Genomic DNA, 72089 nt, shown 5'->3' with positions numbered 1-72089 from the left:
GAGAATTTTTCTGACAAATATTGGAAAATAGTTTTTTCTTGCCCTACATAAATAACAAATCTTTTATATTGTTCTTTAGGTTTTAGGTTTTAGAGTTTTTAGAGTCTTTAGTTTTTATTTAGTTGAATAATAAAGCTTTCTGTTTTGAGTTTGAAAAATAAAACACAACATCTTTTTTATCTGGAAACTGAAAAAAACACTGAAGGCTCTTATCTGTCCCAAGAGCTTTTAGTCTAGTGTTGTTCGTGTAGAAATTTCTGAGGCCATATGGGCACAGTAGGTTTCACAGAATCATTTTCAGTTTCCATCTATGTCTAACATATTGCTACGCACAATTGTAACTTGAAAGACAAGGAGGTTCATTTAAAGTTTTTAAAAGTTATCAAATTTCAATAGATTTCTAATAGCAAGATGTAAAATTTCCGTACTTGGATGAAATAATATTGGTAATGATTATAAGGTTTATGACACGGATGTTAAATACCTGAATTAAAAAATTATAATCCATCCTTAATGAATACTTATTTTCTTCTCCCTCCACTTCCCAAACCTTACCTCACCACCCCTGGTGTCTTTGCAAGCTTGATGTGCAGGTGCTATATAAGCATGTTTAAATCCCTTTGCTTGCATACACAGAACATGAGGCAGTTATTAATATCTGCAGGTCTTTAAGTAACCAGAGCTAGAATGTAGATTTAGATTTCTCCTTGCAAAAAGAAATATATTTGAATAAAGTCTCTTACATGCCATACTCCTCTAACGGAGTCAGAACTGTTTGATGCTACTTGCTTCACAGGTTAGTCTGGTATTAATGAGGGAAGTAAGTTGCGATAACACCCTGGAGATCTGGGAAACGGATCCTGGGAAGATGGTATTTCTTTTACATAGCCATCTGCTTTAAGCTCCTACTTTAAATACAAAGAATATCTTTCATAGCCACTGTCAGTCTTGTGACAGCATTTGCAAATAATGATCTGTAAGCAACAGTGCACACAGTAAATGAGGTTTGTATTAATGATAAGCAAACATAAAAAGGACTTAAAATTTCACATTATAGTTTTGGATGGGTGTTCAAATACAGGTTAGAGTTACATGAGCCCTATAACTTATGATAGGGAAGACTTTTCCCATTAAATTTCCTTCCTTCTTGAGCTAAAATACGACAATAATTCCACTTAGCAACATTGCTATATAGGTGTCTACTCAGATTTTGGTTTTATGTCCTGACTGAGGAACTGGCAAAGTTGAATTCTATATGCAAGAACTGAATTTCCTTTGAATTTTTTACAGGAATTTAATTAAACAATTGTAGTTCCTTTTGGCAGGAACTATTCCTTTCAGATGTGTTCTGTGAACGGTTATCCTGGTTGTTTTTTTTATATTGACCAAAAATATTGTTCATTTCCTTGCCTCTAAACTCAGGAAATACTTAAATAATTGTTTTCTCTTTAATTTGCTCCTTTACCTCTCTCACAAAAAAAAAAAAAAAAAAAAAAAAAAAAAGAGATAAAGGGGTCTTAGTCAAATATTGCTGAGTTCTTACAACAACTTATTGTATGTTTTATATTCTTCCATGTAACTCTAAGCAGTTATAAAGGCTTCATGTGGCTGCATCTTAATGATACAGTTTCATAATTTAGATGGCAAATCCACTTTGCCTTCTGCAACGAGAGTTAGTTAACCTGTAGAGCCTCTCCTGGCTTGATTAATGGTAGTTTATTTTGTTCTGGTTATATGAACCCTACTGACTTATTTTAACCTCCATCTAATGTCCATCTTACTGAATCCTGTTGCGTCAGTCCCTGTGTTTGTATTGGATAAAGTGCTCTTGGCTTCTTAGATGAAAGTGGCTGTATCCCATAAAATCCAGGTAGTTCTGCTGATTCCTTTCCTTTTTTCCAGCTTCTTTTCATACAGAAGGGAAAACAAAATGGAAAAATGATTCATTCAGATCGCAACAGCTCTTCCTAAATCTTCCCTGCTGAGCCAACACAGCATTCACAGCTAGGAGAGATATCAAGTAAACACCCACCTAGATTTCTTACCAAGGGCTACATTTTACTGTTATTTTACAAATATGCATGCAAAATTTGTGTCTGTAATCCTAATTTTAATATCTGATTATTTTGCATTCATGGTATTTGTGTTTCAAGTTTGATATCTCAGAATGTATGTTTGCAACAGCTGAAGCATTTGGGAAATGGGGAATTCTGGCTCCATTATACATTAACAACAAAACTCTGACTACAGTGGGATAAAGTTAATGCCACTCTCTTGCATGAGGCTTGTATGATATTTAGAGGTTCCTGATTAAGTGACTAAGTGACATCTGAAACTGTATATTTATCTACATGAAGGAAAACCTAGTAAACATTGTAGATTTATTTATGGGTACTTATCTGAAAAGTTGATCCTAAATAAGCAATTTCAAATTAGGAAATAAGTTAGATTTATTTTTTATGTCTCCTGCTTTTAGGAATTGCTAGTCTTGGTGTCTGTAACCATAGCTATCTCCTAAAATGCCTTGACTATTGAACTATTTTTAGTGGAGATAGATACAAGTTGTATCACTATGGTTTAAATTGCCAGGTAGTGTCGCCATTACTGAAACAACGTACACTATGTAACAAGACAGTCAGATTTCCAAACTGTTCCTGATATCCAGAGGCTACTCATGATTTACATTTAAAGAGCTGTGCGGAAATAGAAAAAATAGAGCAACATATCATATGTCAAATTGAGTTTGGACACAGTCTGAAGCCATTAGGATTACTTCAGTTAATAAAAAGAGCACTTATGAAGACTGATATGGTATAAGGGTATTAATTTGAAGCGGAGATTATAACTTTATTTTGACATATGCTGAATATTAGCCAGACATATCACAGAAAAAGAAGTTCTGGGATGACAGCGTGCAGTCTGACTGAGCATCCGCCTGAAGCATTCTGCAGCAAATTCCAGATTCTAACATCTGTCCAAAAAAGAGGTAAGGTGGATTTATTATTAAGGCAGTAGATGGGTATTTACAGTTCTTTATTACTTATTAGTTCTGCTAATAAAGAGCTAAAAAGGAAATAGTTATGGTGATGAGAAGAAAGTTTATTTTCAAGGGCTTGTCTTGGATTATCACTTTCTGTTTCATTCCATTTTTTCCACAGCAGCAGTGGCTGTGCTGTACCTATAAAAGCTCATGCCAAACACAACTCTGCCCTTTTCAAATCTTTTTAAACTCCTGCCCAGAAAACCAGAGTAGTCAGAAGCACAAGGCCACCCAAATAGGTCATCAAGGGACTTACCTTCTGAAAATTTTCTGTAACACAGTCTATATGCAATGATGTTCAATAGGGGAACACTGAACAGCTTAAAAATCCATGGAGAAGTGGTATGGCCAGGAGATGCCATCTCTTCTAGGCGAAGATCTTTGCTCTCTTCTAGGCAAAGATCTTTTTGCTTGCTCCAGCATATACCATTTAGCAGATGTACAAATTTAACAGAGTGTGTGGGGCTTGTTCTGCAGGCTGTTAAGACACCGATCCTTTGCTAGGATCAATATAGCTAGACTGATTTAGGCTGACTGAGAATTGGGCCATAAATATATACACTAATGTTAGTTAGAATTACAACAGAGAAATTAATGCAGAATATGTAAAGGGGATGAATGACATGATTAGGTATTTGTAGCATGGAAGAGAGGAATTTTTTTACAGTTAGTTTCTAGAATGTGGTGCCTAAAAACACAGTCAACCAAAAAGAGAAGGAAAAAGTAGGGGAGGGAAATAGGGAAGAAATCAACTGAAATTCATTTTACTAGAAGCTACTTGTAAGTAAAAATTCTTGTATACAGACAATTCTTCCTCAGTAAAGACCTTGTATTTTCTTAATATTTCTCATTTTTAAAAGTTCATTCATGTAAGTCTATTAAACAATAAACTCTTCCAGAAGTGAATGGAAGAGTTAGAATAAACCTATGAAAAATAGTGCTAGGTATGTAATTGGTCTTTTTGAGTTCTGTAGGGAGGCAGTTAATTGACAAGTGGTTTCTACTGATTAATTTATGAGAACAAAAAGAACAACATGGGATGAATTACTTCATTACTACTGATCTGCTTTTTTTTCTCTTTTCAGATTATTTTTCTTTTTTTGCCAGAGCAAAGAAAGATATAAAAATACATAACTAAATATCTTGTTGCTGATATTCCCAGACTATATGGGGCAAGATTAAAATGCAGAAGAGTAAAGGAAAAAAAAAATTGAAAGTCAGTTTGTTCTCTAGAAGTTAATTCATTAAGGTTGACCCTCTTGTAGGTCTTTTGTCAACATTTTTTGTCTTCCATCTGTGCAGGCACTGCTGCATAACATCCTCATAACTTCAGTGAGTTATTTCGGAGATACATTTTTTTCTGACACATGCTGCCTCAGGCTTCTCCTGAAAACATAATTCTCCAAATTTTAGCAATCACTTAGTGTCTATCATTCTTTTCTGTCCTTCCAGTCTTTCTCTTTGCCTTTTGACTACTTTCCAGGCAGCTGTGCTCATTGTGTGCTCTTAAATTCATCTCCACTTGGGAAAGTGCATCAAGTTTGCAATAGATCAGTCCATTTCCGTTTCACTGCCATCCTTTGTTTGCAACAGTAAGTCTCACTGCTTGCAAAATGCAAGGAATCGTATGTGACTCATTCATGTAGTATTTGTCAAATTTTCTTCTTAGAGCACTTCTCTGATAGATCTTTTCCTCAAGGCAAATGTAAACCCCATGCGTTCAAGATCAGAGGAAAGCAATGTAATCGCAAATTGGAAGAATAATTTGCAGATGGAATGTATTAATTAAAGAAGGAATTTAGGTTGAGTTGTAAGCATAATCTTTAAGATATTTACTGGATATAAAAATCAATCCTTCACACACTTAAGATCTTCAGAACTGAGCTATTAAAAAAGTTCCCCAGAATAGAAAGAAGCAAAGCTTGGCTATTCGTTAAAATCATGATGAGGCAAAGTGCATAATAGTTTATTGAAATGCAATGTTCAGTCATGCAAGTGAAAAATTGGTAATATCTCTTCTTCATATGTGAGAATGAAATGTCACAAAAGATGGAGACAAACATTATCACTGCAAATATTCAGAACCACATTTCTGTTCTAGCAGCAGCAGGAATCACAGCTTTGTGTGCTTCAACAACAGCCTGCATTCATCAGTATGTAGTAACAGTTAAATCTTACTCTCATTATCATCTGTATTCTCAGGTACAGTGTGTTATACAAGGAAAGAAAGGCTGAATAACTAGCTTTTTTTGTTTAGAGTAATTAACTGGATGATCTAAACTACACCTCAGTGTTAGTGGTTCAGTTGCTCTTGGGAATTCATTTGTGCAGCACTTCAAACAAACTGTGAGCTTGAACATTAAAGAGTGGTGGAACAGACCCTAGTTAGTCTTTGCTGTCTTTGTCCAGGCAGAAAAAGTGATTCACTTTGACAGAATGAAAAGGTGGATGTGTATTTTTCTTTCACTCTGAGGGAAAAACAAAAGTCTCCAAAAAGCCATACTCTGTTGCTTTGCATAACGCTTACTGGTTTTTCCTTGTCAAATTGTTAGAAGTGTTTTTCCTCCCCGTTTATTTATGACTGCTTTTTTTCTTATTCCGCATAGTCCATACTATGCAAGCATTTCACACAACTCAGACCTTTGTTCAAAGAGCAGATAAATAATCCAGACACCAAGATGCTGGGGTGGAAATGGGGTGGAAATGGAAGTATGTTTAAAGGAAATGTCCGTGTTACTGAGATTAGAGATTGTAGCTGAATAAAAAAAGAAGTGCTGCTGGACTTAGCTTTCTCTGTCTAGTTTTCTAAATAGAGCCCTGACACAGGTACTAAAGGTCCCCCATATGGTGAAATCGGAAGAGTTAGGTACCTTCAAATAAGATTAGAAAAACTCTTCACTGTAAGAGTGAGCCACGTATATCTAGTCAATACTCAGTTAGTTCTGAAGTGCTCTCTGAAGTCTTTCATCTGACTTAGGACTCCAGCCAGGCATTTCTTTTCATTTGATTTGAAGAATCCACTTCTGCAGATAACTGTGAACAAGACTCCATTTTCTTAAATGCACTTTTTATATAAAATGTTCCACTGGCTAGAGAATTGCAGTTTCTGGTGTTTGTAATACCTTCTAGGGTAGCGTTACAGGCTTGGAAGCCCCAACATACTCTTTTGCTGAAGTTGTGGTATTGCATAGCTTAGAATCATAAGATAAAGAAGTGGGATGATTTTTTTTTTTAAGCATTACATATTTATCCATCTTCCATTAAGCAGGTATTTAATGAATTCTTCTTTCTAAAACAGAGAAATTGCACATACCCCCATTTAGCTAGTCTTTCCCTTCCTCCTTTCCCCTCCCCTTATGCTGTCCTTCACTCTAGCAGATTCATTTTTGCCAATCTTCTGATGCCTTGTGCTAATGACAAACTGAGGGAGGGAGGTAAAATCACAAAAATCTGGTTGTCTTGACAGCTAATGGCAAAACCAGCAATCTGCTCATTTCACAAGATGTACTTACTGCCATGGGATTTGTTCCAGCATCCATGGAGGAAAATAAACTTTCTACATCTTTATTCTTAGCTTTTTAAGCTTTTTAACATTTTACATTTTTTTCTTGGGAGAAATCAACTCTGAAATAAATTATTAACAGAATAAAATGTGAATGAAATTGTTTGGGGTAAATTAAAAAAAACAAAAAAGGACTGGATGTGCAAAGTTTTATTGGTAATTCACCATACATAATCTTATGTTCAGTAGTTATTAAAGCATTAAGTGTTACTTTAAGCATAACTACCTTGTCTCAGCTGCTGAATTTATAGAAATGCATCAAAAATATTTTCTCTATAGTAACTTTGTTTCTTTTTTGCTTTTTTCCCACACACAAACCATAAAGAATAGCCTTTCCTGAATATCCTTTGTTGTTATGATAGTCTATCAAATGGAATAAAAAAGAAATACTTGATATAGAGAAAAATTGGCTATAGAAAAAATGATATTATTGCAGTCTTTTACGACCAATTATAAAACTGAGAGATCATTTCAGGAACAGTCCTGGTGTAATTTGACACACTAAATCATCATGATAGTTCTAGAAAGGCCCTAAAGACATACTTACTTAAAGTGCTTAAATATAATAGCAACTAAAATTAAATAAAATTAACAAAACCTGACATCAATACCATCGTATTTCCACTTCTCTGAATTATTTACAGAATGACGTGCGTTTTTCTGCATGAAAGATTTAATTTTAACCACTTTTTAGATAACCAGACTTGTTACTCAGTTGGAGTTTTTGGCTGTTTGTGTACATACTCTCTTAAAAATCAGCAAGATAATTGTAGTTTTGGTTTGGCTAATTAAACTTCAGCCTGGACTAGAGACAATGCTTACAAGTACCTGGACCATACTCAACAGAACATAAAGTAATGTCTTAAGAAGCTGTATTTGAACAAACTCTGTTTTGAATTAAAGAATAATATGTGGAAAGGATCTGAAGTGTATCCAGTTCTTCTCAGCAGAAGGCACTGATATTCTGACCTAAGAAGAACATATCCTAAGAAGAACATATTGCACCATCCTTGCTTTCACACAAAATTGCCTCAGCATCCTGGCAGTGTCTTAGACAAGTAGTTGTCCTCATGGACAATTTTATATTCTCTCTTACTCCAAGAACCTGTTAATTTGTGTAACACCATTTCAAAACAGAGACATCAGCAGACTTTATTCCCTGGCAGAGAAGTGATTTCCCCACTTCACACACAGTGCCACTGAGGATGTTTAGTAGACTGTAGGACATAAATACCAAGTTTTCTGGCTAAATACTGTCAGAATACTGCCTGTATTCTAGTAATTAAATGCAAATACTGTAATATATTACTTATATAACTCTTTATATAGGCCTTATTCTTAATATTGTTTTTCTTGAACAGTTCGGATTAAATAGAGAAAGAAACCACATAATTTTAAGGTTTTTTTTAAACAAAAATAATTTCTAACTACTTTTTTATGTGGGTGTGAATGTGTGTGTGTGTGTATACATATATGCACACAAAACATAAGTAATAATAAAACACTAGATATATGACTTTATATTCCTATTTTATTTGGGATATGTGTAATCATTAAGTTAGGTAGAGGAAATTAAATTCCATTCTAAACTGTATTTTTAGTTTCTTTCTAGCTTTTGAGTGGGAAAACTAATTTATGTTGGCTTCCAAATTGACAGATATACCATGAAACTACAGAAAAAATGGTTCTTCAAAGTTTGAGGAAAATTGAGCAAACTCTGTCTGAGGTCACATCATTAAAAAAATTGCCCTCAAATGAATTGACTACTTTAATTTTTCTGTGGCCCCTACTTTAAAATGACACAAAACTTCTTTCACATAAATTGAACTACCTAAGAAGTAATATACAAATGGTATTGGGAAAATATAAAAGTCAAATAAATCAAATTTAATGTTTTCCTTTTCCCTCCTCTAGTCCTAATCTAAGTGCTCATGGTTATTAAATTCAGTGGGAATGTATTTAGGCCTCAACCCAGCAAACCACTTAAACACATTTTTTATTAAGTTTAAAATATATTTATCACGTAGGACTGCTGCCTACAAGTTGATTTACTTTCTTATTCATTCAAGAGTTATAATTAATATTTCAAATAAAACTTTTCATGAAATCAGTAGATTTCAAAAGTAAGAGTACTTCTGAGCACTGGGGTCAGCACTGTGTTTCAACCAGGAATTTGAGATATGTGTGCATAGAGTTGGGGACCAGAAAGAGCTTTAAGACAGAAATTACCAAAAAATAAGAGAAAATTCGTATCAGGAACACCTGTACATGGTGGCAAACTTGTGCTGAGAAAGAAGAAAAAAAATTTCACTTTTAAAAGGCCACTATAAAGTTAATTATAATTATACATTTATATCAAAGTTTCATAAATAGATGTGCTTTTACTTTAAAAGTACTTTGGTTTTTTGTGTTATATATTCCAGAACAGTACCCTGTATTGAATGCAGGCTTCAGAAATGATCTGCAATGATCAGGCCTCATGTAGTTTGAAAAAAAAAATCTCTGCTGAGACAGGCAACCTGCTTTTTGTTAAGTGTTCTTGTTTATTTTCAAATTTATTTAACAAACCAGCTTGAAAGCTGAGTGTTTTAGAGGGTTATATAGACTTCAGATTTTTGTGAGTAAATCCCTATGCATATAAAATTATTCAAATACTACATAAAATAATTCCATATTTTTCATGAGGAATACAAGAATTCATGGCATATTAAGCTTACATCAAAGTAAACATACAGATATTGGCAGCCACGTGAGGATTGCTAATATCATTTGGAAGGTCACTTCTGTAAAATATGCTGCTTTTAGCAACCAATAGAATAAAGCTCACAAATGATGTGTTTTAGATATATTTCCCTTGGGAAGCTTTGGATCAGTAGAGACTTGACTGCAAAAATATATATGTATAACTTTTAAAAAAAAAAGGGCAAAAGAAAAAAAAAAGCAGGTTGAAAGTAAATATCTAGGTTTATATAACAAAGTCTTCAATGTTGCTGTATTCTCCGTAATATGGAGGGATTGTACTAAATTTAGTAAATACACAGGATCCATTTCTTCAGTATTATACCATTTTTACTTATTAAAATTCAGCAAGGTTCTGCCAGTTAGTGCAGCATTTGCTCTTTCTTTCCAGGTTATCATGACTGCATTGTAATTTTTTTGCTTACATCAATTTATGACTGGAAGAAATATCTATTGTATCGAGTAGGGAAATTATGTTGTTATTTTAAGAAATAACCTTGTATTATAATACATATAATACCAAAATGTGTGTGTGTATATATATATATGCAGATAATATCTATCTATAGATACAGCTATCTATCTCCAGTGTCTCAATTACTACTAAAAATGCTGGAAGCATACTGTAAATAATGCAAATATGGTTCTTAGTGGTCACCCAGCAAGGGAAGACAATCGTGCCTTGGAAAATCCAAGGAAAGTCGAAAATATGTAGCTTAAAATATTTTCCTTTGATTTAATTTTTCCCCAGATGTCCAATAGTTATAGGAAAGCCAAAAATATAACTCCTAGAGGAAGAATCACAAAAAGGAGTAGAGGAAGGATCTTAGAATGAAATTGTTTGTTTGTTTGTTTGTTTTGATGCATGTAGTCCTGGAATATCATTTCAGCAGAAGGTAAAACAGATCTGATGATACAAATTAGAAGGAGGGAGCAAGAGCACAAGTTAGGAAATTTGATGAGGAGAATTCAAAAGCAGAGTATAGGAAAGACTGAGAAGAAGTTTGGGCAGGTTGGCATGAGAACAGATTATTTCATGTCTACAATTTTCATATAATTGTTCTAGGGCTTCCTTATCTTTTATGGAATCTAATTTTGATTTTTCACTGAATTAATCTCTTTGTGGGCTTTAAATTAGACCGGTCATATAAATCATATGTTTTAGAAGAAAGCATCTGTAACATTCATTTCAAATAACAGAAATATTTATGTGTGTGCTGCAGATTTGTCTTCCAAAAAATATGCCAGAAGAGAGAGTGTAGATAAAAGATGAAGACTCTCCTTTGAGGTTGGTGAGAATACATTTAATGAAAAACCTGTATAAATCTTGGTGATGGATCCTTTGGTGTTTTAAAGGAAACCAAAAAATCCAGTGCCTCCAGTACCTCACCCCCAGGAAAATGAGGTTTTCTAGGTACTTCATGAAAACATAGTTGACCCCATTATTTAGAGGAGGAAGTTGATGCATATCTCTGTATATATCAGGCCTTGCATGTGGCCTTGCATTATTTATTTTGCTAAACAAGTTTATTTCTTGATGTTGGAAGCCTCTTTCTGGGTTTCTTGATCAGTAAATTTCTGGGGAAATCTCATCTGCCCTGAAGGTTTGGGAAGGAAGAGTGATACTTACCTTGGACCCTTCAGCTAGCAAGTTTGCTGCATGTTAACAGAGGAGAGCAGAGCAGTATACCACCGATACATGAAAGAACTGGGATATTGTTCTGTTTGAGCTCCCAAGAATAGTGGGTTGCAATAACGTAGTCTGGGAATGATTAGCCTACAGATCTCTGTGGGCAGATCCTTATGCAAAATGGGTGTAACATTTTCGAAGAATGAAAAGCTGACTCTGACCAGTGTTGGTGGTGGGCCTCTTGCATACTCAGCTTAACTTTGAAAAGCAGAGGCATGGTCAAGGCGATGTGTTATTCTGGGTAGTTGCCTGATGTGTTCTCCTCTCTTTTGGAGAAGTAACAATGCTTAACTGATTTGCACAAGGCTATACTCAGGTAAACTAGTGTCAACTTCAGAATATCAACTTTTATGCCTATCTTAGCTTGCAAGTATGAAGATAAATGACCACGCAGTTGTCTGACTTCATGTATGTCTTTTTTCTTCAACTCTTTTCTAGTTTATTACTCTTCCAGCAGCTAAATTCACTCACTGCTGATCTTCCATTTCCCTGTAACTAACGTTATCTTTCTAACACTTGACCTATCACCAGTGTGAAACTCTGGATTTATACCAGGTATATTCCTCTTTTTCCAAGACACAGCAAAGACGGGCTTCTGCTATGTTTTACATAAACTTCTTTACGTCACTATATATTGCATGAATATAAACCTTTCAGTGAAAGTTTCATAATGCAAGCCATTATTAAGGCCTTTGTCTAAAGGTAATTATGAGCTGCCCTTTAGCTTCATATTGTAAGGTAATAGTGTGGCAAAGGAACACGTATGTATCAAATAAGATTTTATCTTTTGTTCATTTTCAGTACTGTCTTTCTCCATGTAGTAGTGTAAGAAACTGCCAGAACAGTTGACCTGGAAAATATGCTACCTCATCAGAATGTGATCATGATTAGTATCGTTCAATTACAGAATGATGTTAGTGCTGCCTGATAGCTTTCTGATATTTCAAGTAACATTTAAAGCAAAAAGAAAAGGTTCAGTAAGACCTGAATTCCCAGAGCTGTTGTCACTTTGACATGAGTTTCTTTGCAGAAAAAGCCTGACCTTATATACTATTGCTTCTGCAAAACATAGTTCATCAACTGCGTCCATGTGAACACAGAAGTAAACTGATATAGGTGTCTTTTTCTTAAAATTCAGATGGGAGGAGGAAGAAAGGAGGCGTTAGCTTCTTACCTTGTCTGGGAATATCTTGGGAAGTTTCTTACCTTGTCTGGGAAGCCCACTGGAGGGCTGAGCACTAGCATGTTAAACAACAAGGGTCTACTGCTACTTGGCAGCTATGGTAATTACGACTTGGGGCATAATTGCAAGCCCCAGTAACAACACAGAATGAATTAGGAACTGAGCAGTCTAGAGAAGTCATTAACTATGAAAATGATTTACTGTTATGTTAATTGTAAGAATGGTGTCAAGAACTGTTTCTTTGAAGAGTTTTCCAATAAGTAGTAGGAACCACTAGCTGCAAGAGCATAGTGTAGCAGCATGTTATTAATTCTTTGTAATGCAATATTTCTGCAGATTTCATAGCTTTTTTTAAAGTTGCTTTAAAAAGGGCAGGGAGGGGAGGCTTTATGAGTAAAGCAATGCTCTCTGTCCCAATAATGACTTCTAACAGGGAACTGGCAAGAGTTAAAACCAGTTGTTGGGCTCTTTACAGACTCTGAATCAGCAGCCCCTGGGTTCGAAGGTTAGATCCATTCACAATAGAGTTTTCCTGCCTGGAGGAAAAACTGCCCAGGAAGGGACAGAACACATCTGTTAAATGAGACTGAATTTCATCTGTTGTTTCATCTATGCCATGATGAACAGGTAGAATTTTACCCTGACATCTTAGATAAATGCCTTGTATGTACCTGAGATTAAGTGTGGTAGCATTGTAATATTTGACTCTCGGTTGTGATCCAGAAGAATGAGCAAGTCACCCTTCTGTCTGCAGTGGAAAGCTTTCTCTTGGAATACTTAGATCTTTAAAACTTATGGTCTCAGAGACTATCATCAGAAGGCATTGAATGCTGGATCGCTCAGCTTGCAAAATGGTTCCACTTGTTATCAAGTGACCTTAAGGTTTTCTTCACTAGTTTAACCTGAATAATATGAAGCCTGCATTCAAATGTCCCTATGGCAGCCATGAGGAGAGAAAATTGTAACTTCTTCAAGATTAAAAGTTCAAACTGTGATGGCTGTACCTTTTAACCCCATAACTGGCTTTTACCCTGATCTCCGTAAGCCTGTTAGCTTTATCATGTTGAAGAGATCATGACATCTTCCAAAGCACCTGGGGAAAGCATTTACTTTCAGTTCATTGATTAAGCTATTGTCTGGGACAGCAATGTCACCCAACTGTGTCTAGTCTTTTTATGCTTAAGTAATTATAATTAAGGTGATAGTCTTCTTTACTACTTTGCACTAGTACATTAATATTTTTAACTACTTTAAATAAAAAACAAAACAAAAAAGCTTAGCTAGGATAAAAAGCAAGTGCATGCAGGAGACGAGGAGTTAACACTTCTGTTTAAATACAATTTATGTAGGAGAACTGTGAGAAGAGCTTATGAAAAACAGAATGGACGTTCTAATATAATGCATTTTTTGCTGCTTGTGACTTGTAGCATACTCAAATTCTGCCTTGTTAGTTACTAATCTTGAAAAAATTAGCTTTCTGTCTTATCACAGTGAAAGTCTGCATCATGACAGGATATTGCAGAATATGTAATAGACAACTGTGTCCCATAATAAAACTTACACTGTAGCAATAGAGGCAGCCTTGGTTTCTTCCTTAAACTCAAAAGCATCCAGTGTTCCTCTTATGTCAAAAAGAACATATTTAATAAGTCAAATCTTTTTGTTGAATTTGGGATAACAATTGAGCATAATTACTACTTCCAGAATATTACTAGTATATTACTATATTACTATACTATATTACTAATACATTACTGCTTCTTTAGTGTATTTTCACCTGTTTGGGCGAAAGGTGTATTTTAAGGATCTGTGGAATTTAGGGTTGTTCTAGAAAGAGTAAAAACCAGTCTTCCTTTTAGATAATTTATTCCCCAAATTCATTTTGTATATATAAACTCAAGTTAGATATAAGATTTTTAGCATGGTGTCTGAAAGTATTTTTTCATTCATATATCTCTATATACATATGTACTAAACTTTAAGCTGCAAACAGTGTAAGTATAGGTTAGCTTAGTGAGATAAGGAATTCCTAACTCTTAGCATTAGATTAAACTACACCTCTTTTTGATATTTACTGCATGTGCTCTTGGGCTAGCTAGACAACTCGTGTGGGTCTTTTTCCAAAATATAGGGGAGATTATATTTTCCGTGGCTAGACTTTGGATAGGTACATTGTAGTAAGTGACATTCATACTAGATGCCAAATATGTAATCCTTCTGGGAAATGCTAATTACTTGAATGAGAAAAATAAGAAGTTATACAGATTTTTTATTTTTGAGAGAGAAAGAAAGAGAAAGAGATAAGATTAAGGGGGGGGGGGGGAGGAAAAAATATGCAAATTTGTAAGCTACGTCCCACTTTTGGGGGGGACAAATGTATGCCCACATTTGTTCAGAAGATGGAACTTTAGTAGGTTAATAGTCTGCTTTGAGACAACCCATAAAAGATATAGAAACAAGTACTAGACAATGTAGCCTCTGCTAGATTTATGAGGAGTTCACATAAACTCACTGGTGTCATGCTTTAAAATTTAGGATTTGTTTACTGCATTAAAGTATGCTTATGATTTTAAATTACAGCATGAAACTAGGCCTAGGTGAGGCAAAGTTGTTTGGGAAAGAAACTTAATCTGAACTGAAACAGGCAAAAAGCTTAAAGTAGATCTGGGACTATTATGCCTTTACATGCTCTTAGTAAAGAGAGACTTTCTATTTCCTTCTTTCTCTGTGTGAAGAATACTAAATTTTGGATGGATTATGAATGGAGATGGCTTCAAAAACGTGAAGCCATCTCTACCCTCAAGAGAAAACATCAGCAACTTTAAGCTCTCTAGCAGAGCAACTGTTTTCTTCTTATTTTTATTCATAGAACAATAAGTTTTGACATGAGATCAGGACCTCTAGGCACTATTGCTATTCTAATTTATTTAATACAGTGAAGGAATTCATGTTAAATAGGGAGTGCTTTGACACAGAGCTGAATTGATTCCATGTCTTATTTGTCTTTAACTGGGCTTTAATCATTACAGTTTTGTTGGAATCTATATCATTAAATTCACTTAAGCTGTTTGCCCATTAAATATTGTAATGGTGTGCTAACCACTTCAGGAAATTAATATTTGTATGCTAGACATTTCTCATTGTCTTACATTAGCTGGAATATTTTGGATACCTGCAGGATCATTGCTAATGATAGGTAAGAAATTAAATAATGTAGAAGGCCGATATAAATTCACTACTGTATCATGGGCGTAACAGTTTTTTTAACATTAACTATGTCTCGTAGTGAAGATCAGCTGGTTTGTAGTGTTATTAAAATTTCACAAGACTGTCTCTTCAGAAGGAGAAAAAAAAAGGAAATGTCCTTCGTTGGGAGGAGGAGCTAGCTGCTTATCACAGATTGTGGAGCTTTTTAGAGTAGTATAACATAAATTGTTATGAAGGGTTTAACTGTATAGGTATTCTCTAATTAGGAATATTTAAACAAGTTCAAACGAAGAAAAGGATATGTTTTTGAAATTAGGAAAATTCTATGCATAAATATTTACCTACCTGAGTTCAAGTTGGGCAAAGAAACGTAACGATCATAACTTTTTACTGTCACAGTTTCCTGCCAGATAAATAAAGTTTATGTAAGAATATTGATCTGTGCATGTCTTGTATTTATGACTTTGATTTCCCAGTGTAAAACTTCTAGAAAATGTTTTTGCTCTTAAATAAAAAATGTTGCATTCAAAGCTAATATTAGCTATAATCAGTGAGTATGTTTAAAGTAATACTGACACATGGATTGCCACTCTCTAGTAGCTTGTCTTCTGTTTCTCAAATTCTGTTTCTTTGAGAAGAGGAAAAACCCTAATTCTCATGTAACTTATTAGTAACATGTGACTTTTCTTCATTTTTTTCCCCCCCAGTAAAAATAGGTGAGAATATTGAGACAGAAATGTGTGTGAGGTATCAGTATATATTCTGGGATTTTTCTAGTGTAAAACTGACCTGAATTAGAAGTGTTGGGCCTTGCTAAAAGGTAAGTCGTTGAGTCAGGAACTGCTGGGCAGGAAGGAAGAAGTCACAGAAAAGGGAATAAGAGAAAAATATGAAGGAGGTATTTGGCTGGGATCATTAGTTCAGTGAAATAGCCAAGGGGTATATTGGATGACCCTGAAGACCCAAGTAATAGAAATGGGATGAAATTCAATAGCACAGCATGGAAGGTCATACACTAGGGGACTAATAACAAGCATTTCTGCAATAAGCTAGGAGCTGATCAGCTGAGGTGCAGTAGTCAATCACAGGATGGCTATAAGTTTCTGATATGATACAGTCCAAGGGTGTGTTAGCTAATATATTTCTAGGAGAGAAAAGGAAATCTGGTATAGAGACCTTACTTGTAATACTAAGTATCATTTCAGTCATCTTGTTTTCAAAATAGATGGATTTGATCAGTAATAGGTGCAGAAATGTACTACTAAAGTATCTTGGCTTTTAACCCTTAAAATACAATCTGAGAGGAGGTATAATTTGTTCCATATAAACACTTTAGGGAGGTAAATATCAGTACTAGGCATTAAGTCAATGTGTTTTGCTGGGATATGAACAAATACATATCAACTGTGGATCAGATTGGGTGGCAACTTAAAGGCTAATAACTATCAGAGTTGTGATATTCTGGTTCAGCTTTCTAAAATAAGCAAAAAAAAAACCCCGAACAACCTAGATGAAGTAAAGCTTTATCAATTTTAGATGTTTTGGGATCAGGCTATCTGTAATGTCAAGTGCTGTAACAGAAAAAACCTTTTTAGCTAGGTCTGTGGCATTTTTTTTTTTTATTCCTAATTTATGTGTGGAAAATTCCATTAACCAAGGTTACCCCAACCTCTGTATGATCTTCACTGACCAAGAATATGGACAATCAATTTTTTGATATTCATAAACAGCCATTAATATGTGTCTATGATGGATGCAAAAACGTTACAGGAGGAAGGAGAAGCTGGGAGACAAATTTAAAGAGGAATGATTCAGAGAGGAGTTTTGGCATGTAAATAGACTTTAGACAGATTGAGGATTAATTTTTTCAGAAGCTCTCGTGAGTGAAGGCAAAATGGGAAAAAAGCTGTTTTGGAGCTAAATATATTGGTCAAGATAAATGAATGGGTTAGGGTGGAAGAATAGTTTTTCAGAAATGCATAGATGCTCAAAGACAGCTTCAGGAGTTTATTTTTGACTTGGTAACTGAGTAATTATCAATGACATGATGATTATTGCCATGGATCCCCTCAAAGAGGAGTACTTATTTGCTACTTATTTGTGTGTAATACAGAGAGTAGCAGGCTCATTAGCTTTGCCTTTGGTCAGCAGAGCAAAAGGATACGACAGAGGAAATTAGCTCTCCCAGTAGTGAAAGGTTCTGACACCTGCCATGGCTCTTTTCTGGACTTGCAGTTGCCTCCTCAGTTTGCTACTCTAGCTGAATGCTCCCCCTAACTCTGGGCACATGGTAATTCACATGTGAGCACTAATTAATTGGTTCATTTAATCAGTGTGTGTGCAGAAAAGGCCTTATGCTAGCAGTATTTCTCCCCAGGAGAGCTTGCCCATTTGAGAGGCATGGTCTCTATGTCCCCTGATAGCAATTAACAACTACCAAATTGCTCCTGCTGAATAATCATGAAATTTGTCTGTCTCAGATCATTTCATGTAGTCTAATAGTGCTTAAATTTAGTATCTTGCCAAACTGGGGCCCGTTAGAATTGACAGTGATTTTGTGTGCTTTTTGAGCTAATTTAAATGAATGCCTTATCTAAATATGAAACTACTTCATGCTTGATGTTTAAATATTGATACTTGTTTGAATATTTTTACAAATATTTGGGCAAAATTTAAATTTTAAAATTTAAATTAAGTCTTTAAATTAAAAGCCTTTTCTAAATTTAAATTTAAAAAGATCAAAATAAATAACAGTAAATATCAGCATAGATTTCTGCTTCTGTTTAGTTGCTAAAAGTTCAAAATAAATTTCTTGTTTGTCTACATAATTAGCATATTAAGACTTGATATCATTCCTACCAAATGTGATTACTTGAAAGCCACACTTCTAATTTTTTTAATTATTATTATTGCTCTTTAGGAAAGCATGGTGAACAAAGATGTCTAATAGGTCTTGCATGTTTTCCCTGAAAAACTTGTTCAGAAAAATAACACTTTGTAAATGTGTTGTTTGAACCAGACAGCCCAGAGACACTTGCCATTTGACACACTTGAGTGAAGCCTCTGACCAGTAAGGGTCATGCTTACTGCAATCAGGATCCCAGCATCTGAAAAAAAATCACAATGGTAGCTGTGAATGAAAGCAATGTTTCTTTAAATCCACTGCTTTTCTAGTTTGTAGAAAGCCCTGACCTCTAAAGCTTCAGATTCTTTCTGTAAAAGAGGTGTTGTCTCCACTGACTAACTCTTGACATCCAGAAAAACAGATGTCAGAGAAGGCAGAGATCATTTGAGCCTGCAAGTTCCTTCTAAAAAAACCCCATTCCAATTAGATCCAACTTGGAATTGTCTGAGGTTTTCTTTTTGGGTTTCAATGCTATGAATAATCCGTCCAACAAGAAAAGACCACCAGTCTGGAAAGGACATCAGCCACTGTCAAAAATTTCAGAGAGAACATTCTCAGGGGCCTTTCAGATCATGGTCCAGGGCAGAATATGTCCATTTCTTAAACAACAGAATAAAATTGACATTTCAGTTTAATAATGAAAGTCAATGCTCTGTCAAGCAAAATCTTAACTATTGTAGTAATGCGAAAGTGCCATTGCTGTTCATCTTTGGATCGCGAGACGATTTTCCTCACGCTACTCTTGTCTTACACTATTTTGAGTGCACTGACCCCACATGGTTACATCTAACTCACACCAATGTAAATCAGGTATATTAAAAAGTACTTTAAAGCAACACTGACTTAAAATGAGCAAAACAGAAGAAAAAGCTCCCATTATTTGATACTGAAGGATGTTGCTCTTTCTATGAAGTCTCTATATTCTTTATTTTTATATAGCTGCACTTATTTTGAAGAAGAAGATACTCAAGCAGAGAAAGTACTGAACTAAAATAAGGCAACAGAAGAATAAGAGGGGGTAATTAAAAGAAAGTCTTCTATCACTTTTTTAACTTTAATGTCATTTTTGCTTTTACTTCAGTTAATTTTTATGTCTTTTTCTGAGTTGCATCCTTTGGTATTCTTTCTCATTATTCCCTAGATAACTTGTATTCTTTTTTTTGCCTAACTTCAGTATAGCCTCAAGTGCTGTCTTTTGGGTAGTGTGTATCAGTCATTCTCAACTATTTTAAAACGACCTCCTCTTCTTCCTTTTCAAACATTATTCTTACATTTAGTACAAACTCTTCCAAAAATAGTCTAGATTTGTGCTATCAAGGGCGTCTTACTATTTTCATGGGAGAATAAAAAATGTCCTTAAAAAACATACATTTTGTTTTCCCTCTGTCCCTCAAAAAAACACCCCACAACACTTTAACCTAAAAAATCTTCTGAAGATGAGTTCTCTTAAGAAACTTAATACCCAAATCCAGATACTTGTCAGATGGAATAACTTTGAGCTCATCTGAACATAATGCGTGCCCTACTCATACCACAGGCTTTCACTTTATGTACCTACTTAAAAAACAAAGTCACAGCAAAAGTGACAGAACTATTTGTGTCTCTCTGAAGTCAGACCTAGAAAAAATTGTCAACTAATCGTTGGAAGATTAAAAAAAAGAAAAATGACAGATGAAAAGATTTAGTCTGCTAATTGATTAGTATTTTTAACTTCAAAAAAAATCCAGCAACATTACTTACACTTGTGCAACTAACTGCAAATTCCGTTCAGAGCAACTGAGTTAATATAAACCAAAGACATTTCCAGAAACACTTGGTTTAAATTAAGATAATTTTGTTTTTAAGGTTTTTAATATCCAACCATGCCTAACTTTGGGTAAAACTTAGAGTAACAAACACTCCCTGGATAGACTAGTATCCAGCATTAATACACGGGTACACATATGTCCTCCTTCCAGTCAAGAAATAAGGTAGTAAGCTCAAATCCAATCTTCTGATTTGTATACTGTAAACATTTAGCAGGATAAATAAGTGAGATGAATCATCTTACCAGGTCTCTTTATCATATTAGAATTGCAACAGCAATAGAAAAGAGAAATTAAAAGAGAATAAACCAAAAAGAAATGCCAGTGAAGATAGAAGAATGATATTAAAGTATTGCTGTGATACATTTAAAAATGACCATAAAAGCTCTTGCTATATTCAGTGCTCGGTGGCAATTTCAACAACTAAATAAAGGTTACACTAACAGTAAGGGCCAGTACTGTGGAAAGGGAAGTTGCATAGATTTATTTTCCGTTAGTTTGTATCAAATTATTACTGTCTATTGTGTTAATAATTCAAATTTATGCTAGTTAAACTTCTGAAAACTACAATATTTATAAAAATCAGCTGTTTTTTTTAAGAAAGATCAAAGAAACCCTTTACTTTTTTTTAAAGACTGGATCTGCTGAAATAAAGTAAAGTTTAGTTAAATTCCCTATAAAAATAAACAAAGGATATCTTTAGAAGAAATAAAATGAATTTAATCTTCATGCTATGTTATGTTTATGCAAAAAGAAAACAGTAAAAGCTGTTTCTTTTTCCAAAAGCAAGGATAGCGATAAGTAGCAGTGTTCATGTGTTTTTAGAACAAAAATTAGAACATGTGTTATAATAAATAATGGCAAACAAAATCTACCCTTAGCCATGGGTCGTGCAGGATTATTTTAGCGTAGAGTGCCTCTGAGAGTTCTAGATCTTTGCCAAAACATTCAGCATGTTGAAATTAATTAATGGGTACCCAAGTTTAAGGGAAGATGACAGCCAGATTTGAAGAAAGTACTGCGTCATCAGCTTAATTTAATTTGGAGGTCAGGATTAAAACAAAATTAAGACACTCTAGATTAAGGAAATTTTTTTTATTTGTTAAAAGTATTTCATATGACTGCATTATCCAAAGCACTAGTAAAGTCTTAAAGACATTTTGAAGATTTTAATATCACATTTACATTTTCAGCCATTTATTTTGAACTGATTTATCTGTCTTCAAAGTGATTAATGCATGGAACCTAGACACATTGACTAAATGAAAAAAATCCCCCTTAGGAACACTTCACTGAAAACATTGTCCTAGTTACTAAAATAATAATTATAGTGAAAGTTTCTGGAGATAAAATTATATCAAAATATGCCTCTGAGCTTAAAACTTATTTAGTCAAGCTAAAATTTAACTTGACCCAAAATTTGTTGAGTCAAGCTATGTGTTTACAGAGCTCTTTGTCTGAAGAAAAAATAACGTGATAATAAATCTGAGAATAAAAATACAAATACATGCCATATAGGAAAGATCTTTTATGTGATTTTTTAAAACAATGAATTTTTACCTACATGCTCTGTCTACAGTGGGATTTTATTCTGATCTGAAGCATACTTATGAGATAGAATAAATGATAATAATTCCCAGAGCTGCAGTTTTTTTAATTAAATTTGCATTCCACCTATCCATGATAGATGGGTAGACACTTGACAGGAGATTAAAGTTAAATGATGCCCCTCACCCAATAGTTAGTTATTTTTGTATGTGATTTTGCAGGTTTCTTGGGCAATAGCTTTAGATTAAAAAAATGACAAATGTAAGTATCTGTGTGTGCATGTCTACACACATTTGGTAAACAAGAAAAGTGCAGTTTGCACCAAATTGTTCCTGTTTGAATCCTAAGCTTATTTCTAACTGTCTGAAGGCATTTTGGCCCTCTCACATTTTAAATACTAAATATATGTTTAGTCTGAACCTCTTACATGGTTATTGCCGTCCAAGTTCTTACTTGTTCATATTAGGTCATACGTTTTTCAATTTTTTCCCCAATTTTCATTAATGTATTATTAAATATTGCATTAAAATAATATTAAAATATTACATTAAACTCAGTTTTATGCATAATTTGGTTTAATGCTTCCTAGTAGTTGTCCGCATATTTTAGAGCAAAATTATAGCAAGCTTTTCTCAGCTGATATGTTCTTGGTAGTTGGAATCACAACTGGAACTCCATCTCTGAAAATTTATACTGAAATTTCTATTGAAATTTAATTGTTATAATTTCCCAAACAGGATTTTAGAAGCTGTGGCTAGAGACATAATGTCTACCTAATAGATCTTGAAAGTTAAAAAAATGTGGAGACCTTCATTAACTCATTGCTTTACAGCTACAATTCCAGAAGTTAACTGTACCATATGGCTGACAAAAAAGAATTAAATAGCAGCTGTTAATCCATTGGGTTGAGAACATGAAATAAAAGACTATCTTTTGCCTCCAGTATGCATCTTTGTTTCAGGTATATGTATCTAATCTGATTATTACCTTAGTAGGTATAGCATGTGTATCTTGCCAGACAAACTACCAGTAAGGTATAGAAGTTCTGCAGATGTACAGGTTGTATAGATGGGGATACTGAGGAAAGAAACCAAGAACATCAGGGAAATCCAGAGAGCAATGTAAAGCTGATGTAATTATTTTCTTGCATGGTTGGTTATTAATTTGCTAATTTGTACATGTAATGATCTGAAGCCTTCTTGCATGTCCTGCATTCCCTATTCACAACGATTGTCTCTCCAGCTCTTACACCCCTGCGTTAGAGATCCCATGTGAATTCAGTGCTCTTGCTACAAAGGAATCTCACAGTGATTTGGTGCTGAAAACGTAAAGAAAAATGTAAAGCTTAGCTCAGTTCAGCTATTTAAGGTATTTCTTTTCCTTCATTGATACAAAGCATATGAAGTGAGTTAGATCCAAACTGAGTCTTGTACAAGGATTCTTCTTCTATACCCAGTCCAACTTATCCCAGAATATAGGCTGATAGGAAGTGTGTTTAGTGAGGATGTTAGGAGAAAAATATTGAGTGATATATGAGAAAGAAAGATACTGAAGTTCTATACACTGGCACATTGGACTTATCAGTCATATCACACACCGAATTCAGTCAAACACATTAGCATCCTTTTGGGCATGTGGACAGATAAAGACAACCTTGAATACCACTGCTTGTTGAAGACTTTTTAAACAAGGCTGTTGACAACAAATATAATAGCAGTTAGGGAAATCTTCATTAACTGAAGATATAGCTATATGTATCAGTATTTGATTATTCATTTCCAGTTGAATCTCTCATCTAGAAGTATTACATAGGTTTCATTATTGAGATTTAATAGTATTGCTAATAGTGTAATATAGAATTGCTCTTTTGCAAAAGTGGGGTACCTCTTTAAAGTGATAAATCATTAATAAAAAATATTTTGTGCATCTGCTGTAGAAAAATACATTAGGAGAAGAATGAGAACAGAGACATGCCATTTGTGAAGAGCAGCATTTTTATTATTTCTATTGTTGTCTCATCCTGAGGGCTGAACAGAGGTTGACTATATAAGCAACTAATTTAGCAATGTATTTACCCCTTATAAATTGTTAAACATTCAGTGACAGTGCTATTTTGTTCATACTTTTCCTTTTATCAGTTTTGGCAGCATGCAAATAACTGGTCTCATTATGCAAAATTGTATGCTTACATAGAAAATGTATGGCTAAATTCACAGGATACTTAGACACCGATTGCTACCTTACCGCATAAGCTTAAATACGCATCTAGGACATGCACGTGGAAGTAGTATATTGAACCCATTTTTTTTTCTTACTGGTAACTTATTTTAGCATTAGAGGAATTAGTAGACCTGTGGCCCTTCTCATAATGTTGTTCTGAAGAGATGGGTCCAAAACTGTAGTGCTTCATGCTGTCAAGGAGCAAAACAGTTTCACTAAAGTAATAAAAACAAATTTTATGCAGGTTTTGGAACTATGCTTTTGATGAAGGTCAAAAGGGGAATGTGGATGTAGATTTAGTGAGGAGATAATTGAGGTGGTAGACAGAACAATGAAATGAAAAAAGAAAGGGAACAGAACAGCAAAGAAAATTGAAAAAGTAATGGAGGGCTGCTGAAAAAGAAGAAAGAGTTGAAGAGAGAGCAGAAAGAAGAGATTTAGAATACATTGCAGAATGTAAAAATACAGAAAACCTAGCCAGAAAGCAAAATGTGTAAGAACAATTTGAATTTTGTCCTTACGTAAGAACTGTACACATTTTGGGTCACATTTTAACAACTTTAATCGCTTATGATTTTTTAAAAATAATCCATTTGATTCAAATATCTTACATTTTGGGATAGGATAACTTATGGAGTAAATCAATAAATCAGTAAATAATTTCTTTAAATTCATGTCAGCTTTCTTCTTGAGAAATTATATATTTCTCCTTTTCCTTCTGACTCATTTTTCCCCATTCTTTGTGCAATTACAAGTATTGGTGGAAATCTTGCCTTCCCCATCCTCCTGTGAAAAAAAGTTCATCTTTTTCATTTCTGAACCTGTAGCCTCTATTCTCCTGAGCAGTCCCATTAGCTTTACGAAGAAGATAAAATGGAAGAGCAGAATGATGAATTGCAGTATCTATCTTCCTTTGCATGCTCATACTACACACAATTTTTTAAAGGCATGTGTCATTCTCATGCAGGTGCTGTATGTCTGACTAAAATAAAAGATTTATCACATGGAGAAAGCTTCTTATAGCAGTTTATTTACTGTCTCACCTCACTCTTCTCACAGTATCACACTGAAATGATTTCCAAAATTTCTGCTCTGGGTGCGGGCAAAGGGGGAAGAAAGAAAAAACTACAAACATAAAAATTCAAAGGATACAATTTACCCCCTTTTTATACTCTTCAAAAAAAGGATAAAAAATAATTTAATTATGTATTTTTCTGCAGTTCTCAATCAGAAAATGAATTTAGGAGTTGTGAGGATGATCAGCTTTTTCCATATAAAAAGAGCTATGTTGTGTGGTCCATGTCATGTTTCAACCCAAATCTTGCTTTCAGCCTCACTGACATAATTTTGTGTTCTGCCTGCCCCTGCAGCTCTTTATTCATCACTGAGTTTGACTGAAACAAATGACAACGAGTGGTTTGAACTTTCCACCATAGGGAATTCTTGGCTTCACTTCAGGCTCTATAGACATTTGCACTGGGGACTTTACTCCTGTAACTGGCCTGTTTCTGCATTACTTTGATGGTGAATAGTAAGCAAAGACGCAAACAGCCATCTTCAGGATTAGCAAGCCAGTACTGTGTTCCCTTATTGGAAAATATGTTTGAAAAAATAGAATTACTGCCTGTGCAGACAGTATTACTACCTGTGTTGTCTTCTACTAGTTAGTGAACGAAACATAGTTTTGAGGCCCTAGAGAACGCGGAGTAACTCTTTTTCCTTGTTTTATATGTCATTAATGTCAAAGGCATTTTAGCCCCTATCTTAGGCAATACATGGTTCATAATGCTCTGCTCTGCCAGGCGCACAAGAAGCTGGGAGGGGGCACAGCCAGGACAGCTGACCCAAACTGGCCAAAGGGCTATTCCATACCATATGACATCATGCTCAGTATAGAAACTGGGGGGAGTAGCGATCACTGCTCGGGGTCTGGCTGGGTATTGGTTGGTGGGTGGTGAGTGGTTGTATAACTTGTTTTTTTCCTGGGTTTTGTTCGTCTCTCACTCTCTTGTTGTTTTCCTTCTTGCTACAATTTGTTGTTGTTGTTGTTCAAATTATTAAGCTCTTCTTATCCTAACCCACGAGTTTTCTTACTTTTGCTCTTCCGATTCTCTCCCCCATCCCACCCGGGGGGGGAGGGTGAGCGAGCAGCTGCGTGGTGTTTAATTGCCGACTGGGGCTAAACCACAACAGTCCTTTTTGGCACCCAATGTGGGGCTTGAGGGGTTTGAGATAATAACAGATTAACCAGATCATATTAAGGAATTTAGATCTGTTAATAGATCAATAGCCACGATATTGATTCATCTGTTCTTGATAGTGGCTTACCTGATCTGCACCATGCTCATTTTTTTGCTGTACATGCTAAAGATTGGTGTTGGTTTTTGCAGTTTGCTGTGCTCTGCAGTGATTAGTGATGTTTTGCCTGTGAGATTTGTTATTAAAACAGTGACCTTGAGCTTAATCTGGTATTTGAGTTTTGTACTGAAGCCATGACTGTACATTGGGTATCACCTCGTGGAGACAATTAGCAATTATACTTCTTCCTCTGAGAGTTTTTTATGGAGGAAATACAAAATGGCACCTTCGCTACTTTCTTCTACAATGTTTCCTCGTTCCTTAAAATAACTTTTCAGTATCTTGAACATCCTTGGGTAGTTAAGATACATCTATTGGTATTGCTTGGAATTTGGTTTCAGTTTTGTCTAAGATTAGTAAGCAATTTAAGTATATCATCCAGAGATCTGCCCCAAGGCCGGATAGTTATGCATGGCAGGGTGTGTGGGATAGTATGGGCAAATGGCTAGGGTGGTGGGCACCTCCAGTGTTTAGGTACTTCACCCCTGAACAAGTGCAGAATCCTGAAAAATTAGTAGAATATTTGGAAAAAGGATGCTGTCAGCCTGACAATTCTAAGCAGATACAAATCACTGCAATGTGCTGGGGCTTGGCCCATGCCTACCGAGCCCTGTTCAACACTATTCAGAACCCTCAAGGGTCTGGTGACAAAACGACAGACACCACGGCTACTCCAGCCCACTGCGACAGGCACTGTGGTTCAACCAGGAAACCAACTCATGTCAGTATCAGTCACCCCTATACACAAGAAGAAATCTTGGAAGCAAAAGTCAGCTCTTTCAGAAAGGGAAGATGAAAGAGCAGGGTCATCACAAGAACTTGTGGATGAGACAGAAACTACCCGATCCCTATCCCTGAGTGAGCTGTGAGATATGCAAAAATATTTCAGCCATCGTCCAGGCGAACATGTTGTCATCTGGCTGCTCCTGTGACTTGTGTCAGCTATGAAGGAGAGATATCCCTTCAAGGAAGATGTTATATATTGCCCAGGCAAATGGACCACCATGGAGAAAGGTATCCAGTGCCTGAGGGAATTAGCCATGCTGGAGGTGATTTATGGTGACCTGAACGACGAACAGTTATCCAAAGATCCAGATGAAGTCAAGTGCACACAACCCACGTGGCAGAAGTTGGTACAGAACGCACCATCGTCGTGTGCCAACTCATTGGCAATACTGAACTGGAAAGACGGGGAGGGACCAACAGTGGATGAAGCGGCTAGCCAGCTCCATGTATATGAAGAAAGTATCTCTTCCTCCCTTGTCTCTGCTGTGGAGAAACTGTCCCGGGAGGTCCAGCAACTCCAGGAGGATACGTCCTACTTTCCACCTGTACGGACCAGTATCTCAGCTGTTAGGAGTCGGCGTTCCTCTGCTCAAGAGAGAGGATATAGAGGGTACACACCACGGGGCACCCTATGGTTTTACCTGCATGACCATGGAGAGGACATGGGGAAGTGGGATGGAAAACCTACCTCAACCCTAGAGGCACGGGTACGTGAGATGCAAGGAAAAACAATCACCAAAGGGGGTTCTACCAGGAAAATTGCTGCTCCAGTCTCCAGCGGACAGTTCCCCAGACAGAGTAGAAGGGCTGATCTTACTCCTGATTTTAATGAAGGAGCTCTTGACTCATAAGTACAAGAACTGGGTAGTGAATACTATGACCAGGACTAGAGGGGCCCTGCCTCCAACCAGGTGAAAGAAAGGGTTTACTGGATTGTGTGGATTTGACGACCTGGAGCATCAGACCCACAGGAGTATAAGGCTTTAGTAGACATGGGTGCACAGTGTCCCCTAATGCCATCAAGCTATAAAGGGGCAGAACCCATCTGTATTTCTGGAGCGACAGGGGGATCCCAACAGCTAACTGGATTGGAGGCCGAAGTGAGCCTAACTGGGAATGAGTGGCAAAAGCACCCCACTGTGACTGGCCCAGAGGCTCCATGCATCCTTGGCATAGACTCCCTCAGGAGAGGGTATTGCAAGGACCCAAAAGGGTACCGGTGGGTTTTGGTATAGCTGCCTTGGAGACAGAGGATATTAAACAGCTGTCTACCTTGCCTGGTCTTTCGGAGGACCCTTCTGTTGTGGGGTTGCTGAGTGTTGAAGAACAACAGGTGCCGATCACTACCACAACAGTGCACCAGAGGCAATATCGCACCAACCGAGACTCCCTGATTCCCATCCATAAGCTGATTCATTGACTGGAGAGCCAAGGAGTGATCAGTAAGACTCCCTCACCCTTTAACAGTCCCATATGGCCAGTGCAAAAGTCTAATGGAGAGTGGAGACTAACAGTAGACCATCATGGCCTGAATGAAGTCACGCCGCCTCTGAGTGCTGCCGTGCCGGACATGCTGGAACTGCAATATGAACTGGAGTCAAAGGCAGCCAAGTGCTATGCCACAGCTGATATCGCTAATGCGTTTTTCTCAATCCCTTTGGCAGCAGAGTGCAGGCCACAGTTTGCTTTCACTTGGAGGGGCATTCAGTACACTTGGAATCGAATGCCCCAGGGGTGGAAACACAGCCCCACCATTTGCCACGGAATGATCCAGACAGCACTGGAACAGGGTGAAGTTCCAGAACATCTGCAATATATTGATGACATTATCATGTGGGGCAACACAGCAGAAGAAATTTTTGGAAAAGGGAAGACAATAGTCCAAGTCCTTCTGAAAGCCAGTTTTGCCATAAAACAAAGTAAGGTCAAGGGACCTGCACAGGAGATCCAGGTTTTAGGAATAAAATGGCAAGATGGATGTCGTCGGATCCCAATGGATGTGATCAACAAAATAACAACCATGTTTCCAGCAACTAGCAAAAAGGAAACACAAGCTTTCTTAGGTGTTGTGGGTTTTTGGAGAATGCCTATCCCAAATTACAGTCTGATCGTAAGCCCTCTCTATCAAGTGACCCGGAAGAAGAACAATTTCGAATGGGGCACTGAGCAATGACAAGCCTTTGAAAAAATTAAATGGGAGATAGTTCAGGCAGTAGCCCTTGGGCCAGTCCGGGCAGGGTAAGATGTAGATGTGCTCTACATTGCAGCTGAGGAGAGTGGCCCTACCTGGAGCCTCTGGCAGAAGGCACTAGGGGACACTCGAGGTCGACCTTTAGGGTTTTGGAGTCAGGGATACAGAGGATCCGAGGCCCACTATACTCCAACTGAAAAAGAGATATTGGCAGCATATGAAGAGGTTCGAGTTGCTTCAGAAGTGGTTGATACTGAAGCACAGCTCCTGGCACCCCAGCTGCTGGTGCTGGGCTGGATGTTCAAAGGGAGGGTCCCCTCTACACATCATGCAACTGATGCTACGTGAAGTAAGTGGGTCTCACCGATCACACAACGGGCTTGAATAGGAAGCCCCAGTCATCCAGGAATGTTGGAAGTAATCATGGACTGGCCAGAAGGCAAAGATTTCGGAATATCACTAGAGGAGGAGGTGATGCGTGCTGAGGAGGCCCCACTGTACAATAAACTACCAGAAAATGAGAAGCAATGTGTCGTGTTCACTGATGGGTCCTGTTGTATTGTAGGAAAGCATCAGAGATGGAAAGCTGCTGTATGGAGTCCTACATGACAAGTTGTAGAAAGTGCTGAAGAAGAAGGTGAATTGAGGCAATTTGCAGAAGTAAAGGCCATCCAGCTGGCTTTAGACATTGCTGAACGAGAAAAGTGGCCAGTGCTCCATGTCTATACTGACTCATGGATGGTGGCAAATGCCTTGTGGGGATGGTTACAGCAATGGAAGCAGAACAATTGGCAGCGCAAGAGGTAAACCCATCTGGGCTGCCACACTGTGGCAAAATATTGCTGCCCGGATAGAGAACCTGGTGGTAAAAGTATGTCACATAGATGCTCACGTACCCAAGAGCTGGGCCACTGAAGAACATGAAAACAGCCAGCCAGTGGATCAGGCTGCTAAGATTGAAGTGGCTCAGGTGGACCTGGACTGGCAACATAAGGGTGAATTATTTATGGCTCAGTGGGCCCGTGACACCTCAGGCCATCAAGGAAGAGATGCAACGTACAGATGGGCTCATGATCAAAGGGTGGACTTGACCATGGACACTATTGTACAGGTTATCCATGAATGTGAAACATGCGCTGCAATCAAACAGGCCAAGTGGTTAAAGCCTCTGTGGTATGGAGGACGATGGCTGAAATAGAAATATGGGGAGGCCTGGCAGATCGATTATATCACACTCCCACAAAACCACCAAGGCAAGTGGCATGTGCTTACAATGGTGGCAGCAACCACCGGATGGCTGGAAACATATCCTGTGCCCCATGCCACTGCCCGGAACCCCAGCCTGGCCCTTGAAAAGCAAGTCCTATGGGGACGTGGAACCCCAGAAGGAATTGAGTCAGACAATGGGACTCATTTCTGAAACAACCTCATAGACACCTGGGCTGAAGAGCATGGCATTGAGTGGGTATATCACATCCCCTAGCATGCACCAGCCTCCAGGAAAATCGAAGGACACAATGGACTGTTAAAGACTGCACTGCGAGCAATGGGTGCTGGGACATTCAAACATTGGGATACACATTCAGCAAAGGCCACCTGGTTAGTCAACACTAGGGGATCTGTCAGTTGAGCTGGCCCTGCCCAATCAAAACTTTTATGTACTGTAGAAGGGGATAAAGTCCCTGTAGTGCACATAAAAGATATGCTGGGGAAGACAGTCTGTGTTACTCCTGCCTCGGGCAAAGGCAAACCCATTTGTGGGATTGCTTTTGCTCAAGGACCTGGGTGCACGTGGTGGGTGATGCAAAAGGAAGGGGAAGTCCGCTGTGTACCTCAAGGGGATTTGATTTTGGGTGAGAATAGCCAATGAACTGAATGGTTCAGTGAACAAAGATATTGAAAGACGCCTGCTCAAGAACATTTGTTATAAACATATGTGTCTTTTAATGTGTGGCTGGTAGATTGCTAATTTGAAACAGAATACTATATTTGTAGTACAGGTTAAATAATTCTAGAACAGGTTGAGAATGTTTTGAAAAGTTTTAATATTAAATTTATCTTTATGAAATCTGAAGCTTTACCAACTTGGATTAATATTCTTTGATTCCATAAAAGTTTGATCATCTCTTAAGTTCTTGGCATGGCATTGAGCACTACCTTTCTGGCCACATCTGTGTCATGCAATTGATTGACATTCAGATGTTTCTAAACTGGCTGAGACCATGTGAATTCCTTGATGGCAGTGGCGTTACAGGTCAGAAAGTCGTGCTTTTGGGCACAGGTTGACAAGGCTGTAATACTGTTTCCAAAGCTTGACTTTTGTCCACTTATACTCCCCCTTCCATTTAGATGTACCAATGTACCCGTTTGGACTAGCCTACATTTAACATGGTAGATTTATCTATGTTCAGCTGAGATCCTTATAAAGAAATTTAATATTTTTTTTAAAACGAAGCTGGAAGTTCTATAGGACTTGCTGTGTTTTCCTAGATTGTCTTCATTTATCATGTAAAACATGGTCTTTCAAAGTGTTGTAAATCTGCTGTCTGTGAGCTTCATCCTAAGAACACTTACCAGTTTTCAAAGCAATAGGTAAAATATTGTGGAGGACTTTTTTCTTATTTTTATTTTAGTGCATATAATTTAACATAATGATTTGAACATTTTTTTAGTAGCTGAAGTGATGCTATTTTTTTCACTGCTTATTCACATGGAAGATACATACCAAACTGGAAATACTTACCTACAAATGCAACAGCCTGTGAACTTGCACAAAGGATTTATTTGTACTTATGAGAAGGTTCTTTGCTATAGTTTGTTGTGTCACCTGTAGCATGGCACCTGTTATCATGGGTTGTTCACTTTCAAATTTTAGTTTTGAAGAAAAGACATCTAGGTAAATTTTAGATCACATTAAAGATTACAAATTGACTCAATATACCCAAGGACCCAGTGAGAGCAATATATAGTGTTTATTTTAGTATTCAAACTTTTACTGTCTGCATACTGTGGTTCTTCAATTTAGTTTGTTAAAGAGCTGTTTAAAGGATTTGTTACAGAAGAAAGCTACTTCACTATGCTCCCTACTGCAGTTGAACCATTACAGTTTATCTTTTGTTCTTGAATTTAGCCTCTTTATGTCTTGAGTGTCTTCTGGATATCAATCTCTTTTCTACTGACTTTTTCAGTGGTGCTGAACAGTGTATTTGCTATGATATTTGGAGGAATATACTTAAAAGAAAACTGTTAGTTTCCAAACAATTTGGATTTTTATTGCATCATACACATTATTTTTATCAAGATAGTGGTTCAACAGTGTTTTCAGTTAGCATGAATGTTTTAAGCCCCAATGAAGCTCATAAAACTCAAGTGAGTTAATAAGCTTCGTTTGGTTATTCCATAGTCTGAGTTCTGTATTTTGGTGAATAACAACTGAATCAATTATTAGTTGCCAGTACACCATAGTTATGACATCTCAGTTAGTAATTGAATAGCTGTGAGTGAAATATCACCAATAAAATGAGCGTTAAACTACGTACCAATTCTTGAGAGGTTCCTTAGCTTGTTTGTTTTAGTTCAATATATTGAATGGTAGGGAAAAATCCTATTATTTCAAGCAAGCAAGTAAAACTTAAAAGACTCACAAACCCATTAAACAGCCTGCAGATAAGCAAGCATACTTAGGAGGTTCTGAAAACAAAATATCATCCACCTAATGTGACTTGGGAAGGACCTTTATACATAGACAAGTGTATATCAAGAAATGATAAACTGAAATTAAACCAAAAGGAAAATGGCAACCCTATTCTCCCTGTCTCTGTATACTAAGCAAAGAGAAATTATTTATTTTGTTCTAATAATGCTGAAATTAGTGGTATACATTGTTATTTTTATCTGTCTCAAAAATAGCATTACCTCTGCAGTATTTTTTTGCTCTTCAGTGTTGCCTACTTTTACATGCCTTCCCTTTTATTCTACATGTGTATCTTTACATGGGTATGAAAGCAGTAATCCCAGTTCTCCTCTGATTTACAGTCTTGGTGGGTGTAGGTTGTGTGTCCTGTATTTGTGTTGTAAAGGAGGCGACTGCTTGAAGAAACTGGAGTTGAGAAAGGCATTCCTCATTCCCCACCTGAACAGACTTTGGTTTAAGAAAAAAGGGAAATTTATTAAGAACTCTGTGTGTGCCTGTGTGTCTGTGTGTGTGTGTCCAGCCCCCCCCAATATGAATATGCTTTCTGCCTTCTGAAAGCCTGTGTTTTCAGTGAGGTAGGTGAAAGTGTTGGTGTGGAGAAGGCTTAGTCATGGGATTGCTGGCTGGAAAGGACCCCTGTTACACTCAAAATCTTTTTATGGGCAAAAAGAGGAACACGGGAACACTGCTTACAATGCAGTCAGTAATTTGTTGCTAGTCCAGTTGTTCAGTGTTTCTGTTCTCTTTGTGGTCTCTAAAATTGGTTTTAATTGAACTGTACAATGTTGTGTTCCAATAGTGACAGAGCACTGTGATTTTTGTTCACAGTCTAGGGCCTCTGGTGCCATCATATGTGTGTTTTCTTCCACATTATTTTATTCTAGAGTCATAGACAATTCAAACTACTTGAATAAGTACTTGTTCTCACTGTAAACTGACGCTAAGAAAAAGACAAATATTAGGCAATACTTACCTGATTTCTTGTCAATTACTATCTCAACAAAGCAACATAAAATCAGCTCAAACAGCTTAAAATCAGGCCAAAACAAACCCAGAAAAATCCTGAGACTGTGTGCTGTCAGGTCAGTGCAGTCTTTGGCCTTTTACTAGTAATGTTAAAAAATCATATTTACTATTTTATATTTCAGCATTCCTTTTTCTGAACAGACAGTTGCAAATAGGGGCTACGCAAGCCCTGTCTTCACACAAATGGAGATACGCAACGTTTGTAAAATTCTCTAACAATTTTATATTGAGTTCCCTAGCTAATTACACAGTTATGTTGTAATTCTAATGCACGTACAACTGATCTGCAAACAGAGGGAGTTCCTATTGATCATTAAAATGGGGTCTCCAGCATAATAAAGTAAGTTCTGAAAGCACAACAGTCTTGGATTGCTTCAGTTGTGTCCTGGCAGTAATCTCTATGGAAATATTACTATGTTTTCTATGCAGCTGTGGATGGGAAGACTAGCTGTCATCATTCTTCATGCTGATTAATCGTGAAGTAGACTATATTTTAAATTCTATCCATCTCATTAGGTGCTCTATACTAAATGTCAGGACTAGCTGACTAAAGCTCACCTTTACTAGCTCAGTAAAGACGTTATAATCAAATTTACCATCAGATTCCAAAATACTCTCTGGGATGAAGAAGCTTTGCTAGGGCAGTTGTTTTTTAAATGAGCAAGGAGGGAAAGAAACCAGTGATTTATTAACTTGAGTTTTCTGAGGAATATTGCTTCATGTCAACTATCCTACAGTCACAAAAATCTTCTGTGGATCGTGAGATTGCAAGTGATGGATGGATGATGTTGGGCATCCAGCCCGAATGTCCTGACAGTGTAATATGAGTGAAGTATGTCCTACCATTTGAAGACTATATAGCAGCACATAAAGGTGGTGGTGATGATTTAGTTTATGTTGGAGTGTTTCAGTCTGAACTTTCCTTGCTAAATAACAATTTGAGTTTCCTGACTACAAACAGACATTTCAAAGTGAAGAGAAATGCAGTGTAGTCTCTACTAGAATAAGCAACATTAATATGTGTGAAAACTTTCCTACCCTCCCCTACTCTCAAAGCTCTTCAAATTCTATAAATATACTTATTTTTAGGTATTATACTATGTTTTAAATACAGTCTCTTTTAAAGTGTTTGCTATGTAAGACACCTACAGAAAGCCCAGTCTTCTGCTTTTGTCTGAATATCACACATTGAAATAACCTATCATTTCTCTTACAGCAGTAATTTAAAATATACATATAGTAATTATATACACACGAGTTAGCTATAATAAGGAACATGTTTGGATGATGTCTTCTTTCCCATATACCTTCTTGTGTGTGTCATCTCATACCAACAGGCCTTTGGGGTATAGAACACATTATCCTAAAGTTTGTCACCAAAATATCAATATATCATACAAAGATTAAGTCTTACAGTGCATATTACTAATTTAATGACTACATGTTCCACAACTGCATATAATAACCTTTCTTGAGCTCATTTAGCCTGGAGAAGAGAAGGCTCTGGGGACACCTTATAGCAGCCTTTCAATACTTGAAGGGGGCTTATAAAATAGATGGGGACAGACTTTTTAATAGGGCCTGTAGCGATAAGACAGGGGGTAATGTTTTTAAACTAAAAGAGGGTACATTCAGACTAGATATAAGGAAGAAATTTTTTACAATGAGCGTGGTGAAACACTGGAGCAGGTCACCCAGAGAGGTGGTAGATGCCCCTTCGCTGGAAACATTCAAGGTCAGGTTGGACGTGGCTCTGAGCAACCTGATCTAGTTGAAGATGTCCCTGCTCTTGCAGGGGGGTTGGACTAGATGACCTGTAAAGGTCCCTTCCAACCTGAACTATTCTATGATTCTATGCTTCTATTTAATCTACAGTCTGTGATTACTTGAAAATGTATATACACTACTAATTATATTTGTGCTTTTGAACAGCAAAACCACATATAAAGAGAAATGTTTCTAATTTTTCTTTCTATATTTTGAAATGCTCTGTAAAGCTTGGGACAGCTCTGCTTATAACTTTATTTTGAATTGCTCAGGAGCAACAAGCAAAGAAGTTATGAATCAAAGTTGTTCTAAGGAGAGAGAAAATAAAGAGTGATTGCTTATCCTAAGAAGTTCATTGAAAGGTTGGGATGTGGTTCATCAGCCAGAAATCTCTAAATGGATCCTACTTGTAAAGAAAACATATTTTTTGAGGTAGTTTTTAAAAAAGAAATTAAATTACATGCATGTACAGTGTGAGTACTATCCTGTGAATAAATAGTTTTCAGTAATGAAATGCTCAAGAACCACTGTTGCATCACCTAGATTCAGAATAAAGTGTCCTGATGTTGCAACAGTGTCTGCAAAGTTCATGACTCAACTGGTTAATAAGAAAGATTTTTTTTTTTAATTTCTGTTGGCACTGCTATGACAAATTAAAATAAAATCACAGTTGGACCATCCCAAAACTGTGCCTGAGATGCCTACTGTGACTGTTTCCTGAATCTCAGAAGGTGCATTTAATTCAACATTGCCTGATTTCTTCAGCAGCACTGCAAATGAAGTGTGGAGAGAACATCAGAAACAGTTACCTACAATTGCATAGCAATGAGGTGGGGTGACATATTTCTTACAGCATGCAACATATGCGATGTTTCTTTGGGTATTCTGTAATGTGATTTCCTTTTTTTTTTTGTGGATTCAAAATGAACTGTGGTACTATTAATGTGTGCTGTTATTAACAGCAAGGACAAAACAGTAAGCATGGTTTTGCTTAGTCAACATCTCCAATTGACTAGTAACATAATTTTACGTTAGAGAGTTCTCAGAGTTGTGTGATGTCTCACTAGCACATAGGCTGTGACGTCACCTTTCTTAAAGAGAAAGGAAGGTCAGTTCTTGAGAGTTTTTTTCAGACCTCTAATTGAAATGTAAAGTGATTCCTGTTGCTGGAAGGATAAAGACTAGGGCTTGTAGTTGGAAAGTTGCAGCTGAGGGAGTGTATCTTAGAGAAAATGCTACATAGATGCTCTGTGCTGCCATTATTTTTGATGTGTGAGACAAAGACATTTTTCTCTAATTCTTATATAGCTTCATACTTTTCCACACAAGAATGGGGTTGTTACTTTAGTTCTTCAAAAAACCCCTAAGTTATTACATTCTATAATTGCATTTTGAGAGAATCCAAATTAAAAAGGCATCAGGCACTATTAAAGTGAATGTGAAATTGCTAGGACTTTTGTGATGATTTATTATTTTCTTTGAAATAGTTTTGAGGCTATGTTGATAGACTTGCTATTGTGGTGTGACTTTTCATAGCAAGAGTATGCATTTGTCTTTTGAAAGATACAAGAGATCACTGCTCCTATTTTTGCAGTACAGTTACAGATTATTTCATGAGAATGTCAGGAGTTGGGAGGGACTGGAGAAATGCAGCCAGCTACTTCTGATTATATTCATTACCTTTAGTAATGATTATTCACTGTGCTAAACCTTTAAGGAAGCAAAACAATAGATAATCTTTCTCTGTTCTTTAAAAGATGTGAAGCTGCTGTTAGTTATTAAACAGCAGTTAAAGAGCTGTTAGAATATTTTGACAGTGGAGCAGCAAGGGGGAAACCAATTAGAAAATAATCATGAGGCTGAATGAGCAGCTAAAGATGTTGTGCCTATCATGAATGGCACGTGATGGTTAAAGAAATTTTACAATTTGTCTGTGTTTAGAAAAAAAGTGCTTGCACAAAGAATAGAAAAATACAGAAAGGCCTGTGCAAGAAATCCACTGAGCATAGATTTTAAGGACAACAGGGCACAATTTACCATGCTTATTGTTACTCTTTACTCCAACTCTTTTTTTCTCTCAAGCTTGAATAGGATTTAAAACTTCTGAAAATAAGGGGATTGAGCAAGTCTATTTCCTTCCCTGCTGACTTTTTTTTTAAACATCTTTGTCGTACTATCAATGTGACAGTGTCTAAGCATGGTGATACAGGGAAAATTATTAGATATATTTTTACCACACATTTGACAATTTAATTTCTCTGGGTTGCTTATTCTTGTCGACATGGTAGGAGTTTACACCCACTCGGAGGGTGGCCTGAACTAATTTAGCATAGCTGAAGTAACAGAAATCTTCAGTGGGTCTGGGGAGTAGGAGGTCAAAGGGAGAGGGAAAACTGAATGACCAGCTGCTACACTAAAAGAAGAGGTATCAGGTACCCCCTGCGGTGGCCAGTCTTTTTAAATCTGTAGCAAGTGCCCACATGACAACAGGACACCTTCAGGATGCGAGTATGAATGAACAGTTCTCCATGGCAGTACTAAATAGATAGTTTTACTATATCTTTCCATAGTAAACAGATAATTTACATAAAGGTCAATATCCCTGGCAGGTGTATTCTTCTGGATTTTTTTAACTGATTTGTATGTGCACCTCAGCAAATACTTACGTAGTTTGGAGGAATGCCTCACCAACAGGATTAATTGTTTGCTATGTTTGCAGCTCGCCTGTGTTTCTCTCCCCCCTGTTCCATTCTTTGTTATGGCTGTGCACACAAAAGCCTTATGACATGCTGAGGCAGAAAATTCTCTGCCTCATCCCGTCCTAATCTCCCATTACTGGATCTGAAAAAATCACACTTCATATAATCACCCGATGAAGGAGGCAGCCTGTGCATCAGCTCTCCTGTGCAGCTCAGAATTTGTTCTTTATGGACAAGTCAATTAGCTAACATAAACAGAGTAACTATGTGATAGGTAATTTATTCTGTGTTGAACCAGGGATTAACAAAGTTTAAAAATTCTAGATTTTGTAAATCTCTTGCACTATATTTTGAGGTTGTAGGAACAGACTATGGATTCCTTCCCCCTAGTCTGAAACTTGTTCCTTTGCACTTTGCAGTGCACATTACTTCCTAAGCAGATTATAGTTAAAAGAAACTTTAAATCTTTTTCTAGCTAAAGAGGTATCTTCTGGATTACAGGGAAAAAAAGAAAACAAAAAGTATGACATACATCTATCATAAATAACATGTATTTCCATTATTATTCTCCTGTCCTCTCTACAACCCTCAGTCTCTGATGAGCAAAACATGAAAATTCTATCATGTTAAAATTAGAAATGAACTTTTGAACCTTCAGTGCTGCAAATTAATAAAACAGCTCTATCCTCTTTGGTTGATGCAATAAATGATATAATGCCAGTAAGAAAAGATTGTATTGCAGAGTGATTTTGAGTTAGAAGGATTGCACTGCACCACCAAACACACTCTAGTTAGAGTAATCCTATTAAGAAGAAGTGGAATTATGAATGGAGACATTTGTTAAGCCAATATACACACAGGAGGATGAAATAGCACAGTATTGGTTTCACAGTGTAGCCTTATTTTGTTTTTAATCATGCTGTTACCTTTCCAGAATATATCAAATTTTTTCCTAATATGGTAATTAGAATTCTGTTCCCCTATGAAAACTTTACAATTTTTTCTATGTAAAAGTTTATGCGTATAGTATTATATAAAGAGTATAATCACATAAGTAATTATTTGCTTAGTCTATCAGTTAGCTGAAAGGAACTGAAGCTTCTTTTTTTTAATTTTTTTTTTTCCTGTAAGGCTATGTGATGACCTATATTTTTCCACAGAAGTTGCTCAGCTGGAAAGTTCTGTTGATTAATTTTATTCTGCATCTGTCCAGGCCTATTCCAGATTAACAGAAAATAAGTGAGCATCTTTCTCAGCCTTCTAAAATGAACCAATATGTCAAACATCAGTTTTGATTTGTAGGAAATCAGTGTAATAAAAGTCTGTGTGAGATTTTACAGAAGGGGAAAATGCCCACTAAAACTTAACAATTCCTGGGGTCTTATCTTTTTGCATCAAAATTTTGTTTACTTCAGTATCGATACATTTTAAGAAGTTTGCGCTCATTGTTTGTGTTTCCTCTTTTTAGGTATCTCAAGGCTAACAGGAAAAGGAATAAATACATTTTTATCTTCCTGTTAATAAAGTGTAGGGTCTTCTGCTGATGAGATACTCGTGTAAGCACTTCTGGTCTTCATGCAAGCAATATATTCTTTGATATTTCATTGCTATTTTGTTCTTGGTTATTAATGAAGGCCATTCATTCAAGCCTTCTACTGTTTTTTCTGATGCTTTTTCTTTCTCCCTCTTTGTCCCTCCCACACACACACTTCTCTTTACATTTAATTCTTTCAAATCATATTATCTTTCTTATATACTTACATGCATTATAGGCAAGATACGTCTGCAGGTTTCTCTTGGTTTTGACTATTTTTAATGAAAGTTGTTACAAGTCATTATAAACGTAAATTGCTCATCTAGCAATTCCCAGAGGTAAATGTGGGAAAATAGGGATTTTCTGGTCTTCAGAGTTTAGGCCCTCACTCTGTTAAATCATACTTTAAAAAGGTGGAAATAAATGATTATAAAGTCTTTCTCCATGGGAAATGTCACCTCTGTCTTAAGTTGAATAGTCTTGGGACAGATTCTTGCTAAATCAACCTTGTGCCTATGCCTTGCTTTACTCTGTTTTAGACACATTATCTCCAAGAATTCTTATAGCAATTACTAAGCAAAGCCAATAAGGAAGTAGGAAATTAAATTATGATGATGGGTTAGCGGGGGGGTTGGGGGGGGTGGGGCGTATGTGTAGTTCTCTGTGGGTAAAGGATGATTTCAGAGTGGAACATTATTGTAACAGATTGGAATATAAGGTGCAGTCACAAAGATTTAAACTGAGAACTACTTGGGACTAAGCTGTTAAAGTATGTAGAAAAACTTTGATTTTTAAGGTGAAGTTTGACAAACGTATTTTCAAAATTTATCTTCTCCAAAAATATTGTTTGTAAATTATTTTAGTGAGTTTATTTTTAATATACATTGTACATAACCCACCATTAACTCTTCTCGTAGAGTGTCTAGTTGTTTATGACGACTCTGTTATAAATTAAAGTAATTGTGGAAGGAAGTCTATGTTCATCTGTTGCTAATAGCAACAACCATCTACTTCTAATAAATTGGCTAATAGTTTTCTTTTAGGTTACCTGGTGTTTAAAAATTTGTTTTCCACTGACTACAGACATTCTCATGTATCTGTTCCTCTTTAGTTTGGATATTTTTGTTTTTTAGAAAAAGCTACAACTTCAGTATTCATTAAAATCTTGCTTAGAGGAGGGGCCAGTCAGAAATAGTCCCAGTGTTATGGAAATTCAACATGTATTTTTGAAGTCTCTGATCAATGTTAGAAAATCAAAAGTCATTTTCAAACATCTCCCATAAACATTCATTTACAAAGTCAATGATGATCCATGGATTTTGTCATTCTGGAAGCTGGTTCCAGTTATCCATGTCTGAGATGCTATGAATGAAAGCTGCCATAGATGGAGAATAAGGAAATACACTAAATATGGAAATAATTTTTATCTGTCAAATTGATGAAATTTTCTTTAAATATGTACAGCCATGACCTTATTGGTACAATAAGTCTGAAAAAATAGAAAAGTATCATCTCCCAGTGCTGGAAACTGCATTGTTGAAGTACAGTATTAACTTCCTCACATCAGTATCTTCACACATTAACTTCCTCAAGCTTTGCATTTCGTTAAGTATCAAATGGTCCATTCAGGTGAATTTGAATTTGACTTTTTCTCCCTTGATAATTTAGTTCTATTAAGAAAAATAAAAGGCCATGCTTTTCATTTAAGCTAATGCACCTTTATTATGCTGAAGTAATACGTCCATCTATCACTATTAATTCAACCATCTTTTTAAGTTAATTGCAAAAAGTATTATCTGTTAGGCTACCTCTCATTTAAACCAGAGTTTGATATAAATGAGAATTGATCCCAAACTTTTAAAAAGTGAATCCAAAATCTGTTTAAGTTAAACTACATATCAGTGGTTTAAAAGATGCTCAGTATTTTCTTACTATTTTCAAACCACTTTTTTTTGCGTCACAGTGTTGCAATGTTTATTTATTGACATTCATTTTATGTGAACTAAAAATTGTCATCCTAGGCTGATACAATCAATTTGTACCTCTGTCATAATGAATTCAAATATCTATGCTACTATGTACCTTGATAAGAATGTAGAGAAAATATGAGCATAGTATTTTAACCTGCATACTGTTTCTTCCAGTGTTAAAACACCAAGGGGAGAAACAGAAACAACACTATTTAATAATTAAAGTATAAAAGTGTAATTCAGATGTAAAGCTGTGCAAGTAAATCATCCATGGATATGTACTCTAATTGAAAATAACTTGTGTCACCTATGATCCTATCCCATGTCTAGTACTTGTGTGTCATGGTTCATTTGATGGAGTACTACTGTTCTATGTAAAACATTGAGAAATATTAGTCAGGTAAAACATTTGGTTTTTGTTGTCATTCATTTAGGGAACAGGAGTAATACCACATGGCAGACTTCCACTTGCACTGTTCAGAAACTCTCATAAGCTGTGCATGCCTTTAAAGTAATGGAAAACAAAGTACTTTATGAAGCAATTTAAAATATAAAATAAATTTGAGGGTTGCATATGCTAGCTGTATAGTTGCTTCAGGAGAACAAAAAGAGAGGCTAAATTCAACAGATAAATATACTTGTTACAAATTTTGGTTTACAAATATGTCATATATTTTAGAAAACTACATGGTATAAGATGAGCATTTCACACTAAAGCATGGTGATCCAGAAAATCTGCATGAGTAACCTAAACTTAGTTAATAGAAAACTCACAGCACAAGCATATATAAGACCTCCTGCCCACTTCTGCAGTGTGGATGACTGAGTATGTTTCCCACAGCTTTTAGAGTAATTTGAGGATAAAGACATCTTGCACCCTTCTTATTCAAGGTTCTGCTTGTATGTAGAGTAGAAGAAAAGTGACATGGAGATAAAAAGAAAACAAAAAGGAAGAGTATGTGTAATACTGGGATTTACTCGTTTCAGTAGTCACCTGAAACTGGGGGTTTAGGTGAAGTCCTGAATTCCTGACATTACTGGTTTTTTTATAACAATCTAACGTAAAATGCATAAGTGATCTTTCATCAGGATGTCAGTCCTCCAGATAATTCAGGTTTTGTTTAGAGTTTAGGGAAAAAATGCTGCTGTTTCCAAGATATCTTCCCATAAGGAATGTTTAAATTATTTTTTTGTCTGAAGAGACACTGCAGGTCTTCTAACTCACCTCCTAAACATGGTGTCAAGGTCACTGGCACTTCTGTCCATCTTTGGTCTTAAATGTGTCATTCAACAGGTGAGTGCTTAGAACTTCAAAGTTGGGGTGAGCTGTTAGAGACTGAACTTGTCATACTTCAAAATACACGAATTAATAAGATCTGGAACAAAATATGCCCTCATGAAAAGCACCCTGAATAATACAATAGGGAAAAGTCAGGTGCACATGTCTTTCATTCTTTCTGGTACTTGTTTGCTAGTAATACATAACCAATTGGAATCAGATGCTCTCTGAAAAGTCATTCTCCACCAAAACAACTTGAAGCCTTTCAGAAGGTTGAATTTGTCAACACCATTGACTTCTGTGCCTGAATATAGTTCAGAGGGGAACGACAGATTATAATTTACATATATGAAGCTCTGGGAAGGAAAAAAAGGACAAAAAAAGTCACCAGAATTCAAGAGCAGTATTTGCTCTCAGTGTGTGTGCAACAGGTACGATGGTCCACAGTTATTTATGGTGGCTTTTCAGGTATTATGTGCCTATTGTGACTTTGTTGGCAGCAATATTGCAATAATATTACTGTGTTGCTCTTCAACTCCTTTTTAGTGTAAAGACAGAGCAAGCTTGTTTTATTAGAACAGAACAAACAGATTCTATCAATAAAGATAAGTACATATTGCTTTCGGGTGAAATCTTACCAGAAGTCAAAATCTATGTTGCAATTCATCACATTTGTTTAGACTCTAATGACTGACAATTTAGTGCCATAGTTACTTTCTGTACAGTAACATAACCTTAATGGGATTCCAGAATGATTCATTTGTAACAGGAAAGAAAAATATATTTCGTACATCACACGGTATAGGTCGAAGTTGCAAAATACTCTACCGAAAAGATTTATTGATTTGCAAGGTTATTATTGCAGTTGTTCTGACCCATTTTAATGCTGGAGGCCATGAACTTTCCTGTATGGTAAAAATTGTAGATGTTGTCTGATGTTTTCATCTTCAAAATGTCCATCAGCAAATCTTTTCCAGTGTAGTAGATAAAGAATTAGACTCAGATGCAGATAATAGCATCATCAGGATCACTGTTCAGCTTAAGGCTTCCAGGAAATGCTTTGTAATGATGTAGATTTGATAGATTTGATTACCTTCCCTTCCCTATCAATGATGCAGTGTTGGTTAGGTGTCAGTATTTTTGAGAGGATCAGTATTTTTAATTTCCACATTCTTAAATCAACAGATGCTTCAAAAATTTCCTAGGTACCATTTTAAAGATAATAGAAGAGCAACTTAAAAGTGAATTCCCCATCAATTTGTCCAATCAGGCTACTGAGCTACATTTGAAAAATGAAACTTCACATCTAAATCATCTAGTGACCTTGGGAATTAGATGTCTCATCCCTGAACAGTGGCAGTGCCTTTTCATTTATGCATTAGTACACTGATATAAGATGGAGGAAGTCGATTATTTATATTTCTGGTTGACAGAAAGAGTTGAGCTTCAGTGTTCTGTACTTGTTTACTAATTTACAAAAAGTCATCAGTCCTGTAAATTCTCACTTAGATTTTTCTATCCAGAAGTGTCCCCAGTAGGAAATGCAAAGGTAGTGCAATCAATATTCTAAGCTTAGATTTCTTTCCTTCTTTTCCTTGAGAAGTACCCTTCAGTCTTCTAACCTATAACCAGCAGTAGCTGTGCCACAGCTCCTTGATGGTGCCACTCACATTTTACAAGGGAGCATCCGGTGGAGGCAAGAGGAGGACTGCTGCTGTGTACTTGGAGGCATCCCAGTTAGCAGCCGTATGAGCTACACGCACACGCAGACACACACATGAGGTGTGACAATGTATTGCTTACTATCTGTCTTTAAATCTGCTACCTGCTAATGCCCATATATTATATTTGAGAAGCTGTGAATAATTATTCCCTACCTACTGTTTTCACAGCTTTATAGATGTGATGGATGGGCTTGGGTATACATATAGGCACCTGGTACCGCTTTAGATGCCAGGGTGTTCTTCTGACTGTCAGTCAGCTCTCCAGGAGGATATGGGTCTCATATTTGTCTTTTTGTATCTGCCAGCACAATTTATACATCAGATAATTTGAGTATTTAAAGTAGATCTTTATTCTGGTTTTAAGGTATCTGAATCTCATATGAATTTGAAGTCCTTTTGGCATCTCTGCATATGGAAGAGCATTGAAGGTGAATGCACTTCGGAATGAATGAGTGGGATAGTGGTATTTTCCATTCCTTTCTTAATATTGTCTAACATTCACTTACTGTGTCTCATGTGACTCTATTTGGCTCTTCTTTGACACTGAAAAAATTGATATTGGATGATTTATTATTAGCTTCTCCAGCCTCCCTTCCATTATTTCTAAATTGTTGTTCCCCTACTTGTCACGTGGTAAGTGACAAGAATAAGAATGAATATTATTTTTCCTTAAGGTTTAAAATTTAATTCAATAGAAATTCTCTAGTACAGTTTTATATAAAAGATGCATTCACCCATGTTTGGGTTGGGTTTTTTTTCTGTACAATTCCTTTTTCCATCTTTTTTACTTCAGTGTAATTTTTTTAATGTATTCCACAGTTTTCCTTTCACCAAGTATCTGAGGTGCTTGTCTAAGCAGTATCATATACCAATATCTTAATTTAAAAGCAGGAACCTATGTCACACTCTGGTTTTTGTTAATTTTTTTTTTTTTTGCACCTATTCTTAGAATAGAAATACTTGAATGTTTAATCTTCTTATGTATTTTTTACATGCTTGTTTGGAACATTGTGATCATATCATACTTCATTATTTCCTTTCTGACCTTCCAGTGTTCATGTTGTGCACTGGTTGGATTGTCTCCCAGTCTTAAATTTCAGGAAGGAAAAGTCAAGAGATGTCGGCAGTAGTTGTGGAGCACAGTAGAAACGTTTCTAGAGCTATATATAATGTTTGCAGCTCACTTTCAAGATGCTTCTGTGATGCAGCGGAGAAATCCTTTTTTCTCACTATCCCATTCCCACTGTTTCTCACTAGATGATAGAACTCAGATGTATTAGGCAGGAATACAATTTTTGTTTCAATTTTGGCATCAGTTTTCCAAAACTTTTTTTTTTTAAATCACTGAAAGGACCCAAACCTAACTAGTAGCACTTTTTACTTGCTTTTCTAAGCTTAGTGAAAAAATAGGGCTTTATTTTACCCTTTCCCCCTTTTCAAGTTTCATGTTTAAAAAAAAAAGAAAAGATATTCTAACTTTGCATTTCTATGATTGGATTGGCAAGTTTCAAAGTGGAAAAAGGTATTGTATTTGATAATTGCATTTTCAGTTAGATTCTGTAGATTACAAGTTAAGGTAGCTGAGCTATGTCTTGTTCTGAAGAATACCAGTGACACAACACTCTTACAGCCCTAACAGGATCTCCTGGATTGCTAATATGACAGTATGGTGGGCAATTTTCAGTAATATTTTGTAAAACTGCAAGTAGACAGTACTTAACTTCTAACAGGCTGTTGCTGGTTCTTCCATTTAAATATGATGCTGTTCTTTGGTAGTAGAAATAATGAAAGCACATGTGACATCCAGCTAGGAAGCAGAGAATGGTAATGAGAAGAAAAATAAGCTATTGATAAGTTGTGAATTGAATAATTGCTAACCTTCCTGGCCATGGTGAGGAAAATCTTAGCATCTAATGATTGCTCTAAATTTCTGACTTTTTAAGGCCAGGGAAATCAAGTTGGACATCCAATGTAGGTGGAAGTATTTGATGATTTTGTCAGTTTTCTCTGCTTCAAGTTAGCAGTTATGCAAGCAGAGATAGCCTATTCCAACGGGGTGAATGAGAGAACTCTGATAATTTAAGAAATTTATTAATATGTTGTCTCTTCTGTTTCTCAATTCTGTGTGAAGTGTCAGATAACTTAATGCTAAATAAGTCATAAAAAGAAATCAATGAACAGGGAGAATAACAAGAAGCCTATTCTGTGCTTGATACTAAAAAGGACACACAGACACACACAGGACCGTGACACAGCCAGCTGTGCCACAGACAAGGTGCTGCCTTCAGCATCACCTACATGCAGGACTGAAGTGAACACAAGCACACACAGCCAAATGCCCTCCTCCTCTTTGGCTGGCAGAGTCTGAAGCTCACTATTCACAGCACACACTCAACACTCTCTCAGTTCACACACACATGCACATTAGCGGGTCCCTCAGGTGCTAGCGTGACCCCATTGTCCCTCCGACACCCCTGACCACTTCCCAGCCTACACCTCTGGCCTGACTCCAGCTGCTGGCCCCAGATCCACTCACGCTGGTCCTCCCAGTACCTGGCACTTAGTCCCTGCAGCACTCTCCCCCCTCCACCCGCCCCAGGAGAGAGAGTGGGGTTACACAGAGATAGTCAAGAAGGTATTTAACATGAAGACAGGACAGACTGTGGTAATCAGGCGCAGGGCTCAGTCAGACAAGCATACTGACTAGCTCCATTTTACAAGTGGCTGACCTCTTTCATACCCCTGGCTGTCTATTCCCACTTTGTTCCTCCCCAATCCCCTTCACCTGCACATTCCCCCATCACTTTGCATAGCTCCAAGATCTCCAGCAACATCCTGGAGCCTCAGGTTTGCATCCTTATCAGCTGCAAGCTCCTGGTTTGCCTGCATTTTCTTGATAGCCTATGAGTTAGTGTGACCGACTAAGTTTGTTTCTGTTCATTGTCTCCTTTATGTTTGTCTGACAGGTTTGTGTCACCATATATTTTGTTTATAGCTTCTCCCTTCTCCTTAGTACCCCATTTGCCAATGTCCTAGAGCAGGTAATACAGAAATAAGCATTCCTGCATTCTCTGTACCTTCATCAATTAGTGTGACTGTCCAGGTTTGGTTCTCCTTACTGCCTCCCTTATCACTTGTCAGTCAGGTTAGTGTCTCTCTATGTTCTCATTTATGGCTTCCCTCTTTTCTTGTTATCCCTTATCCCCTATTATTATAGACCACAGTCTATAATTCTTCCTTTTAAAGTTGACCAGCAAAACACTGAAAGCTTATACCTTTCTTTTCTTTCTATTCTATTTCTTTCTTTCTATTTCAAACACTGTGTGTAATTGTGTGTCATTCCTGAAATGGTTTGTTGTCAGTTGATCATCGTATAATGCCCATTTACTGATCGATCATTGGTCAGTAGATCAGAAAGAAGCTCTCCCAAATTAGTTGAAGAATCTGGACTGAAGATTTCAAATTATTTGCATCTCTCATTGTCTCAAAACCTTGATGCAGTTTTATTCCTGTAATGCAGTTTGCTGCAGAATTGCAAAAGGTTTCAAAACTAGATGAGGGACTAACTCCAGGTCAGTCTTACAGCTTTAGGCATGGACGCAGTGTGCCTAAGAGTAACCTTGAAAAGGGTGGTGGTTTGTGAAAGAGGGGAGGGAGTTTGAAGGAAAACAAGTATATTTCATTTTCTGTTACATGCACACAAAAAATTGAGTTTCAGGAAATTTCAACAAAAGCATATTTTCATATAGTCTTTCTTCTACCTTTGATAGGAGTCTCAGTCTACAACTATGTAGCCTAATTGCGAGCATGAATGAGTAAGTACACATGCTTAATGAGGAGTGAAAGAATACATTGTTCTATACAAGTGTGCAAAATTTATGGAGTGTAGACTAGCTTTAGAACGTTACTGTCCTTATAACAATGAGGTCATACAAATCAGAACATTATTAATGCATAAAACTGGGCAACCTGGAAAGAGAGTTATTGGCAAATATTTACTGAAATGTAATATTTCACTCACTCATCTATTTCAGCAGCACTCCTTTTCTTTATGCTTGATTTTCCTGATCGAAACTGCATTATAACAACATGAACATTCACTATATCTTTGTCATATATTGATGATTACTAAATCTTGAATTGCTTATACAAAAATCTGCCTTTCATTTTTCTTGATCAACAATCAGGAAATGGAAAATTGCCATGAAAGCCATACATCTTCAATAACAATTACTGACCACCACTTGGATATCACCTAGCAACCTATAGATATCACCTGTGTTCAGCATAAGCTTTCAGACCAGAGAAATCTTTGAACAGTTTCAAATAATGAATGCCTGAAGTAGTCATAATTTTCCTGCAGGTGTTTTGTGAGAGGCGGAAACGGAAATAACTGAAACACACATATGCAAAAGTATCAAAATATTTTGCCTATAGTCTCAGACAATTAGCAAAGCTCCCTGTGATAGGTGAGGATCCCATATATGAAAGTCTATCAAATCCAAATGAAGCAGGTGATTCAAGTGTGGTGAGCTCTATAACCTCATATTCCTCCAGGACACATCCGTTATCCCGTGTATTTGCAGAGAATTAAAAATTTTCTAACATAATACTGGTAAGCTGAGCATGACCAGAATCTTAAACAAAGATTTGTTTGCTTCTGTTCTTCAAAAATAGAATATAATGATGTCTCCAAATGCTGCAAGTTTCCATCCTGTTTGTTTTTCATCTTGCAGTGTTAATAAAATTCTGCCGATCAAATTCAGGTACAATTATTTTGAAAGCCCCTGATGTTGTCGGCTTCGCTTTTTATTAACCAGATAATAAATGCTTATCTTTTTAATACACGAGGGATGAATACCTCTCAAATGCAAAAACATTCATTTTAGAAAAAATAGTAGATATCCTTTCTAGACATGTGTTGTTTCTTCTGAATCTCCATGAAGTTTGGCAACTTTCAACATAAAACACGGATCCTTCCTTGTATTTTATCTTTTGTTGTTGATTGCATAAGCAGTGAAAGAGGTGGAGATGGAAGAATGGATAGGGTAAAGGGCCCCCACAACTTAGCTGTTACATTGTAGCACAGCATATTTACTTCCTTTATTGTTCAAGTTTTTATTTTGGCTTGGATGTTTTTAGCCAAGTACTTACTTTCTTAGCTGAACATGCCTATACCAAGAGGTATTTAGATATTTTTAATAGCTTGAAAGCTACTTTGACCATTTTTCTTTATTTTTAACTTATACCTAAAAGAACTGGACAGGTGATGAGTGAGGAACCAGTAACAGTGTATAATTTGTCATGGAAATAAGTTCATCCCATTACTTTAGGCCTATCAATTATATTTTTAGCAATTTTGGAGGTTCAAAGGTGCTACTGCAAGGTGTCAGATACTCAGAGTTCATCATTATGGCTTAAATCCTACTTTTTTATCCCTACTCTCAACTTTTAAAGGTTCAGATTTAAATTGAAAAACTAATAGTTTGCATGGCAATTTTGATGCCATTCTTTTAATAAATCAGTACTTTTGTTTGTTGATATCAGTCCTTTTTCCCCCTTACTTGCTAGATCACACTGCTCCAGGAAGCTTATCTCAGAGTTGAACAAGAGCAATAGTGTTGCTAATATATGCAATTTAAACAATCAGAATAAACTTTCTGTCTCCAAGCTTCAATTCTTCTGGTCTTAAATCTAAAGCATTTTTACTTTCTTCATTAACTGTGAATCTGTTTCTTCATATTTTTGCTATTAAAATATGTGTATTATATAAATTATGAACATCTCATACTTTTTCACTGTGATGTGAATATGCTAATCAGTCACAAATTTGCTTTTCACACAGTGTGTATCTGCACATCCTAGCTTTCTGCTGGTTAATGACAAATCTTCGCTTTGCTTAAAACATTTTGGTTTTGATTATTTTCTGTGCTTTTTTTGTCATGTTCTTTTATGGTATTTTGCATAAGTCAAGCTGAACTTCACACACCCTAGCTGCAATTAAAATATTCTAAAGGCTGAGTGCTAAAGGTAGTGGATGGAGTCTATCAGATGTATACTTTGCCACAGTAGGTGTGTTTTACTGAATCAAAGCTTTAATCTGTTCAGGTAAAATGTATGAAAAACGGTTCAATGAAGAGTGAGGAAAAGAACAAAAACAGAAGTAAAAAGGAGTTCAGCATGGTCTGTTTGTACTGTGGCTGTGCTTAGGAACTACAGATGCAGGTTTACCTTCAGTTCAACTGAACAGTGTCTTGTTTGGACCCATTCTAGTTTTACCACCAGTAGTACCTTGTAGTGCCATCAACCATGAAAAAGGATATCTGAACACAGCCAGCACTCGCATACTGAACTGTATGAAGTTGTTAAGGTACGCAGGCAGGTGGACAGCCTTGAGAGGGGGGTGGACAAAATGAACATTCCCTAACAGATGGTACAAAGCAAAACAAATAAAGCTTGAAAGAAGCACTGTGGCATATTAATGAATTTTAAGTTTGGGATAGGAGCAAATGCACAAACTTGATGTTGCAGTGTTTTGAAAAACATAAGATGATGGGTGTACTATGTTTTGTTTGTATAGGGGAAGAGGGTAATTTGGAAAAGGCAAAAATTATTTGATTAGGTTGGGATAATATTGATATAATATTATAATGAATGAATCATAGAGATAACATGGTAAATGAAAACACGGTCTAGAACCTCAAGAAGATAACATTTCATCAATAAGCCATTAGGATCACTGAACAGTTTGTAATAGCAATTAATAATCTTTCTTAAGCAATTAAGGATGTGCTTGGGAGAAAAATCACTGCAAGCTACACAATATCCAATAGTTTTTACCTCTACTGTGGAATGATTTAGTTGTGTTTTTTTTTCTGGGGCACAGAATCTGGCTGTTTCAAAGGATGATGAAACTCATAAACCTAAGCTTGTAAAAGAAAACTTTATTTTTTGTTCAAGTTGCAAGGAGACTACATGCCTTCTCTTTAAAGTCTGTGACAAAAAAAAGGGAACCTCTTCAAAAGTATTAAGTTATTCAAGTCATTAAACTAAAGCCTGTGAGCTGCTTAAGCACAGAAGCCTCTGATTGACTTTTTTTCTTTCCTTCCCACCTCCCAGGAACAGGAAGGAGAATAGCGGTGGTGATAATATACTTGGGGTTTTTTTGCATAAATCAAGGAAAAATATGTACCACAGGAGTGCTGAAAAATTTTTTACTTTGAAATATAACCTTCAAGGGGGAGTGCACAGGGCACAGTGGGGAAGGCACCACAGTTCACATGACTCATTTCCCTCAGGGGTTCTTCTAGGGAGAAAATAACTTTTAAAAGATGTCTGGGATTTTTTGAGATCCCTGAAAATTCTGAATCACCAGGACAAGCAAAAAAAGAAAGAATCAGAGGGCTAGAGCACTCAGTTGGGTAATGTATCATTGTGTATAATTCATGTAATTAATTAATAAAATTCAGTTCTTGAAACATAGCTGATTTGCTTATGTCTGTACTAATGAACTTACTACAGGCTGTGGCACAGGCTTGAAAAATGATGTGTGACTGTTGACCTGCTTTCTAGCAAGGTTTCAGCCAGTGACAGTATTTTCTCAGGTGATATATCATGAGCAAGGGATTATTCGTAATCGTTGGTATAGATAAGGCCACCCTGTTTTGGGAAGAAGAAAGCCAAGGCATGAGGAGATCAGTATTATTTGTGCCTGTGCACAGAGAAAGTGCCATAAAACATTTTATTTTTGGAGATGTAGAACATCAGCACTATGTTGGGGTGTTTTGTGAGAAATTGAGCTTCAAGAAATCAGATCTGGCTCCTTCTCATAAAAAAAATTATTATCATTTTGTTACAGTAAGGACTAGATATCCAAATAGGACTCATCTTTGCAAGCAAAAAGTAGGGTTCGCCTTGAAGTAGACAGTTGGGTCTGCTACCACAGAATTAACTAGACATTTTTAACCTTATTTCTGAAACTTGTACAAGTCCCTTTCCTCAGTACAGAAGTAGAGGACTTGTACTATATTCAGAATTCATTACGACAGCAAGAAAAGTAGTTTTGTTACCTGGAAATAACTTCTTGTGTCTTTTGTTGTTGTAACAATCAAACTCGGAAAGGAAGTACGGCTAAACAGCATGGTTTATAAATCACTTGAGCTAAAGCAACTTTAACAAAAGTCAAGATTTTTGCAGTCCTTCTCAAAACAGTAGACAAACAACCAAATAACCCTTTCTCCCAAAGACAAAAAACCCCAAACCAACATAAAAACAACACAGGAATAAATAGTGCACACAACTATAATGAGATTTATTAATATTCCTATATACCAGTTTACTATAATGCTTTCCTGGATATTCATCTGGAAAAAAATATTTCATATGTGTTGGTTCCTCTATAAGCATAACACTCAATCTTAAAGCCTTTTAAGATATTTCTTGTTATATGACAAGATCACCAGACTAAGACAGTATTTATGGGATCTGGTCCAAAACTTTTTAAATAGGCAAAAATGTTCAATTATTTCAGTTACTTTTGGATTGAGCCCATTTTTTCATCAGGCGTGTATGGAAGAACTAGAGTTGATTAGAATAATGGGTTTACAAAGTTAGGCTGCATAAAAGGAAGGAAGAAGAAAAAAGTAATAACCCCTTACAAAAAGTTAGTTCAAATAACTGCATATTGTTGATGATTCTTGACATTCCCATTATTGACCATCTATTTCAATAATTCACAAAGTAAATTCTTGTTAAATATACCCTATTTTTACTTTCAAGATTAAACAATAGGCAACTTTCAAGAGATTCACAGTTTGTGTTTTGTTTTTTTTTTCTTCTTATGATTAACATAAGCATCTGGAGGTATCTGAATATTTCATTTAATTAGACTTCTGTATAAGAAGAACGCATCATGAATATTAAAAAAATATATATTTTTAAGGCAGATATACTGATATATCTATTTCTAGAAATAATACTTCATTTTAAATCCACATCTTTAAAGCAAGAGTACTATTCCAGATAGTCAAAAATTTTGGAAGATAATTAGGTTTGATGATATCCAATCATTCCCTATTTCTGTCAACATCAGTAGGTCTGGGGAACACAAGCAAAGGTCAGTGTTGGAAGTGCTCTTCAGCATAACGAATCACTGTGATAGCATTCTCCAGGCTTTCCTCCATAAGTCCTCTTTATGTCATTAAGACAGCTCTTGAAGTAGGCATTACTTAACTTCTAGTGCTTGTTAGCTTGTTTCTATTATCGAGATAAAAGCTAAATATTTTACTAGATGTGGAGTGTATGCAAAACAGATCGAATGCAGGCAGAACTGTGCTTCTGTGTGCTGGGATTAACTGAGCAATAAAACGCCTTCTCAAGGTCATTAGTCCTTTGTTTTTTTTCCTTTCAGCTTTTGCTGTTGATGAGGGGATTTTTTTAGTTGTAAATATCATCAGGAGAGATTTTAATGGTTCAATAGACAGACTGTGTAGTTTCCAGAATTAAAAAGAAATTAAGTGACTTTCCTTTAGTGAGTCATTAGAAGGGTCACTGATTATTAATTTCTACTAAATGGCTGCCTAGCATGGTGGTAACTTAGTCACTTTAGTGATTCAGGTGGACTGCAGTTTCATTCACAGACTTTCGATTTGATTGTGTATAGGCAATGGGAGAAAATGACTGGATGTGACTTCTCAGCTGGCTTGGCAATAATACAGCCAGAGGTAGGGAAAAAAAAGGCAAGTCTAGGGAAAGCTTCAGTTCCTGTACTTAATTATTTAAAAAAGCTGCCTAATTGTAAGCTTTATCTCTGACAGTTGTCAGATGTCTTCCTGCAAGTGAAGATCAAAAGGAATAATTAGTATGTAGTCTCTTTGTCCCCCTGGCTAACAGAATTTTTTTTTAATCTGCTAAAATGTGCATTGATGAAGTCCTTAATGGAAAGCAGTGATTTTCTCAGGTGAAAGTTTCCTTTAATTTTATCTAATTCTGTCTAGTTCTGGTTTTCAGACAAGTGGAAGAGTAAGAAAAACTTACCTTTGTGTAGTTTTTAGCATAATTTCTTCAGCAAATTGACAAAAGGCTCCTACTGTGAGAGAAATGTTTCAGCATAGTTCTTTTTCTCTAATGTAGAACAAAGACCTCCCTGCAAGTGTAACTTTGAGCTTTGAAAATACCAATAATGTGTGAATCCCTTATTCCTTTCCTGTTTTATTCCTAATTAAAGCCTTAATTGGTTCCCAGCATTGAATATTTTGGACTCTATTCTTATCTGAAATACACAAGTATATGAGTTAATTCAGTTTCTAGGTAAAGGAATTAATACTTCACATTCCTATACCTTTAAAAACTGGGAAAGCAAGAGGAGTCACTTGCCCCATGAGGACTTGAAGAGTAATGGGAGAAAGAATGAAATGTCTCTAGTGGATGCAGAAGGGTGAATTCCTTTGGCTTGCTTTTGCACTTTCATTCAGACAACCTTGCTTTAACAGTCAGTGCGGCAGGAGAATCACAAGTGACTGAAGGAGATTACAGCTCATCTCACTCCTTGTGTACTGCTACCTCCAGTAACAGCCAGTGTCTTCGCCACAGAAGAATGTCTTCATTCTTCAGTCTGGGAGACTGCTAAGCTTGGTCAGGCACTTGATCACTCTTGCCTGCAACAGTATTATTTTGCCTGAACCCTTAGCTTTCACCTATTCTTCTCTCTATTCTGTGTGGCCTTTTAACTCTGCTCTCTGAGCTCCTCCTAAAATTGACTGTGTGTACCTTTGTCCCTCCCAAATTGTTCTTTCTGAAAGAACAGCTTTAATGATGGGCTAGTAGGAGAAGCCTTTCAATGACTTTTAGTTTGTTGTGGTTTCGCCCCAGTTGGCAATTAAACAGCACACAGCCGCTCGCTCACCCTCCCCGCCGGTAGGAGGGGGGAGAGAATCGGAAGAGCAAAAGTAAGAAAACTCATGGGTTGAGATAAGAACAGTTTAATAATTGGAAAAAGAAAAAAATAATAAATTGTAATGAAAAGGAAAACAACAAGAGAGTGAGAGGAACAAAACCCAGGAAAAAACAAGTGATACAACCGCTCACCACCCATCGACTGACACCCAGCCAGTCCCCGAGCAGCGATTGCTACCCCCTGGCCAACTCCCCCCCAGTTTCTATACTGAGCATGACATCATATGGTATGGAATAGCCCCTTGGCCAGTTTGGATCAACTATCCTGGCTGTGCCCCCTCCCAGCTTCTTGTGCACCTGGCAGAGCATGGGAAGCTGAAAAGTCCTTGACTAGTTTAAACATTACTTAGCAACAACTAAACCATCAGTGTATTATCAATATTATTCTCATACTAAATCCAAAACACAGCACTATACTAGGAAGAAAATTAAATCTATCCCAGCCGAAACCAGGAAAAAGTTCTACTTCTGTTAGCAAATAAGGATAACCAACTGAACAGCATATACTGTTTATTATATAGTAATAAAAGCTATATACTAATCAAAACATAAATTCAGAACTATCAAAACAGGTAGAACTGTGCATGGATGCTGGTCATGCTAAACTTCATAATATTGACAGGCATAGCAAAAGGCTGAAAATCATTCAGGATATCTGAGTGCCAGACTATTTCAGTTGACAGCAAATATGTAGAATTAGTCTACTTCATACCATGCTGTTACATCAAAGACAACTGAAGAGTGAGAAAGTGAAGCCAGCCTGACAGACGTTGCTGGGGGTCAGAAGGAAAAGAACATAAGAAACCATCAGAAAAGTTTAGTCGCAGAAAAATAGCGGATAGTAGAGTATAACCCAGTCACCACCTACGTCCAGTCCCCAAGTTCCTTATCACAAAGTAGGTTAAAGCTTGTGAAGGTTTATATAATGAATTATAGAATCATAGATTGGTTTGGGTTGGAAAGGACCTTAAAGATCATCTAGTTCCACCCCCCCTGCCATGGGCAGGGACACCTTCCACAAACCAGGTTGCTCAAAGCCCCATCCAACCTGGCCTGGAACACTTCCAGGGACAGGGCATCCACAACTTCTCTGGGCAACCTATCCCAGTGCCTCACCACCCTCATAGTGAAGAATTTCTTCCTTATAACTAATCTAAATCCATCCTCTTTCAGTTTAAAGCCATTACCCCTTGTCCTATCACTACATGCCCTGGTAAAAAGTCCCTCTCCAGCTTTCTTGTAGGCCCCCTTCAGGTATTGGAAGGCTGCTGTAAAGTCTCCCCAGACCCTTTATTCTCCAAGCTGAACAAGCCCAACTCACTCAGCCTACCTTCATAAGAGAGGTGCTCCAGCCCTCTGGTCATCTTCGCAGCCCTCCTCTGGACTCGGTTCAACAGGTCCATGTCCTTCTTATGTTGGGGGCCGCAGAGCTGAACGCAATACTCTAGGTGGGGTCTCACGAGAGCGGAGCAGAGAGGGAGAATCCCCTCCCTCAAGCTGCTGGCCATACTTCTTTTGATGCAGCTCAGGATATGGTTGGCTTTCTGGGCTGCAAGCGCATATTGCGAGTCATGCTGAACTTCTCATCAGCCAACACCCCCAAGTCCTTCTCCTCAGGGCTGCTCTCAATCCATTCTCCTCCCAGCTTGTATTTGTGCTTGGGATTTCCCCAACCCATGTGCAAGACCTTGCACTTGGCCTCGTTGAACTTCATGAGGTTCGCACGGGCCCACCTCTCAAACCTGTCAAGGTCCCTCCGGATGGCATCCCTTCCCGCCAGCATGTCGACCGTACCACCAAGCTTGGTATTGTCAGCAAACTTGCTGGGGGTGCACTCAATCCCACTGTCCATGTCACTGACAAAGATTTTAAACAGTGCTGGTCCCAATACCGACCCCTGAGGAACACCACTCATCACTGATCTCCACTTGCACATCGAGCTGTTGACCACAACTCTTTGAGTGTGACCATCCAACCATTTCCTTATCCACTGAGTAGTCCATCCATGAGATCCACATCTCTCAAATTTAGAGACAATGATGATGAGATGTATCTTCTTCCCATGTACATATTTACCCTCATCTATTTCTATTTCTCTCTGATAATATGCTAATTCTTGAGATCCTACAGCAATTTTATCAGTGTTTAAGTTTTTCACACGTCTCAGAGTCCTGAGACTGAAAACTCTGTGATTGATAAAGGACAGAAAGTTGCTGTTTATGTATGTAGAAAGCCATTAAAATATGACTTGAATATATGTTAACAGGTTAAGACACAGAAAGCAAGTAGAAGTCATGTTATTATAAACATGAACGCCTCCTAAGTCCAAATTAAATCTCCTCATTTATTTGTACATATCTTGTTTGTGTATGCATATATACACACACACAGAGGCAAATATGTGTCTTTTAAAAATATTCATTTGGGTTTAGAATATTTTGAGTTGCAACAGCCTTCCTACATTCAAGGAATGCTTTTCTATGGGCAATACATTAGTGTTTATAAATTGATTTTCATAGAATCATAGAATCATTCAGGTTGGAAAAGACCTCTAGGATCATCTAGTCCAACTGTCAGCCCAACTCCTCCATGCCTACTGAACCATGTCCTGAAGTACCACATCTACACGTTTTTTGAACTCCTCCAGGGATGGTGACTCGACCAGCGCTCTGGGCAGCCTGTTCCAATGCTTGATGACCCTTTCAGTAAAGAAATTTTTCCTAATATCCAATCTAAACCTCTCCTGATGCAACTTGAGGCCATTTCCTCTCGTCCTATCACTTGTTACTTGGGAGAAGAGACCGACCCCCACCTCTCTACAACCTCCTTTCAGGTAGTTGTAGAGAGCAATAAGGTCTCCCCCAAGCCTCCACTTCTCCAGACTAAACAATCCCAGTTCCCTCAGCTGCTCCTCATAAGACTTGTTCTCCAGACCCTTCACCAGCTTCGTTGCCCTTCTCTGGACACGCTCCAGCACCTCAATGTCCTTCTTGTAGTGAGGGGCCCAAAACTGAACACAGTATTCAAGGTGCAGCCTCACCGGTGCCGAGTACAGGGGCACGATCACTTCCCTAGTCCTGCTGGCCACACTATTCCTGACACAAGCCAAGATGCTGTTGGCTTTCTTGGGCACCTGGCCACACTGCTAGCTCATGTTCCACCCGCTGTCAACCAGCACCCCCAGGTCCTTTTCCGCTGGGCAGCTTTCCAGCCATTCTTCCCCAGGCCTGTAGCGTTGCATGGGGTTGTTGTGACCCAAGTGCAGGACCCAGCACTTGGCCTTGTTAAACCTCATACAATTGCCCATCGATCCAGCCTGTCCAGGTCCCTCTGCAGAGCCTTCCTCCCCTCAAGCAGATCAACACTCCTGCACAACTTGGTGTCGTCTGTAAACTTAATGAGGGTGCACTTGATCCCCTCATCCAGATAATTGATAAAGATATTAAACAGAACTGGCCCCAACACAGAGCCCTGGGGAACACCGCTTGTGACCGGCCGCCAACTGGATTTAACTCCATTCACCATCACTCTCTGGGCTCGGCCATCCAGCCAGTTTTTTACCCAGCGAAGCGTTCACCCGTCCAAGCCATGAGCAGCCAGTTCCACCAGGAGAATGCTGTGGGAAACCGTGTCAAAAGCCTTACTAAAGTCTAAGTAGACAACATCCACAGCCTTTCCCTCATCCACTAAGCAGGTCACCTTGTCATAGAAGGAGATCAGGTTAGTCAAGCAGGACCTGCCTTGCATAAACCCATGCTGACTGGGCCTGATCACCTGGTTGGCCTGCACGTGCCGCATGATGGCACTCAAGGTGATCCGCTCCATAACATTCCCCGGCACCGAGGTCAGACTGACAGGCCTGTAGTTCCTCGGATCCTCCTTATGGCCCTTCTTGCAGATGGGCGTCATATCTGCTAACGTCCAGTCAACTGGGACCTCACCGGTTAGCCAGGACTGCTGATAAAGGACTGAAAGTGCCTTGGTGAGCACTTCTGCCAGCTCCCTCAGTACTCTTGGGGGGATCCCATCCGGCCCCATAGACTTGTGAGCATCCAGGTGGTGTAGCAGGTCACTAACCATTTCCGCTTGGATTATGGGGGCTTCATTCTGCTCCTCAGACCTGTCTTCCAGCTCAGGGGGCTGGGAACCCGGAGAACAACTTGTCTTACTACTCAAGACTGAGGCAAAGAAGGCATTTAAGGACCTCAGCCTTTTCCTCATCCTTTGTCACTGTGTTTCCCCCTGCATTCAATAAAGGATGGAGATTCTCCTTAGCCCTCCTTTTGTTGCTAATGGATTTATAGAAACATTTTTTATTGTCTTTTACAGCAGTAGCCAGATTAAGCTCTAGTTGGGCTTTGGCCCTTCTAATTTTCTCCCTGCATAACCTCACGACATCCTTGTAGTCCTCCTGAGTGGCCTGCCCCTTCTTCCAAAGGTCATAAACTCTCTTTTTTTCCCTGAGTTCCAGTCAAAGCTCTCTGTTCAGCCAGGCCAGTCTTCTTCCCCACTGGCTCGTATTTTGGCAATGGGGAGGGCCTGCTCCTCCACCTTTAAGGTTTCCTTCTTGAAGAACGTCCAGCCTTCCTGGACTCCTTTGCCCTTCAGGACTGCCTCCCAAGGACTCTGTCAACCACGCCCTGTAAACAAGCCAAAGTCTGTAAACAAGCCAAAGTCTGTAAACAAGCCAAAGTCTGCCCTCCGGAATTCTAAGGTAGCAATTCCACTAACCCCCCTCCTTACTTCTCCGAGTATGAAAAACTCTTATCATTTTGTGATCTCTATGCCCAAAACGGCCTCAAACCACCACATCACCCACAAGTCCTTCTCTGTTCACAAACAACAGGTCCAGCGGGGCTCCGTCCCTAGCTGACTCACTCACCAGCTGTGTCAGGAAGTTATCTGCCACACACTCCAGGAACCTCCTAGGCTGTTTCCTCTCTGCTGTATTGTATTTCCAGCAGCTGTCTGGTAAGTTGAAATCCCCCATGAGAACAAGGGCTAGCGACTGTGAGAATTCTCCCAGCTGCTTATAGAATGTTTTGTCTGCCTCTTCATCCTGGTTGGGTGGTCTATAACAGACGCTTACCATGATATCTGCATTGTTGGCCTTCCCCCTGATTCTTACCCATAAACACTCAACCCTACTGTCACCATCATCAAGCTCTAGACAATCAAAACACTACCTAACATACAAGGCTACCCCACCGCCTCTCCTTCCTTGCCTATCCCTTCTGAAGAGTTTATATCTATCCATTGCAGCACACTGGTTGTGCAAGTCATCCCACCATGTTTCTGTGATGGCAACTATATCACAGTTTTCATAGAATCACAGAATCATAGAATGGTTTGGGTTGGAAGGGACTTTAAAGATCATCTAGTTCCAACCCCCCCTGCCATGGGAAGGGACACCTTCCACTAGACCAGGTTGCTCAAAACCCCATCCAACCTGATGTCGAATACCTTCCAGGGATGGGGCATCCACAACTTCTCTGGGCAACCTGTCCCAGTGCCTCACCACCCTCACAGTGAAGAATTTCTTCCTTATAGCTAATCTAAATCCACCCTCTTTCATTTTAAAGCCATTACCCCTTGTCCTACCACTACATGCCCTGGTAAAAAGTCCCTCTCCAGCTTTCTTGTAGGCCCCCTTCAGGTATTGGAAGGCTGCTATAAAATCTCCTCAGACCCTTTTCTTCTCCAAGCTGAACAAGCCCAACACACTCAGCCTACCTTCATAAGAGAGGTGCTCCAGCCCTCTGATCATCTTCGCAGCCCTCCTCTGGACTCGGTTCAACAGGTCCATGTCCTTCTTATGTTGGGGGCCACAGAGCTGAATGCAGTACTCCAGGTGGGGTCTCATGAGAGCAGAGTAGAGGGGGAGAATCACCTCCCTCGACCAGCTGGTCACGTTTCTTTTGATGCAGCCCAGGATACGGTTGGCTTTCTGGGCTGCAAGCACACATTGCTGGGTCATGTTGAGCTTCTCATCAACCAACACCCCCAAGTCCTTCTCCTCAGGGCTGCTCTCAATCCATTTCCCACTGCACAATGGCTTCCAGCTCCTCCTGTTTGTTGCCCATGCTGCGTGCATTGGTGTAGATGCACTTGAGCTGGGCTATCACTTTCACTCCCAACATTGGCATGCCACCCTTAGGCTCCTCTCTAGTGAGCCTGGTTACATCTGTCTCGTCCCACTGGATGGGTTGCGAGAAGGGTGAATCTTTTCGATTCCCCGACGGTTTGTGTACCAACAAAGGCCAATCTCTGCTCGGCAGAGCCGCGTGGTCGGTAGAGTCACAACAATGTCTCAGAGGAACAGTCTGGCCAGCAACTTTATTAACTGGCGAATTCCACAAACGGACAAACTTAACGAACTGGTGAGCTCAACGAACGAACAAAGGCGATTTGGCAATGGAGCTATTTTCTGGGCAACCCGTCATGATTTATCCCAAACTTGCATATATTGGAAGAGCAGAGGAAGAGAGAAGTGAGAAAAGCAAAGGAGAAGAGAGGAGGAGAGAGAAAGAAAAAGTATCACCACCCTTGGATCCCGCGACGACGATGACAGACGCGGCAATCCTCCAGTGGTGGGCGTGCGTGCCCTTCCTGGGGGCGGGGGGGGAGCACATGTCTTTTATAAGCTAATCTGCGCCCTTCCCGGGGGGGGGGGGGGGCACATGTCTTTTATAAGCTAATCCCCGCCTCCAGGTACGCCCCTTCAGGACTTACATGGTTCTTGTTCTAGAAAGTTCTCAATCTTCTGCGCAGGCGCTGGGGGAGGGGGGTGGTCGCGAGGGGTCTCTCGGGCAGTTGCAAGCCCCTTCCTCAGATCAACTCTGTGTGACCTCTGGCCATACATGGTAAGGTCTGGTGGAACCCGGAACTGCGCATGCTCTGACGCGCTCTCCACGTCCCACAGGTCCCGCATATCCCGCTCTCGCGCGCCCCCACCCCATGCTCGTGCTTGCCAACCTGCCATCACCAGTCGCCATGCAAATAGCACCTCAGGTCGCCACAATGTTTGAGACATTAACTCTTTCAGTCTCTCACAACATCCCCTTCCCCCTTCAAACCTAGTTCAAAGCCCTCTCGATGAGCCCCACCAACTCATGGGCGAGAATCCTTTTTCCCCTTTGAGATAGCTGAACTCTGTCCATTGCCAGCAGGCCCGGTGCTGTGTAAACATCCCCATGATAAAAAAAAAAAATCAAGTCAAAGACTCAACGGAAATGTAATAAATAAAAATCTTATTTTGATTTGTAGCATGTGTGTGGCTATGGGAGTCAAGAGCTAAGTCTTGTGGAAAGCAGAGCAGAAAACATAGTTATGTCCTAGTGCTCCATTGTATAACATTACTTTTTCAGCAAAGTCTAAATTAAGAAAGTCAGAACTTAGGAAACCTCATAAGCTTTTTAAAACTTGGATTAACCTTTCAATTGTTTACAGTTGATGGTCACTTTATATTTACAGAAATACTATTTAAAGGTATATTAAAATAATTACAATTCTCAGTGAGAAAAAATATATTTTTAAAGGTAAATATATGTAGAGAAAAAATAGACCAAAGCAATGTAGAAAGAAAGATATCAATTAACATTCTTCCGCATCTGTCTATAATTCTAGCAGTGCAAAATTGTTAAAATGTAACAGGAAGGTAGAATATTTTTCTGGAGAGGGAAAAAATGGAAGAAAATACTTATCTGTATAGTAATTAAATGAATTATTAGTATTATGGGATACATGTGACACTGACACATTCCTATACTGTTACAGTCATAATGGTTATTTCAAACAGAGCTGTATATCTAAGAAAAAATAATCAACTTCTTACCTGAAAAAAACCAGAGAGAAGTGAGAAAGATAATATATTGTATGGCTGTGCCTGGGCCACTTGGCACGTGTATGCCCTAGGTGTCTTGCTGCAGCTGTCATCCAGCTGTCAGGGTGAAAGGACTGTTCCTCTTCTCATGGAAACTCCTGAACAAAAAGGGGATTAAGGTGAGAGAGTCTTTTTGCATCCCCAAGGGCTTCAGCATGAACTCTGGGTGCAGGCAGGGAATGCTCACCGATGCAGGAGCCTGGAAGAAATTCAGATATAGCTAGGTAATTCTCTCCCAGCCCAAGGGCAACCTGAGATGGACAAGGAGTTTGGCTATTTTAGAGATTCATGATTTGATGTCTTTGCTTTCTGACAGAGTCCCCTGCAACAATTTTGTCCTAAGTCCATACATTTCATAGTCCCTTTTGGCTCCACCAGAAAATCAAAACCCAAAACCACACATACATTTGTTTTTCCTTACCTTAAGTTTTAGCATTTTTAATCTTTATCTGTATTTTTTTAAAGTTATATTTCAGTGATGACAATTATGTTGTTACTGTTTTCAGTCCTGTTTATTGTCACCCACCTTTCCATTATTCAGTTAGACTGGTTTTTCTGATTCATCAAATCCCACAGAAAAACTTAGCCATTTATTCTTTATTTTTCCATTTCCTTCAGATCTGTTGAAATGTAATATGGTCTATTGAGCCAAGTGAGTTTGCATTATTCATGACCAGAGAAACTTTATGGATAATTTCTATTACCTTTTGCTTTCAAAAGTAATCAGTGGCACATACCATTAGTAGTTTTCTTGTATCAATCCATTCATCATTTATAACTTGTCCATTATACTTCATTCTCTTTCCTCCTTTAGGGACAATGGCAATGGTTCCACTCATAAGTCTCCCTTCATGTTTCACATTATTTTGCCAAATGCATATTGATATTTGGATGGCCAAGGCAAATTTATGCTTCGGCAACTAATGTGATTTTGTCTTATTATCAAGCCACTTTAGTTCCTGGAAGGCATCCAAAATTCAGCATGTGACTGTGCCTTTTCATATCCTTAATATTTGCATTTAAAATGACCATATGTTAAGTGTATGTAGTCCAACAGAATTAATGAAAAACAGTATGAAAAGTAGGTTTTGTACAGCAGAAAACCAATAGTGATGCTTCCAGTTATATAGTTTTAATTTTTCCAGACACCTGCAGTTTAGTGTGGCACTACTGAAAGTGCATAAATTGTGCTCCATTATTGGTAGCTTTATTGTACAATCCTTTCATCTGGACAGCTGTTTTGAATGGATTACAAGTAGTTGAAATGGACTCTCTTTCCCTAGAGAATGCTTCCTGCTATTTCATCTGTGAAGACATTTAAGTATTTCTCTACCTAGCTCATAACTGTTCTTTATATGTTGAAAGCAACTGTATAATTTTATTTTTTAAAAAAACAAACAAAACCTAAAGCAGTCAGCTTAGTGAAATACCAAGGGTCACGATCACCTGTGGTGAAATCTGTGAGTTAATGGAGCTGTATTCACTTATACTCAGCTGAACTTGGCATAATTCCTGAAATACAGTAAAGCTGAAGAACAGGACAGAGAATAGCAGTTTAATGTAAGGAAATTGCATTGAAACTACCAGCTGCCCGGTGTATAAAGTTACACAGATTACTAAGGGAAATCTTTCAAAATTGTGATGGGGATTTAGGTGACCCACACTTAATAACCTCAGGTTTTTTGTAGCCTTGCCATAGGCATATCCTTAGATAAAATCTTAATTCTTGATCAGATTTAGAGAATATACAGAATTAGATAAATAGGTTACTCAGGGTCAGATAAGTAGAAGCTCTCGTAGGCTTCAGTGACAATTGAACAAGGCTCTTACCGTCCCTGTCAAGTGGGCTGGTCACTGATGACATCATAGTTCTGTAGCCTAAATTGGCATAAATTGGTTCTACTGTGTGTCTTGCTGTTCCCTCCATGCATTTCACTGATAACATCTCCCTTGTGCTGATACAGGCATTCATTCAGCCATGCACTACCCTGGGAACAGATTTAGGTTAAAACTGTTTTGAAGAGGTTATTTCTCAATGTATTTTACTTTGCTATTCCAGTTCATTGTGCAGCTTTGCAGACACCAGGCAGTGGCACTCAAGAGGAAGAGCTTCACAGTGGTAGGAGAAAGCAGCTCAGGGTAGGGGCAGCAAAGGGTAAGGCCTCTCCTGGTGTTACAAATTCTGGCTCGTTCTTGCTCGAGGAGCTTGTTGAACAACCTTGTTAGTCATAACAGTTTCACTCTTTGCTGTGTTATTCCATGATCTAGCAAGACTTGAAGGTATTTTTTATTCTATCCGAATAAATCCTTTCTCTCAATTAGACGTAGCTCTTATACTGTAACGCATTATCACAGAACATCGTCTGAAGATAAATTTGAAAATAATGTTTTTCTCCTTCTCAAACTCCTTCTTTACTTAAGGATACTTTCCCCTTTTAGCCCCCTGTTAAATAATTGTTGTCATGTCTTGTCAGAAGAATATAATATATATTTTTCCTTTCTTACTGTTATTTTCCTAAAAAATAATATCCAATGCAGAAATGTATATGGTCATGATTTGGAAATTAAATAAGACCAGACAACTGCACTGAGCACTGAGAAAATTGTGAAATTATATTGTAACCCTACTTCTGTGTTCACATGTAACTTATTTTATTTATTTCTTAATTAGTTTGTATTCTTCTTCAAAAGTGGCTCATGTAAATGTTATATTTTTAACCACTGAGGCATGGGACAGTGGATGACACTGGGTACTGTTACTTTAAATATTATGCAGTTCTTTCACCTGCTAAGGAAATAAATTTTGAACATTTTTGGTGATATCTCACTTTCCGAACCACCTAAGCAGAGTGTTTGACAAAACTAAACCTCTGATGAGGAAAAAAAGAGGGTGGAGGGAATATCAGAGATTTCCAATTACTATTCCTGATAAATATTTTTCAAAAAATTAGGTAGACTCCCTTGAAAATAATTTGAAAATATTAGATTCTGAGTATTTCTGAAGTCTGTCTGTTTAATTTCTTAAACAAGAGCCAATAATTAAATGTAATAAAAAATGACAAGATACTGAGGCCACTGTTGTACATAACTGAGGAGATGATAAAATCCTAGTGAGGATATTCTGAGTCCTGTGATCAGCTGCAAGTATGAGGTGTCACTGAAAAATACCAGTCCTTTCCTCTGTGTATTTTACATAGTGTGTTCTTTAAAAATGAGTGCTGTAGCAACAGCTTCGGATTTGTTCTCCTATAATGGCTTGTGTTTTCACCATTACTGAGTATCTAATGGAGTAGTTTAACTACAGGCAACTGAGAAAATTTGAAGGACTTCAAGGTAAAAGAGAAGGTTGAGTCCTTCTGGAGTTGTAGGTGGTTTAGTGAAAGAATGTAAAGGTAATAGTCTTAATAGATCTCTTTTGCACTTAACTTCCACTGTGCATATACATGTCCATTTGCTTGGCAGTCACCGTTTTTCTCTTGGTACTGTGGCTCTACCTCTATACATCTTCATGGGAGAAATGCTTTGTTTTCTGTTTCCATGTTGCCTGCAACCCTGACTCTTTTTCACCACTGGATATTAGACTTCTGCCTTGGTCTTGCTGGATCCACTCCTGGATAGCTTCTCACTCTGTCAAGCCATATTTCTTCAAATCTCTGAGTATCTTCACCTCTTATATTCTAGGCTTTATAAAGCTTTCCAATAGCTGGATACTAATGTCTTTGATAGCATATATCCAGAGGTTTTCTCTTCAACTAAGGTGAAGTTAGAAAAAAGTTTAGTGAAACTTAAGAGATCCAGCTCATCTACGCTTGAAATGTTGCAGTCCACTTTTATCCAGATTCGGAACAAGCAAAAAATAATCACAGTCCTCCACGAGGGAAAACTTCTTTGCAGATACCTAGTTTTATCTTCCTAATTTTTGTGTATCTAAATTGATGTAAGGACAGAAATTACAATATACAAAATAATTCATTTCAAATAAACAAAGACTGGGGTTATTTTAGTGCAAGTCATGATCGTGGTGGGTCCCCTGGCTGTGGACAGAGTGTTCTCAGTTCTAGTATAGGCTGCCCGCACAAAGACTGCCATTCTTTGAGGAGGATTGTTCAGAAGTTGCTGAAAGTGAAAGACAGAGTAAGGTGATAGGATTTGCTGATAAGTGAAATTTAACCATGTATTGATGTTGTTTGGTTTTAGTAAGACATTTTTATTTAACATTGAGGTTTTATTTGAATTAGCAGTGCTTTTGAACTAAAGCTAGTGATGTTCAATACATTCCCCTTGCACAGAGGGGAAACTTGTTATGCTACGAAGGTAAAATTCAGTCATTCACAAGCACAATGTGGTCAAACATTTAATTTTTTTAGTAAAACCTTCTAATCTTAGAAAACTAACTTGCCTGTCATGGTTTCTAAGATGATATTGAAAAAAAGCTATATTCTTTAATTAATAAAGTAAATGACAACAACATCTAGGACATATGGAGACACTGTAATAAAAGTTTTGTTTCCAACAGTGTTGTGGTCTAACTAGTAATCTTTTATTACCAATAAACCAAATCTTGAAGGAATATTTGCTTTCTTAGGTACTTGTGCACCTACTACAAGCCCTTAGAGAAAAAAAAAAAAGGCATGAATGCTGGCGGTTTTGTACTGTTTTGATCTTGTGACTGTTAGGATGTGAAAGAATGAAAGGATTGCAGGAAGAAAAAGAAGAAAGACAGTGCCATGGATTTAAAAACAAAGAATTAACTGAAAAATTATACTGAAATAAATAGTTTGCACCCTTCCCAAACATATTACACTTTTCATATTGCTTTTATGCTTAAGGACAATGAAAGAATTTCACTTCTGAGAAAAGCCCTTTCCATTTCCTTCCTAGGGCGGTATTAGATCCACGCTTGAGCAGGGCTCTGACTAGATGCTCTCTAGCAAATGAAACCATGGCACTGATGTACTTCTGTGAAAGGGAAGTAAGGACCATATGCCAAAAGGAGGGTGGTACAGATTACAGTGCTGTCATGCTGATTAGGTGTGTTTTCAGTGCATCAGTTGCAACAAGAAGGGGGGGGGGAGGTAGAGGGGAACAGCCACTATTCCACTTCCATTCTGAAACACAAGATGGAGGCCTAGGGCATCATTCAGACAGTTTTCTTCAGAGACTACATCTTTCAGACTGAATTTATCAAATCTGAAGATTTGCTGCACTTCTAGCTTAACTAAATTTATACAAGGGACTGGTAATAGACCAACCTAAAGGATTCTTACTTCAGAGAAAAAGCAACTACTGAAACATATTATAGACCCATCTGATCAAGAAACCCCAGTTAGATTTCTCAACAGAAAAGAGCACCATTTGTTTTCAGTACCGATGTCTAGACGAGGCATAGCTGTACCATGTTACCAACTCAGATATCTTGATGAGCTGGCAGAGTTGACTGCTCAGATGTGTTCCTGGGCTAACACGGCCAGGTGTGATTCCAGATCTCAGTTAGCAGATGTTTAGCCAGCTTGATGGACTCTGTAGTGTGCTCTGTTACACTCTGGTTATGGAAAATACATGCAGAGTCAGCTTTGGTATATCTGTGTTGGATACATCTATGATCCTGCAAGGAGGAGAGACAGAAAAGGTAGAAAAAATATGTGCTGGTTAAGTGTCAGCAAGCCTCTCTGCATTGAGTTATCTGAGACTAATCATTTCACCCTGAGTGTATACCTGACCTATTCCAAATTCAATTTAAAGTGTCTTAAGGTGTCAAGGTTTTAAGCTGTGTTTGCCGACATAAGTTATGACTGTTCCAGTTCTCCCATTTCAAAATAGCTTCACTTTACATTTCTGTAATTGAAAGATCTGACTCATGTTCTTCTCAGGCGTAGTATCTTGGTAACAGATACTAAATCGTCGGAAAGAGTGAAAGGTAACAGTAAGTCACGATCTCCCTCTCATGTGACTTCTTTGTAGCTGTTCCCTGTAGTATACGTTCTCTGTAGCTGTTTTTTCCAGGAGGTATCCAACACTGTAATCATTTTGCTGTTGAAATGTCGATGGGCTTTCATAGTTCCTCTTGCTCTCCATTTGCATTTTATTTTTAAGCAATGTATTATTAGGCCAAAGTGTATCTCTCCTCTGTGCTGTAGATTCAGCCTTTGAGGTAAGGGGCATCCCTCTCTGCTCTGTGCAATCCCTTCTCTGGGATGAGTGTTCCACCTGTGTCCTGACTTGAAGAGGGAGAGGTACAGTCTTTAGCATACTTGTGCTTTGGGGTATAAAAGAGGGTCTTTGCCTTAATTTGCCCAGGATTACTCTGTGGGGAGACTTGGATGAGTGAGGGTGAGGCATGCAGCATGGCCACCTCTTCTTGTGAAGGGAGGGCAGAGACAGGGTGCCGACTGGAACCAAGGCTGTGAAGTGCACTGGACAATGGGTGTCTGCCCCATATCAAAGCTTCATGTTATGACATCAAATCAAAAAAGCACATGGTCATGTGGTAAAGACTGACCCTAATCACAACAATAATTAGATAAACTCTTAAGCCAAGTATCTTCTTAAATACTATCTTGACTCCAGAGTACTTCCACCTGAGAGAGGGAGAAGGAAGTCAGCCTTAGGGAAGTCATCAGAAGATGGGAGAAAAGAAGTCTAAAATGGGAGATCCTGGGTACCTACGGAGTTCTATAAGTATTTTCAATTTCCCTTAGAACTTTAAGCCATCTAATTTCCTATGTGTCTACATGCATTTCTATCACTCCGAATAGTCAGAAGTTCATATGGTACATACTTCCAGAACAAATACTCAGGAAAGCTGTAGCACTTGTTAATTTACTGTCTTCATAAGGTAGTGTGGATAGAATTTATTCTACCTATAGGTAATGGTAAATTCATATGCACATGTGTTTGTGCTGTACGAGCATGATCTAATGATCAGGCACTGTAGATCCTTAGGAAACTTCCTTACCTCAAATATGCAGTGTCAAACAGGAGTGCACGAGATACACTGAGCTAGAGTTTGGCTATGTCAGCGTGCTACATTGTAGTGGCTGGCCTGAAAACCCTTTTGATTTTCAGTGTTCAAGCTCATTCTCTGTGCTGTGCAGCCCTAGTCTTGCTGTGTTTGCAATGCATTATGCTGCCTGAATGCAAAAGGTTATCTCCAAAGCAGGCAGGATGATACAGCCCAGCAAACCTTTAAATGAAGCAGCTATATTGGTAGACAAGAAGATAGAGTTCCCTGAAATCCACCCTGGTAAAGTGACATAGCTGTTTGGCAAGACAGAAGATACCTGCAAATACATATATATATATATATATATATATATGTATATATAATATGATTTCTACATTCTATAGATATAATTTAAAGAATATATATATAATTTCTATATTCTGTTAAGAGTAGTTGTATTGTAATTTCAGTACACCGCTAAATCAATATCCCTTGCGACTCAAGTGTCTACAAATAAGTAAATTTGGTATTAAGCATTAAACCCTCTTCACGTGGAATATCTTAAAGGACGTGGTCAGAGAGTACTGAACTCTGACAGGGAATACGTTCCCTAAATCCACACCATGTCTATTCAGGGAAGCCAAGTGGATGTGTATTGATGTCTTTCTGTTGTTTTAAATTAATTTCATGAGTTCTCTGAACTTTCTGACAAAATAAATTAAACTTTATTCCGAAGAGCCTGTGTAATATCTGTATGTGCTGTTGCTGTCAACCTGCTCCCTGTGGGAACTTGTTGTTAACCTAATGTCATTGCTACCAGAAGATGTAGGACAAATAGTCCATCAGGAAGTAGTTAGTCAAGTTAATTATATAATCTCTTTCCACATAGTGTTGATTATCTTCAGATATTCGTAGAAAACATTCATATATGTTTTAGGAGGGAGTATATGTTAGATATACTAATATGAACCTTAATTTCAGCATATGTTTCACTGGTCTTCCCTTTCTTATTCTTTTTCTGTGCAAAGGCAGCATTAAAACTATACCATTCTGCTGCCATAGTGCAGAAGAGACAAATAAGGTCCTGCTGATGCCCAGTAAAAATATGTTCTGTTCCAAGGTCTGGCTACTGAAGATGTCTTCAGACTTTAATAAGCTTCTGGAAAGTTTTGTTCCAAGAGAGATAAGAAAATGGCAGAAACTTTGTACAGTTTTGATTAATGAAAGGAATAGAACATTCATCTGCTGTTGTTTTTTTTGTTAATAAAAAAAAAAGTGGAAGATAAATGTGTCAAAACATCAGTTAGGTTGAATTGGCATATTGCTTTTTTTCTATTGGTAACCTATTGCTCTGTCCTGTTGGTTGATTTATGTTTTCATGAAT

Source organism: Ciconia boyciana, chromosome 5 (genome assembly GCF_034638445.1).
Source record: "Ciconia boyciana chromosome 5, ASM3463844v1, whole genome shotgun sequence".
Classification (NCBI taxonomy): Eukaryota; Metazoa; Chordata; class Aves; order Ciconiiformes; family Ciconiidae; genus Ciconia; species Ciconia boyciana.
This window is presented reverse-complemented; position numbering follows the sequence as displayed.